At 40.2% G+C, this 70,834-nt stretch overlaps 5 protein-coding genes and 1 non-coding gene across 10 annotated transcripts in view; 4 read left to right on the forward strand and 2 right to left on the reverse strand.

Annotated features, from left to right (window-relative positions):
* Window positions 1-22,259: 22,259 nt before the first annotated feature.
* LOC139648641 (actin-related protein 3) lies at window positions 22,260-40,584 on the reverse strand. Of its 3 annotated transcripts, XM_071524820.1 has the most exons (12): window positions 40,405-40,584; window positions 35,181-35,236; window positions 34,368-34,492; window positions 32,210-32,320; window positions 31,629-31,724; window positions 31,191-31,298; window positions 29,121-29,264; window positions 26,735-26,908; window positions 26,401-26,493; window positions 25,645-25,770; window positions 23,380-23,463; window positions 22,260-22,396 (listed from the first exon to the last, which is right to left on the reverse strand). In XM_071524820.1, the coding sequence occupies exons 1-12, from the start codon at window positions 40,446-40,448 to the stop codon at window positions 22,301-22,303; spliced, it is 1,257 nt and encodes a 418-aa protein (XP_071380921.1). In that variant the 5' UTR covers window positions 40,449-40,584; the 3' UTR covers window positions 22,260-22,300. The 3 variants fall into 3 exon arrangements, with proteins under 3 accessions (XP_071380921.1, XP_071380922.1, XP_071380923.1); XM_071524821.1 differs by lacking the exon at window positions 25,645-25,770; XM_071524822.1 differs by lacking the exons at window positions 23,380-23,463; window positions 25,645-25,770 and having other exon boundaries at window positions 22,274-22,396.
* A 1,021-nt stretch (window positions 40,585-41,605) lies between these two features.
* LOC139648649 (uncharacterized) lies at window positions 41,606-44,721 on the forward strand. The gene is made up of 3 exons (XM_071524832.1): window positions 41,606-41,854; window positions 42,784-42,941; window positions 43,041-44,721. Exons 1-3 carry the CDS (start codon window positions 41,677-41,679, stop codon window positions 43,815-43,817), a joined length of 1,113 nt encoding a protein of 370 aa, XP_071380933.1. The 5' UTR covers window positions 41,606-41,676; the 3' UTR covers window positions 43,818-44,721.
* A 656-nt stretch (window positions 44,722-45,377) lies between these two features.
* On the forward strand, window positions 45,378-49,481 carry LOC139648650 (uncharacterized). The gene is made up of 3 exons (XM_071524833.1): window positions 45,378-45,593; window positions 46,649-46,806; window positions 47,680-49,481. Exons 1-3 carry the CDS (start codon window positions 45,422-45,424, stop codon window positions 48,058-48,060), a joined length of 711 nt encoding a protein of 236 aa, XP_071380934.1. The 5' UTR covers window positions 45,378-45,421; the 3' UTR covers window positions 48,061-49,481.
* An 848-nt stretch (window positions 49,482-50,329) lies between these two features.
* On the forward strand, window positions 50,330-57,529 carry ddx18 (DEAD (Asp-Glu-Ala-Asp) box polypeptide 18). 3 transcript variants are annotated; one of them, XM_071524825.1, is made up of 15 exons: window positions 50,330-50,459; window positions 51,361-51,528; window positions 51,621-51,682; window positions 51,764-51,887; window positions 52,500-52,635; window positions 52,955-53,055; window positions 53,230-53,429; window positions 54,184-54,298; window positions 54,449-54,588; window positions 54,855-55,016; window positions 55,137-55,289; window positions 55,433-55,546; window positions 56,143-56,199; window positions 56,356-56,533; window positions 57,030-57,529. In XM_071524825.1, exons 1-15 carry the CDS (start codon window positions 50,351-50,353, stop codon window positions 57,173-57,175), a joined length of 1,965 nt encoding a protein of 654 aa, XP_071380926.1. In that variant the 5' UTR covers window positions 50,330-50,350; the 3' UTR covers window positions 57,176-57,529. The 3 variants fall into 3 exon arrangements, with proteins under 3 accessions (XP_071380926.1, XP_071380924.1, XP_071380925.1); XM_071524823.1 differs by having other exon boundaries at window positions 51,621-51,887; window positions 57,030-57,526; XM_071524824.1 differs by having other exon boundaries at window positions 50,336-50,459; window positions 51,364-51,528; window positions 51,621-51,887; window positions 57,030-57,526.
* LOC139648651 (small nucleolar RNA SNORA13) lies at window positions 52,159-52,292 on the forward strand. Its single transcript, XR_011695581.1, has one exon. It is a non-coding gene; the product is annotated as a small nucleolar RNA SNORA13 (small nucleolar RNA).
* A 1,052-nt stretch (window positions 57,530-58,581) lies between the features above and the next one.
* Window positions 58,582-70,834, reverse strand: part of LOC139648644 (glycerol kinase-like) — a 20,703-nt gene continuing 8,450 nt past the window's right edge. Inside the window, exons 7-20 of the mRNA XM_071524827.1 lie at window positions 70,739-70,834; window positions 70,226-70,292; window positions 67,214-67,249; window positions 66,858-66,925; window positions 65,965-66,007; window positions 65,748-65,828; window positions 64,841-64,919; window positions 63,294-63,390; window positions 62,879-62,963; window positions 62,199-62,319; window positions 61,177-61,320; window positions 60,325-60,411; window positions 60,046-60,120; window positions 58,582-59,236 (exon numbers count right to left, since the gene is read on the reverse strand). The exon at window positions 70,739-70,834 is cut by the window's right edge and continues 14 nt beyond it. Coding sequence (XP_071380928.1) covers window positions 60,047-60,120; window positions 60,325-60,411; window positions 61,177-61,320; window positions 62,199-62,319; window positions 62,879-62,963; window positions 63,294-63,390; window positions 64,841-64,919; window positions 65,748-65,828; window positions 65,965-66,007; window positions 66,858-66,925; window positions 67,214-67,249; window positions 70,226-70,292; window positions 70,739-70,834 — 1,078 coding nt within the window. The 3' untranslated portion in view covers window positions 58,582-59,236; window position 60,046. The remainder of the gene's footprint in view (window positions 59,237-60,045; window positions 60,121-60,324; window positions 60,412-61,176; window positions 61,321-62,198; window positions 62,320-62,878; window positions 62,964-63,293; window positions 63,391-64,840; window positions 64,920-65,747; window positions 65,829-65,964; window positions 66,008-66,857; window positions 66,926-67,213; window positions 67,250-70,225; window positions 70,293-70,738) is intronic.

Here is a 70,834-nt window from a genome sequence, read left to right on the forward strand (position 1 = left end):
TTGTTATATACTGGCATTTAAAGTTTAAAGTGCCTACATCAGGCAGGCAGTGCTTACATGTGCCATAAATGATGTAATGGTAAATAAGGTCGGTAAACTCCTGTATCAACGGAAAACCCTGTATTTTCAGAATAGGCAAGGCAAGTTTATTTATATAGCACATTTTGTACACATAGTCAATTCAAAGTGCTTTACACAAGGTATATAAGGCATTAGATAAGAAATACAGTTTATCGTATAAGATAAATAGTATTCATTTATTTATTTTTTTAAACACCTTATATATAACTTACATCAGTCTGATGGTACTTAGTTATAAGGATTTGTGTCATCTTAAGAAAGCAGGTAAAGTTTGTTTCACAAATAAAGGAAGGAGGGTGAATTGAGTTTAGGTGTGTTTACCTGCTGCTACCTCCCAGCATTTTGAACGTATTCAACCCGGCAGGTGGTGCATACAAAATGAAAGGGGAGGAGCTGTTCAAGTTCAAGAGTCTATTATCAGTGCAGCAGCTCTCTTGCTTTGCTCAAGTGGCTGTGTTTGGACACAAAATTGATTTCTATCTTCCCCATGTTAACTGTGTTTTCCCAGATGATTGTTTGGAGCTGAGAGCGCGGAGTCCCACGAAGCTCCTGATGCAGGCGATAGGCTTGTTCCTAATGAGCGTTTAGCCTTTGCTAGGAGAAGCCGCACACAGCCTCAATTATTGGGGAACATGTGCATCCTGTGAAATGATTATAGGAGGAATTCTCAACAGATGCCTCATAGCTATGCTAATGAACACACATACCTGGGATAGTGAGAACTATGCATGCTCATACTGTGTGTGTGTGTGTGTGTGTGTGTGTGTGAGTGTACCTCCATGCATGTTTGCTCATAGGCATCATAATATAGTTGATTTCACACAGCAGCTCATCATAAGATGCAAGCATTCAAGTCTCAATGGCATCAAACTGGATGATTAAACTCAAAAAGAGTCCAGTATCAATTTAATATCTTAAAGAAAACAAAATATCTAGGACTTTTCAATGCAATGTGGTTTTAATAGGATATAAAAACTTAAGAGTAAGAGCATCATGAGTTTGATTTCTATAATCAGTTTCAACTTCAATAAATTCAATCATTCCATACAAATTCATAAAACAGAATTTAAATTCAGTCGTCTGCTGGGACAAATCTCATCACTTTCAATCTGAGTCATTTACACAAACACAAGATCTCAAGTCAAGACTTTAGAAACCTTTTCAAGTCATCAAAGTACAAGTCAGAGTCAAGTCCTAAGTCACCAGAACCCAAGTCAAGTCAAGTCTCAAGTCTTTTCTTCATGCATCAAGTCAAGTCTCAAGCAATTGTGACTTGAGTCTGACTCGAGTCCAAGTCATGTGACTCGAGTCCCCACCTCTCTCGCATGCCACCCCCTGCCTCTCTTCTGTCTTTCCTGTCTCTCTCCACAGCACACTGTCTAGTAAAGCAAAAACAACTATCTTTTACGCAAATTGGATTTTCATCAAGACGGTGTAAAAGAAATTATTTTGAATCATCGAGAGAATGTGATTCTGTGAAAATAATCTGTTTCTCCCCTTATGATACAGAACTAATTGCCTCTGCCACAAAATGCCTTTGAAGAATGTCAAGAGACAATGGATTGGAGATGCTCTTCAAAGAGCCTCCGCATCAGACATAAGTTCTTTTCCATCAGCTGGCGAGTCTCAAAAGTGGCCTATAAAATCAGGGGCTTGTCTCTGGTAGCACAGAGATCATTATATGAATCACTGCATATTCTGCCTTCAGAAGTATCCGTGCTCCATTTAAGTTTTCACAGTTCAACTTCAAACGGCTTGTTAAAGCCACTGGAAGCCCTCATAAAAATTCTGCTTGATTCGAGGGTGATGCATTGTTAAAGAGTGAATCCAGAATTTATTTGACCGTCTAAAATTGGTATAAAAATCATATGCTCTCAGAGTCTGACTTGTAGAAGGACAAGAAGCTTTTTGGGAACTCTCTTAACCAATTAGTACTAATAAAAATACAAAATACAGCATATTTTATTCAAATTAAAATTAAAATTTATTCCAAGCTATCTGATTTAAGCCTTAAAACTCATTTTTATAGGTTAGCCTTTTTATAATTAGTCCTATATTGTTGCTTGTTGCCTTCTTTCTCTGATGATTGTTTGCATATTTGCTTTACTTGTTACACATTTACTTTTCATTTGTATGTCGGCCTATCTTTGCATGTATCTTCCTTTTTATTATGTGCAGCACTTTGTAACGGTCTGTTTTAAAAAGTGCTATATAAATAAAGTTTTACATTTTACAGCCTCACAACACATATAAAACTCATGTTTATCTGTCACATATTATCTAAAGTTCAGACAGTGAATCAGGGGAGAAAAGTGTGTTCAATCCCATAAATCGGCGGTTCTCAACGTGGGCTCCGGGGACCACCAGGGGTCCTTGAGGGGGTTCCAGGGGGTCCCCAGCAAAATGACGAATTGTTAAACTTTACCATTATTTCATTTTCAAGAAGTTAATACAATTAGAGAATGTAGAAGAAATGTAGACTATTTTGATCATAGTTATCTTTCTACCTACAGTACAGATAGTCATGCAATTCTGGACAAAATCATATCTAACTCTAAAAATATTCTTTTCTTTGATCTGAAAAAGGTTGAGAATCACTACCATAAATCAATATGTAAAAAAAAGCAAATAGAAGGGCAATGATGTTTCAACAAGTACCATACAGCAATCACATTGTGCCTTCAAACAGCAGTGGGTGGGGGAAGCAAGGCTCAGGCGAAATCCATGTTCTTTTATTCCCACCAACACTCACGTCTGCCAGGAGCTTCAGTAATAGTCTTGTTCTTAGTCAGGAGACTTCATTATTCTGCTCTCCTGTATTGCTGAATAACAAGTAGCATCATTGTAATCAGCAAGCCTCCTCTGAGACGTAGAACCATATAATCACATCAAATGGACGAGGCCGGAGCTTTAACTCGCGGCTCGTCCTTGAAGGCCTCGGCTCTGTGGTATTTGCTCCCCGGTGTCCACGGTGCTTTGGCCATGATCCTCTAAATCATTATTTCAATAAAGCACGAGAGAAGGAATACAGCAGATGACAAGCCCTGATCTGAGAGACTCCCCGACTCAGCAGTGGTATGGACACCGAATGCTTTATTAGTGTGAAAGCTCCGGGGAGGCACATGAAAGAGACGCCGCTGTTTCTGGGTTATTTGGAGCGCAGTGTTTCATGTTTTTTTTCGTGGAACTTCATATCGGTCAGCGGTAGAACAAGGTTCATGCTTTTTCCTTAAAGCAGTAGTCCACTTAGTTTTAACATGGGGGTTATTCTGCACTTGACCGCCATGAAAACCAGAATATAATCTACTCACCAAGATCGGATGCAGCTGGACGAGTTTGTAGCGGATTTTTACTTCCAATTCATTTGAATGAGGCCACGAAAATAGACTGAAAACTGACATTTAACACGTTTGTGAACAGATTCAACAACAGATTCCGCTTTTAAGACAACAAAGCAGTCCTTCACCGTTTCATTTACAAGAACACAATTAGAGAATGTAGAAGAATAATTTTGATCGTAGTTTCACTGTTATCTCTCTACCGACAGTACAGATAGTCATGGAATTCTGGACAAAATCATATCTAACAATAAAAATATTCTCAGATTTGGGTTTGAAACAAAATCTCATGAAATGGAGGTCCTTGGCGAATATGAAAAAGGTTGAGAATCACTGCTCTATATTTATGAAACTTCATCATGGTGTGGTAAAAATTACTTTGCACAAATCACCTTTGTTGTAAATTGAACAGTATATAATGAACACAAGAGAAAACTAGCTTAGTGCTAGTTTAGTGCAAGCTCTCTATGTGTTTTGTCTGTGAGGCTGACCAATATAACAGCTTAAAGTATAAGTATATAAATTGTACATTAAAAATTTCCAATGATTCCCAATATCAAGGGTAAGCTAATGACACAATCACAATGACAAAAACAAAAACAAAAAAGACCCAAAGCAACCTGCTTAGGAATATGAATCATTTTAGTCTCAGAGGAGATGAATCTTCTGTCATCCACATTGTGCTCTCTCTCTCTCTCTTTCTCTCTCTCTCTCTCTTTCACATACATACACACACACACACACAAACACACACACGAAAATGGATGGGAGTCTATGAACATTGCCCCCCCCCCCCCCCCCCCCCCAAAAGCTCCTCCTTACAGATAAACCAACACAGACGCTCTCCACTTAGCGAGCATAAAAATGAAGTAAAAGTACTGTATTATTGTGAAAATTTAAATTTAACTATAAATCTTCACACCTTAGCTGCAGTTTTAATCTCCCATAATCCTCTTTGCATGCAAAAGAGCTCAGATGTACTGCTGGGTTCTTCGTCTATTAGTTTGCATGGACTGCTGCGATAAAGTGATGTAAATAATGACATATGTTGTTAAATCTTTTTAGGATTATTGGACAAAGCATACTCTAAATGTTTGCTTCTATGTGTGTATGTGATATTCTATAAACTATGTTCGCAAATGGTTCAGTCTGCATTACTGTAGACCTGTTCTCTATTGAAGAGAAAGAAAGATTCAGTGAAACTCATTAGTCTATATATATATATGTCGTTTCCACAAATACATCATGAGACTGTACAGAATCTATACTTCTTATTATTATCACTAACAATCATAATGACGTCAAGACTCCACAGGTACAATCCTACAGCCTTGAATGGAGGTTTTCTAGTGTGTTTATGTTTATGTTTACTCTGCTGTCTTGCCTGCACTATAAATTCTTGGAATGATCTTCAACACATGCTAAAAATCAATACTCTACTAACCTATGGACAATTTAAAACCATGATCACAAACCTCCCTGCCTCAATGTGTAACTGTTTTAATTGATTTTCTTTATTCTCATCTATGTCTTGTCCTATTTGTTTTAAACTTTTAACTTGTTTGTAACTCGACATCATTGTAAACGAGGGCAACCTCAATGGTTATTCGAGTTTAAATAAAGGTTTGAATGAATATGTGAAGTCCTTGTACATTTTGTCCTGATCCACCTATTGGGACAATCCTGTATTCCTGTCCATAAACTGTCCTATAATGTTTCCGCATCCTTAACCCAGTCAAATTCCTTGTATGTTGTATTTAGCAAATTAAGGTTATTTTGATTGTGATTCCCATGATAATGATGATGTTTGTTTGCGAGCCAGTCACAGAGAAATTCACTGACTGTGTTTACATACACACAATGATCTAATAAGTAAAATTGGTCTAATTATGATTCAATTAAGCTGTTTACATGTGGAGTGGAAAAATAATCTTTTATGTCAACGTTCTCATTTTTATGCAATTTTCACACGAGGTGATCACAGATTAAATACGCGAGTCGCTCTCTCCCCTATAGGCACTCCTGTCATAAATTACGGTTTTATTGCTCCCATGATATTTCCATTGCTCCCATTTGATTTTCCCTGAAGTTATCAAATGCCGGGACAATGCTGAGGCACGAGGAAAAACTTCATTTTCATAGCAATAACCATCTCACACAAGCAATAATAATCTAACTGCCAGCTCGCCATATTTGCATATCTGCTTTTATTGACTCCTGCTGTCTGTGTTTGCATCATTTTTCTATTCTACAACAGTGACAACCATGTTAAACAGTCTATTTGCTCTTAAGCACTTTTGCATACCTGTTTTTATTGTTTTAGTGTTTTTTTTTTCATCGCCTCCCATGTGTTTTGTGTCTGTTTCACTGACAGCATGTCTAGCAAGTGTTAGATTTTATGAAAGCCAAAAAGGACAGGCAGATTAGGTCAGGTTAGGTTTACCTGGATGAACACTTTACATAATTTAAGGTGTTTACTGTCATAATTACATTGTTCTCACATTCACATTAGAGTCAAAAGTTTGGATACACACATTTTTCTTTATTTTTACTATTTTTGGCATTTTAGAATAATAGTAAAGACATCAAAACTATGAAATAACACAAATGGAATTATGCAATGACCAAAAAAGTGTTAAACAAATCAAAACTATCTATTATATTTTAGATTCTTTAAAGTAGCTGCCCTTTGCCTTGATGGAAAGGCAAAGGCTTTGGAAAGAAATTCATTGTCATCGTTTGACTGGTAGTGTAGTTGCTGACAAAATTCACTGTAAAGCAAACAAGACGCCACGAGACGAAGCAATCATTACCGCCTGCCAAGAGCTGCTGGGCTTTAGAGGGAAGGTTCAGGATTATTAGAAGCCTATCCCACTGAACACGAGCCAAAACCCCCACCGGAGGCGTGCAGGAGGTTCTCCCACCTGAGGTTTTGTCTCTGAGAAATCGGTGCCAGGCTCCTGTTGGCATTTTTTTTAGCAATGTTGGCAAGTCAATGGGGTATGAAACCACAGCTCAAACAAAATCTCTTGTGAGCAGTTCTATATACTTCCAAAAGCCGTGGTAATAGTAAGAATAAGTAATAGAACTGTCTGAAAGGACTTGTACCTCGTAACCCTTTGACTTGCACTTGCATTGCTCACCATTGCTAATAGGAGGCTGGAGCCAATTTCTCAGAAGCAGCAAAAAAATCCAGCGTGAAAACCTTTTAAATATCTCAAGAGGGGGATCAATTAGCAATCGCTAGGCTAGGATCCTAAACTTCCGACCCTTTAAGCAATCAAATTGATGGGTTGAACAAAAGACAAACTAAAAAATTGTCTGTGTTTAATTCGATGAGAAGATCAGGCTGCAGAATCAGGTTAATGTCCTTGCCTTGTAGGTTTTCTTTGAAAAAAACGAAACAAAAAGGTCCTGTGTATGGAAATGTGGGTAAAATCTGATTACCTTGGTTTGGTATCTCCTCCAGCCTATCTTGAGACCTATCTTATTTCCTTTCTCTCTGAATAAACAGCCCATATCTCTGGCAAGAAGCCTCAATTGATTGCCCCTTCTTTCTCAAATCACTCTGCCTTACTGCTCTGCCTCTTGTGATGGGATTCAATCCATCCCCTTGGCCCATAACAGTTCATTCACGTTTGGCTGATAGATAATCTGGCCGGGAGAAAATTGGGAGTGAGAGGAAGATTCCTTGCCTGGCATTAGCAATTTTTATATTTTTTTTGCTAAAACTACAAAATGACCAACAGCTTTTGTAAGATTACTTGGATCAGTGAGGATCAATTACTGTATCTTGTGAAATTACAGCTAAGGGGGAAATAATTTCATCCACTCATTATCTTTGAAAGACACATACAGATTTACCCTTTTATGCATTTATAAGGGATTCTATTTGTATTACTCAGAGCAAATTTGATTGTAAACCAAGAATGGTATTGCATCTGTATGCTTTGAGTCAAAGCATATCTATTAAAAATGCATAGTGTGTTCTCTGCTCTCTGGGCTCTAACACAAATGCTAATCAATTTAGAGAAAGTGTAACGCTTTACCCAGTCCACTTTACAGAGCTCATATACATTGATGCCCAACAAAGGAATGCTTTCAGATATTCTATCAGTTGCCATTGTTTCTAAAGCTGTGAAAGTGGACAATAGAATAGAATAGAATAGAATAGAACTTCATTCTCCACATACAGTAGGTTGGTGTCACCCAGCAGTCAGTACAAATCAGTACAACGCACAATACACCTCAAAACATAATACACATAGAAAAATAGACAAAAGAGCATAGATAAGTATATAATCCTGACTCTGTGGAGGAGTGCAGGCATGTCGTGCAAATATAAGTCTGCATTTCATGTGTAGTTTAGGCGACTGAATAAATAATTTCCTATAGACGTTCCTGGTTGCCCATGGCATCTAGAGCAGCATCTCAAGCTGCAAGAACGAGGACCGTGAACAAAAGGTACATTAGGTTGATTGAGAATTTCCAGTCTGCAGAATGGCATTATAATATCCTATCCTATCCGATCATAATGACCAGGCTGAGGAGCACAGACTAACAATACTGTCTATGTATCATCTGAAATATTGTCGAAACACACTTTTGCCGGCATGAATTTGCATTGTTTTTGTTTTAGAGTTGTTTTAATCCCTCAGCTATTTCATGTTAATTTTATTTTATTTTATTAGAATCCCCATTAGCTGCCAATTTAATGACAGCTTGTCTCCCTGGGGTCCTCACCAGAAAGCAATACAATAGAAATAATCAATGATATTATCAATTATTATCAATTATCAATGATAAGATAATAGAATGCTTAAAATAACAATAGTAAAGAAAAAGGGTGTTTTCATCGTTTTAGCAATATTTAGTGTTTTGGGAATGGGACATTGTGAAGTGCTATGTAAATTTTGTTTTCAAAAAGTGCTACATAAATATCACATTGATATAGCTATATATATATATATTTTTTAATTTAACCTTTATTTAACCAGGAAGTCCCTACTTTCAGCTTCTTCACAAGATTTTCAATGTGTACTTTGCAAGAAAGCTTGTCATCCAAGATCCAACCAAATACCTAAATACTTACATGATGACACTTTTTCAATTGAGTCCCCATTTAGAGTGTAGAGATTTGTGTTACCTGGGGATTGGGAACGAGTCCTAGAAAAAGTCATGAATTTGGCTTTCTTAGTATTAAGAACTAAGTTGACCCCTGTAGTGAGACTTGAAGCTGTTGAAATGCTATCTGAAGCTCATTAATGGCTTGGCTCAGAGAAGGGGCAACTGAGCATGCCATTGTATCATCCACGTAAAGGTGCAATTTAGCACTTTGCAAGTCCTTCCCAATGTTATTTATAAATATAGAAAATAAAATAGGAGCTAAAATCGAACCTTGGGGGACACCCTTGGAAATCTCTAAAAAGTCTGATTTAAGATAAAAACACATTGTGTGCGTTCTGTAAGATAATTCCTGAACCATTTTATAGCTGAGTCGCCTATTCCAATATCACTTAGTCTATTTAGCAATAGTCCATGGTCTACAGAGTCAAATGCTTTTGACAGATCAACAAATAAAACAGCACAATGTTGCTTTTTGTCCAGGGCATTGACAATATAATTTAATACCAGCATAGTTGCTGTAACAGTGCTGTGCTCTGCTCTAAAACCTGTATATCTGTTAGAATGTTGTGATCTGCCAGAAATTGTTTCAGTTGACAGTTTACTTGAGCTTCCAACATTTTAGCAAAAATAGAGAGCTTGGAAATTGGGCGGTAATTGTTAAGATCTCCACTCTTTAATAAGGGAAGCACATAGGCTGCCTTCCATAATTTTGGGATCGAATTTGACTGCAGACTGTAATTAAAGATGTATGCTATAGGCTTAGCAATAAATTCAGCTGCAACCTTTAATAGGAAGGGCTCTAAGTTGTCAGGTCCCGGGGACTTTTTTGGATCAATAGCTTGAAGAGCAATACAGATATCCTCTTTTAAAATGGATCTAAAAACAAAAGAGTGAACCAGCTCGAGGTGTCACAGTGCTGGAGTTAAAACAATGAGAGACTGTTTTAGACTCATTGAAAATACAGCCAGCTGATACAAAATGTTTATTAAAGTGCCCAACTATATCATTTTTGTTTTTAATTTCAGTTGAGTTTGCGAAAATATGTTCAGGGAGACCGGAAGAAGAGTTGGAACAGGACAGTGACTTAATTTGCTTCCAAAATTTAGAGGGATTATTGAGATTTTCTGACACAGTTTTTAAATAGTAATCTGACTTTGATTTTCTGGTCATGCTTGTGCATTTATTTCTTAAAGTTCTAAAAGCAAACCAGTCAGCAGCAGAATTTGTGGCTCGAGCTTTGACCCATGAAGCATTTCTTTCTCTGATCATAAGAGCTAACTCTTCAGTGAACCATGGATTATTCCTCCCACTAATCCTAAATTTCTTTAGAGGAGCATGCTTATTACAAAACGTTTAAAACATCTTTTAAAAACATAACAAGGTTTGTGTTTAGGTAGTTTTGAGTCTCTTATACAAGCAATAGCACAATGATCACTGACATCATTGCAAAATACAGCAGTTGATGTGTACTTATGTGGCATGTTGGTAAGAATAACAATAGTGTAGATTTGCTATGATCTCTTGGGTTGATTCTAGTTGGAGTATCACTAAATTGCATAAGATTTAGAGAATCAGATAGGTCTTTAATATTATCAGAGGCGGGAGAGAGCCCAGGAAAATTAGTTCAGAGTCATTAAGGTTGAGTAGTACATCAGAGAGAGAGGAAATAGTTTCTTTTGTGGCGGATGGTGGTCTGTAACAGCCAACAACAGTGAAGTGCAAGTCCTTGGATAAGTTCACTTTCACTTTATTTAAGGCTGTCAGAGTTTGCAGGTATAACGAGGGGCTCACTCTTGTTTGAGACTTGTAAAATGGCTGTTGCTGAGCGGGGAGGATTGGCTGGTGATAACTGTATGCATCCTTGCTTGGCGAGTTAGAAATGGTGTTAGAAATTCACTCACCCAGTTTAATACTAGTAGTAGCAGTAGAAGTGGTAGTGGCAGTATTATAAGATGTGATGCATATTAATAATGCAGAGATAATGGGAACAGTTTCCAGAAGCAGAAAATGAAGTGACAGATGACCTTCAAAGTGCTGTAACATCTGTCCACCATTATTTTGAAATTCTGGCATTGAAATTACATGACTTCAATCACAAAGGTAATCTCTGGTCTTCAAAATGTGAGCAATCTCTTTTTATCTGAACCGCTGCTGAACACCCTTGCTCATTTTTGAACACAAGAGGCACAAGGTGATGCACATTGAAGAAAACTGAGATTAGACCTGAATGGGGAAAGGGCAATCTAGGCTGACCTATTTGGATGGAACAAGCTGTGTGCACTGTGTTCAATTTCCCATGACTTTCCAGAAATGGGTTTATAACAGGTAGCACAGATAACACTTACATGAGTCACATTCTTCATGTTCCATTAATGTGCGTGTGCGTGTGTGTGTGTGTGTGTGTGTGTGTGTCTGTGCGTGCGTGTGTGTGTGTGTGCACGTGTGTGTGTGTGTGTGTCTTTGCCAGCGCACACACACACGTGCAACTGTGTTCGAATGTTTGTCGGCAACTTGGCATCTGTACAAGTTTCTTAACATCACCGGTTGGCTGTGCTTAAACCTACAGGAAAAAACACACTTGCTCTTTCTATCAGCAAGCTCACATGTGGTCCCTCACTCAGGTTTCAAGAGATTGTCAAGTGGGTAAAGGTGTGTACAGGAAGATTTTATGTAGCCAAAACTATTTCAGAGCAGTTTTCACAATGCAGCAGACCCAGCAACATCTGCAGATTCGCCTCCATCCACATCACTGCTTGTCTAACATCACATCAGCTTTGACTAATAAGATAATACATCAACACCCAGATATTACACTATATACCCACAGCTAAACAATCTGTAGTGCTGTCCTACAAACTTTCCTATGAACTTCCACAAATTGCAACAGCAATTTGATAAAATGCATCCAGCCTTCAATGTTAGAAGTTATCTGATGGCGACAGAGTGGCAAAGGCACAGAGCTAATGCTATTTCTCAAATACACTCAGCTTAAGCTTAAATGATTCCTTTTGTATTGATAAGGGCAGATACAGCAAAAAGCTTGACAGCGCTATAGAAATCTGTGTATTCATAACTTTCACCCCAATATTTTCCATTAGACAGAGTGAAATTCTTGTCCTGGAATATGAAACCTCTTTTAATAGCTGAGTGACACATGCAAAGTGTGAGAAAAGGCCCTAAGCATAACAGGGCAGAAATAGTTCCACTTGAATACAACTCATGTTTATTCCATGTAATGCAGTTGCTGAGCTGCACGGCTTCTTTCCGAGTACATATCACCCCACACAATCCCTCTAGAAGTTTCCTCTCAGAAGCCTGATCATCAAACCTGCAGTCTTGCTCACATCTGTCTGGTCACTCCAGGCCTTTGAACCAGTGACACTTCTTTAACAACCCCGCTCCTGTCTGTGAGACACATAGGCTTTAAAATCCACCGCCAAATACCAAATCTGCCGTCGCTCCTTCTGCCTGTCTGACAGCAGCACTACAACATGCCTCACACCTTATTAACTGTAGCATCCTCAAAGGAATCCCCGGGTCACAGACAGGTTATTTAGCGCACCTCTCACCTGGCTCAAAGGCTTTTGTTGTTGTTACAACTTTGATCAGCCAGATGCAACAAAGGAGCTTCCACATTGTTTTGGCAGCAGGGCCATGTTAGTGATTGGACTGTCCTGCAACCTTTTGATTGTGAAAGTCAATCCAAGAAGGGACATTGCTTCTGGTGTACCCAGTTAACTGTATGTTATCGCTGATTAGGGAATTAGATTGTATATTTATACTGTGCTGCAGTCTATGTTTACATGTATGATGTACAGTATATGATGTGGTGTATAATGTAGTATATGATGTAGTACATAATGTAGTATATGATGTAGTAGTATACGATGTAGTATATGATGTGATGTGTAGTATGTATATGGTGTAGTAAACAATGTATATGATGTATGTCTATGACCTAATATAGGATTATATATATATAATCCAGACTACACTAGACTGGACATGTAGCATGAAGCAATGCTGAGGTGAAACAAAAGACATGAAAACTAGCAGCACAAGGGAGGCTGGCACAAAGCCAGAGCAGAACGTTAAGCATTTAATCTATATGATTTCTATAAAACAAATAAGTCCTGCTGCATCATAGTAGATATTAGTTATTTCAATGACAAATGCCCCTACTTGGCAGGGTTACTGTTGAAAATGTGACATCCCATAATGTCCTTAGTTTGGGAAAATGCAGCTTTAGCTTTTGGAATTGTCCACTAAGGTCAGCTTGACCATCTGCTCCTCCATGTCCTAAATGTGTACATCTGCCAGCTGAGCAGGGCGGACGCTGCACCTCCTGGAGATACTCAAAAACTGCCTCCGCCCCATCTACAATCCTTAGTCAGACATATTAACGTCCTTATGCAAATACATTCTCTCTGCCAAGGATATTACTTTGGTGATTCAGCTCAGGTTGTGGAGAATATTTAAGCATTCTGCTTGAACTAACACGAACATCTAGATCGGATATCCTACTATAAAATGAGGAAAACTCTGCCCTTCTGTCTGTCTGCATCCATTTTGCATCCAATTTTCCAATTTTCCTCAATGGGTTGGCCAATCAAGCTGAAACTGCACATGGGCACTGAGCATTGGCATAGGCAGGGACTGACAAAGCTGATTTTTTGTTGTGGCGCGTGCATCCCTGGGTATGGACTAGTTACCATTAGATTTACATTTGCAGTATTGTTATCTTCTCAAAGCTGTTTTGGGTTGGTGGCGGTCACATTAGGGGTTAGATGTAATGCTGTTGTTGAATCTGAGCCCATGCAAGGTTTGATAGCCGGCAAAGATTGTCTAATATTAATTGTGCTTATCTTGTTTCTATAGCACCAACATCAGCATCAACATTTTAAAAGGAGATAAAATTAATAAAGCAATAATGAAGGGAATATAAAACAAATATGATATCTATGTTGTGAGTCCGCTCGTCTCTCCCCGCCTCCTGATAGCTCTCAGCTGCAGCAGGAGGAGAGGATCCATCCCTCCTTCGAACTCCTATCACCCCCCCACATCTCAGCCTGTCTCCTTGATACGTCCTCCTGGACTCTATCTCATCCACTTCTATGCAACCCTCAGACTTCACCCGCTTTTATCTCCACTCTTCTCCCCTGACTCTATCTTTCCTGACTCCTCCAAGTTGAGCCCCCATATGATTGAAAAAAAATCCCATCCAACAACCTTGATGTCCTCCCTCCACTCTTCAACTTGGCCGCACTCTTTGTAGTTTACTGAAGGAAAACTGACATAAAGTGAGATCGTACTAAGGCAGGGCCTTTATGGCCTGGAAGGATTAATTTTCACAGATACTATTTCTGTGAAGCTCCTTTTACACTACAGTACAAAGCTCTGCTGCAGAGACAGTACTTGGACTAGCTAAAACTACACAAAAAACAGGAAAAAATGCGAAATCTAATTGTGATTTCTGCCTTCCAAACTTAATAATAATTGATAATTATTTTAAGGTATTTTGGTCAAAGCCAAAAAGAGTGAAGGATCAGTAATTTAAACTATAAACAAGTAAAAATACTATAAACATCCTGCAGTAATTGTTGGCTAACTCTGAAATTTTTGGAGCAACTATTCCGCTTGAATCTGTGTACCAAGAGACTAAAGCCCAAAATTAAATGAAATAATTTTTTTATTTTTATTTATTTCAGTTACCTAAATGAAGCGACAGCTACTTCTAAGATTTCTAATCCTGGGTGCATCAAAACCAGCCTCTCAATGTTTGTTTCTACCGAGCTTTTAGATGAGGTTATAGTCTAATTTTACAAGGATACAAAGGACCCTGCTGTAGCCTGTTTCATATTATTAATACCTAGGGAATCAATGACATCAACTAAATGACATTAGTTCACAAGCCATATGGTGTGTAATCATAAACTAAATGAAAATATTCAAAGGACAGTGATAATGAACGTAGCAAAGGCACTGCAACATTCTGTCTGTTAAAGGCTGTGTTTTTTGTAGAAGATTTATTTATTCCATCTTTTCAGACGCTGAGTATTGGGAACAGGGAATGTCACCGGCATCAGCTCCCTGGAAACACTGTATTGCCTGTTCACTTATTTCTTAAAGCTGCCAGAGAGAAGAGAAGACACCAATTTCTCTGCCCCTTTTTCTGCGTTTCAAGGGAGGCAGTTTAGGGCTGAGTTCTCAAAAACCTTCAGTGTGTTAAAAACTATCAAGATGCGATTCCAGATCTGCACTGAAATATACTGTATGTGACAAGTTTTGTTAGCGTTTCATGAGTAATGTGAAGTTCTGATTCATTTTCCAAGGAGGGGAAAGTGTAAGGAATTTCATGATATTTGGTACACATACTCAAGGGCCAAATATTAGTCAATATCAACAACTTGGTTTTGATTGATGGATGTGGCCTATCTTCTATTCACCTTTAACTCTATTATAAGGTTTGCTGCAAAGACTTAGGCATCAGCAGGCATGCAGGATATTGAAGTCTTGTAACTGCCTTGTTGGTCTGCTTGGATTTGAAATAGGTTTGATCTTCCTGATGTCTTATAGTGAAACCTTGTCAGCTTTTGTCCTACACCAATAGGCCTCCACACAAATTAGTTGAATGAAGCGTTGTGTGTGTGACAGTCACTATTTTTGTCTCTTTCTGTCAACCACCATGCAGGATTTTATTAAAGTGAAACGGATCAATTAACATTAGCGTGGTGAAAAATATTATTTTACTTTGTTGTAATTTTTCATTAAATGACAGGACTATTTCTGGAAACTGGCAGACATCAGGCACATCTGCTGCGTGATCTGCAGTAATATTTTAGTAACGTGACAAATCTTCTGCTTCTCCATATGGCTAAAAAGGAATGATAACCAATCTTTTCCAGCTTGATGTCCATCTTGATATTACGGCAGCCAACATTCAGAAAGTGTGTCAGCCCTCACGCTATGATTGGCACTCACTCAAGTGAGCCAACATCTGATTTCTGGCCTGTTACTGGAGATGGGTAGATATTGCTTTCTCGGTTTCATTTATGAAGGCACGAGGACCTGCAATCAACCTGGAGTATGTGTCATTAACCATCAAATGAATCAGGACATTGGATGGAAATGCCCTGTCAAATCGATCTGCCTGGTGTGACATATTAGTATTTAACCTTCCCACAGTCTTTTTTTTGGATGGTGCTTGCCCATCATTTTGTACATGCTGCTGGCCTGGACATCAATCCCTCCCACTCCTGACCTTTCACCCACACTGCTGCAGAAGGACAGCTCATATGAAAACTTGTTGATGTCTTTATCATGTTTGTGTATGCGTCGACTCAGCCTCTTGAGTGTTGCTTCTACAACCAAATGAAGGGTTTTCCATACAGGGCGGACTGCTAATACAAAGGTGCAGAAGTCATTACAGTTCAGAGGGAAAATAAAACAAAAACCCCAGAGATGTGGGGAGAGAGACCTCTGTTGGACAAACGAGGAACTTGAAGTAAACAGAACCCATAGCTGAGTTGCTAATGTAAATACACAGAAATTGATTGGAAAATAGGACTGTTTGTGTCTCTCAGCATTGGCAGAGGACAGTTGAGGTGAAGTCCTTTAAGAACTTGTTGTTTTGTTTTGTGATGTGCCAAATGCAGTTCAGTTAATGCTTGTGAAAAATCTCCTGTAGCTGGAGAGAGAGAGAGAGCTGTACTGTCTGAACTCATCTGTATGTACAGCCTGGATCTGTTTCACAGAAAATGAATTGAGGACCGGTTTTATGGATTCACTGAATGTTCGCGTTTTACAACCAATCAGGGTTTATTTTAGAAGTAATAACAGTCCTAAACTGGAAAATATACCCATAGCGCCTCAGCTGCACTCAAAGTCACTTAATCTTGTTCTACTCAATGGGGCTGTACATGGGTCTTGCATGACAGATTAGCAAGTGGGGGAAAAACTCTGCTCTCATTTGTGCCAGTAAAGGACAACAGTGAATACTCTTATACTTATACGACACAAACTTAAGACCGAAACCCAACCTGGAATTACCCAAAAAAAAACCAAACAGAAAAACAAATTTCCCCATACAAGAACACATTTCCAACCACTTACAAGCTTTGTAAACAAAAATTCTGTCATGTTAAATTTAGATGTCAAAAGCTTGATTCGTCATTGCATGCCCAAACAATAGGATGCAAAAATTGCCCATTTAGATGCCAGCTTCCTCTAAATTGATTTTCTGTCCGAGGGACAACACTCTTTGAATGCAGACCTCCACCTGGCTTCTTCTTCTGCTGTATTGTTTGTCTTTAGTAGGAACCTATTACCTGCAGGGAGCCACACTCCCCTCCATTTAGATGAGGCTATCGTTTCCAGGTTCATTTGCCGGTCCTGCTAAAGCGATCTAAAGACTTTTCTCCAAATAACAGGTCGACGCTGACCAAACTGCAAACCAAGCAAAACCCCTTACAATTAAGCCATTCAGCGATGTAATTGGACTATTAGAGGAATACCAAATCCCTAATATTCTGTCCATGTGGGTAGCTCTTTCATATAGATATATTGTAGGTCTCTCTCTCTGATGGGGACAAATTTAAAATTTTTTGTGAAGTTGTTTTGGGTTTTTTTGCTGTACTCTGTAGTGACACTATGTAGCAATTTGACAGTGTTTGCTGTTGAATATTGCAACACATAGAAGGACTTTTTCCCCTTTCTCTTTATTTTTTTTTCTGTTGGAAACCCTGGAATTTTGTTGACCTCTCTACCACCCCCTGTCTCTGAGGGACAACTTCACATTTTGGTGGAATATTGCTGTGCCTTGCAGTATTTTTTTCTTGTGTTTTTTTATTCCCACACCATCTTTCTGGCCTCTCCAGCATCACCCGTCTCCAGGGGACAACTTAACAAGTAGAAATGTTTGTGACGAGAGTATTTTCAGTAGTTTACGGTTCTCTGCAGTGCTGTTTTAAGCTACTTTGCAGTGATAGCTACTATGTTGAAATTTGACGGTGTTTGCTGTTGAATACTGCAACACCTTGCAATACCGTTCTCTTTATGTTTTTATGTTTTTAGTTGTGGAACATTTTGTTGGCCTCTCTGCCACTCCCTGTCTCTGAGGGACAACTTTACATTTTAAATTGTACAGGTATTACAGTGATGAAGTCACTTAAATCTTCACTACTTTGCAGTAGTTTTGCGATAGTTTGCTCTATCCTAAATTGCATTGGCAATGCTTTGCAATGATATATTGCAAGTGATATTTTACCAGTTAGTTCTCTCTTTTATATATTTTATAAAGCCTGACCATTTTGCTGGCCTTACCACCTCCATCCACCTCACCCACGTCTCTTGAGGAAAACTTTACAAATTGAGCAAAGCGTTAGTTCAGGCAGGCCACAAAGTCAAGCTCAGCTCACAAACCCAGCCTACATCAGCTGATAGCAGCTGATCTCAAAGCCAGCCCACATCAGTTGATGGCTCAGCTGATTCCCTTCTATGCATGCAATTGGCAAATTTCATACAGGGCGCCTTATTTAAAGCTGCTTCAATCTGCCTACCCTTGCTGCTTCCTCTGCAAGCCGCTTGCAACCCGCCTCCACGCCAGCTCCTCCTTACATGCTGTGTCTGACTTGACAACAATGTAATTTCTGTTGTCATTGTTGCCTGCTCTGTTCTGTACGAGGAGTCTTTGCTGCTGCTCTGGAGCTCCCAGAACAGAGCCATACCGCCAAATATAACTACTGCAAATGGCAATAAAAGTTTTCTTTTGACTAAAGTGGTCTTGACTGAACTAACATTTTTCATGACGGGATTATTTTTAGGATTCTGTGTTGTCTCTTTGTTAGGTTTGTAACCCTGGACCACTCTTTTGGCCTTCCACCACTGACGGAGAAATTTCCAACTTCATTTTCCAGTTTACAGACTTTGCAGTGATACTGTGTGGCGGTTTGCAACACTGTGGTTGTTGATTTCTGCTATGTAGTGGCATTAGACAGTAATAAAATCTAACAAAAACATTCTGGTTTTGTTCCTACTAAGATAGTCCCATCATTCACTCAACATTGGCTCAATATTTACTGCTAAGAGGGCTGTATTTGGATACAGAGGGGGTAAAAATCACCAGTGTTCCTCCTTATGCTCATATTAGTGGTTTCTGTGTAACTAACTCATAATTTATGACGCCATATTACATAAATGAGGGAGCTGTAACTTAAAGTATTGGAGGCAGCTTGAAGAGAGCACACTGCACCATCTGCTTAGCCACTGCTGACTGGGAGGGGCGGGCAGGCTGGCGAGCTTTTGGTTCAGCTGTACTGGAGGCGGAAACCTTAACACAAAGAGCAGAGACAAAACACTTACATCACTCTGTGTGCCGTCGAGCTAGAAAGAAGTGATAGTGATGTCCATTTCATATTGTGAAATTTTACTAAATCTGATGTCTGATTTTCAGTGCCTGCCTTACTGTCTCATTTACTCAGACAGACATTTATTCTGGTGCCAAGCACATTAGGACTTCTGCATATAAAATGTAAAAAAAATCATCAGGATACAGAGGGAACCTGAGGGAACATGGCCTTCATCAGGATACGGAGGGAACCTGAGGGAACATGGCCTTCATCAGGATACGGAGGGAACCTGAGGGAACCTGGTCTTCACCAGGATACAGAGGGAACCTGGTCTTCATCAGGATACGGAGGGAACCTGAGGGAACATAGTCTTCATCAGGATACTGAGGGAACCTGGTCTTCATCAGGATACGGAGGGAACCTGAGGGAACATGGTCTTCATCAGGATACGGAGGGAACCTGGTCTTCATCAGGATACGGAGGGAACCTGAGGGAACACGGTCTTCATCAGGATACGGAGGGAACCTGAGGGAACATGGTCTTCAACAGGATACAGAGGGAACCTGGTCTTCATCAGGATACGGAGGGAACCTGAGGGAACATAATCTTCATCAGGATACAGAGGGAACCTGAGGGAACATGGTCTTCATCAGGATACGGAGGGAACCTGGTCTTCATCAGGACACAGAGGGAACCTGGTCTTCATCAGGATACGGAGGGAACCTGAGGGAACATAATCTTCATCAGGATACAGAGGGAACCTGAGGGAACATGGTCTTCATCAGGATACGGAGGGAACCTGGTCTTCATCAGGATACGGAGGGAACCTGAGGGAACATGGTCTTCATCAGGATAAGGAGGGAACCTGAGGGAACACGGTCTTCATCAGGATACGGAGGGAACCTGAGGGAACACGGTCTTCATCAGGATACGGAGGGAACCTGAGGGAACACGGCCTTCATCAGGATACGGAGGGAACCTGAGGGAACACGGCCTTCATCAGGATACGGAGGGAACCTGAAGGAACACGGCCGGGCACGTACAGAGGATGTTAGAGGGGCAGGGGCCCAAATTCATAAAAGGGCACGCCGGCGATTTTTGCAAATAATTAAATAAATATATGCCTGGAATGACTACTTTTGCGACACTGTTAGAGGGATATTAAAATGTATGTATTTAAAACAGGCCCATGACTGAGGTTGGTTCAAACACTGCAACATGACAGTTAATTAATGATACATGCAAAGAAATGAAGTGTATTTCAGTCAATTCTCCTCACGTTAACCAGCCCAACTCTTACCTAGCCCTCTGACTGACCTCCTCACTTGCAGAAGCTCAGCTTAATACTGCTGACAAAATGTATAATGTATTATTATTATTATAATTATTATTTATTGTTTTATGAGCCTACTGTTGTTGTTCATCATCTTATACAACATGCAAGTAAGCGTTTCATTGCTCTGTGTACCTGTATACAGTTCATATAACAAATAAAACTACTACTACTACATGGCCTTCATCAGGATACAGAGGGAACCTGAGGGAACCTGAGGCAACACGGCCTTCACCTGCTGCTTTCTGCCACGGTCCAGGGAATAGTCTTGAACATGTGCGGGATGTCGGCTCCTCCTGTAGAACCTATTTTTTTGCCAAAAATCACATTGCACAGAACAGACTCTCACATTATGATTGAATGTTTTCATATGCTGCAAAATTGTAGTTATTATTATGCCATTGGGGGGGACTTGTGTGTTCCTCTCTAAATTGTTAATAGGATTCGAAATAAACAAAAAGTTAGAGGTCTGCATAAAGCTACTGGAAACCATTTAATACCCATATTCAGACTCTCCAAACTTCACCCTGCATTTGTGTGTCCCTGTACCCACAAGCCTGTGCACTGATTAAACCCGGTCTGCTTATTTTGCTGCCGAAACTCATCTCTTGAGCCTTTATTGCGTCTTCAATTCTGAGCCAGTAACTTTATTTAAATTACTGCCCTTCAGCTTATTTTTTACCAGTTCCCGTGTCACACAGTGTGTGTAGTTTATTACTCTATTTTTTCCAGATGTCTGCTCAATTAAACCCAGAAGACATCATAACACCCTGCTATTTCTTGCATAATTGATAATAGAATCATCTACTAAACCATTTCAATTTCAAACTACCTAAACAACCTAGCAGGTACTACAGTGCATAAGCCTCTAATAGGGCAACTATCAACAGTTACAATGGCTTACATGGTGCAAAAAACAATATAAACAGCATTAGGATGACAACTAATAAGCAGAAATGAAGGGCGAGTGACAAGACTCCAGTACTTAGAAACAAATTTGAGCCTTTATTGGAATGTTGCAAGGCATTAAATACACAAATCCCATCCTTTTTTATAATTTGGTATTTAATAATAAAAAAAAGTTCTAGTCTAACAATACTGGTCTGACAGTCGTTCTTTTTCAATTTCATCTTTATAACCTCAGTAAGTTCTCTCTCTCTTTTCTTTCACTGCATGATAGAGGTGGAAATCTGACACGGTCCAAAGTGATGTGAATTAATGTATGAAGAATTAAAGGGCGGACAGCAATGACACATGTGGGGAATAATAGGAGAAACATCTGTTCAAACTTAAGAAAATACTGCGTATCAAAGCTGCATCGTGGGTTAAAACAGTCACTTGCTGATACTGGTATGCATTAATTTTTTTTTTTTTACCCCTGATTTCCCAAGTTTTACATATAAAAAACTTTTTGTATGAAATATAAACAAGCTCTTGCCGTGATACACAGAGAGAAGTGCATTTGAAGCAGAAAAAAGAAAGAAAAAAGGAGACAATAATATGTTCTAAACTTGTCAATGATCACATGATCTCAAGAGTCATCGGATATTGCCTGGACTCATGTTCTATAAACATAAATAATATGCTCTGATGTCCGGTTATTATCATCAATGTTATTGTCATCATCCTAAGCCTCCACCAACACCATCTTTATAATCATCATCATCACCATCATCATCATCATCATCACCGTTTAGCTCTCTGCATGTTGCTCAACAGATCCGGAAATGTTCTTAAAATTGTTTTGGTTTACAAACCATTTTTTTCCCTCATTTTGGAAAGCAAAACAAAAACAAAACAAAACAAAAAAAAAAAAAAGAAAGGAACATTCACAATAAATTTTCCAGCCGGTCTGTGTTTGGTCTGGTCTCTCTTATTTTTTTTTTTCCTTTTTATATTCTGGATCGTCCTCTTGTTTCTTACATCCATAGTTGAACGAGCAATCAAAAAGCACAAACGCACTACTGTCCCTGACCTCCCAAGCCTGTCCTTTACACATCCTAACCCAGCCCTCCCTGCCCCCCCGCCCCGTCCGCCCCGCCCGCCCCGAATTGTTAGACGTCGGAGGTCCGGAGTTAAGACATGACTCCAAACACAGGGTTGTGGCGACAGATGCTTGGCCCGATCTCTTCGTAGTCCTTTTTGGTGTGGCAAACCTGGTAGAACTCAGGCTGTGGGAAGAGAGGCAGAACATTAAGCGTGTGTTGATGCATAAAAGAAGAAAAAAAAAGACAGAACAGAAGATCATCAAAGTTGCACACGTAGAACCAAACACATCTCTGAAATTGCTTTACCAAAGCTTCAAAGTCATATTCGAACAATTTCTCAAAAGGTTAAATTTGAAGAGTTCTGTTCCAAACTGAGGCATTTGGAAAAGAGCAACACTTTTTCTTAACAAAATGATTGCAGACATAAAGGTAAAGCTTAATTTGGAAACACATTAAAGTGGTAATCTGCAAGATCCTCATTTTTTATTTTATCTTTGTTGCTAAGTGCATTGTTGCTAAGTGTGGGCGATACTGTGACGTCTTTTTCCTTGGATTTTCTGTTGATGCAGAGCTTCTGTAGGTGCCTTTTTTTTTTTTTTCACTTTTGGTGGAATTATCTACAATTTTGAACCACTCAATGATTATATTATCTTTCCAGAAAGTTAATATATAGCATTTAACCTTCTTCAACTCAGAAACATAAGATATATAAAACAGCATTTATGCATATCAAGGAACAATTCTGATTAAATTTGCTCATTTTAACATCAATGAGTGACACCCTTTGAGAATCAAAGAGACATCCTCACTGGTAAAACTACCACCTTCACACACAAATAATTTAGTCATGGGCTTCTTTTTAAAAAAAGAATAATGCAATCACAGTCACAACCTCCCAAGGCATTCACTTCCATGGGACGAAATAATTAACATGATTGTTTTGACATTTGCAAGTGAGGATTCGACAAAACTATGTCCTTTTGTGTCACACAAGATGAAAGTTGCGGCAAATCTAAAAGTAAAATACAGAGACAGACAAGATATCGTCTTCCGCTCATTGTTGCAAATTGTGGTTTCTACCTTAGCTCCTTCCTTTAAGATGACACAGTCAAAACACATTCACATAGGTTCACAAAGTATTGTGGGTGTACATTTGAGATACTTACAGTTGATGCTAACATTGATCCACCAAACCACACAGCATATCTCTGCATATGATGAGTGATAACTTGGACATCAATTGGTTTGGGCTGTGGAGGCAAAACAGTGAGAAGGTTTAAGGACACAAGACCAGTTAACCTGAACCACCTTGTCAAACTCTTAGCGACTGGGACGATACAGGATGGGATGAGACAGACTTTTTCTCCCATATAAGAACTTAGTTTCGGGTCTCTCTCTACCTACTGCACTAGTTTGAAAAATGCAATGAAAAGGGTGTGACAGAAGAGATGGAGAGGGAAGCGGCTATCAAATCAATATGATTTCATAAAGTCGAACTAAAGTACTAAAGACTAAAGAACTAAACATCCAATGACGTTCACCTACTTTTAACCCCAGAAAAAAAGAGAATTGACGATTTGGCGCCCAAAACATTGTCAGTTCAACATACTGTATGTACTTTTATGTGGAGGACTGGATCCTATATACAGTACAAAATGTGTGTACACAATAAACAATATACAACAAAGTCCTTGAGTCTGGATATGCAATGCAAGTGTGTCACTATTACAAGGAAGGTACCATCACTACTAGAAAAAAAATTTAGTCTTACTATCATCCAAATCTGTGTAGTCCAAGTTTTAGACCATGTTTTAGAAGTAACCCACTGAGCAATTTTACGTTGATTAGATGTTTAAAACACGTCTAAATGGCCATAGCCGTCTAGGCTAAATTAAGTTTAAATGGGGTTGAAAAGTGAAAGTTTATTAGATGTCTATACATAGACAAAATTATCCTAGCCTATATGAGAGCTACGCAGAGACGCAATGTTGTTGTGCTCAGATAATTACCTTGTCAGCTAGTCTACAGGACTTCTCTGGTGCATATTTTTGGTATTTACAGATGTTTATTCATTGTAATAATGTATTTACTGCTTGGTCTAAAATAGGTCTATACATAGCCGTAATGATCCTGGGCTATATGAGAGCTAAAGCATAGACGCAACGTTGAAATCACGTCTTTTGCTCAGTGGAAATGATTTGATTGTGATTAAAAAACATTTTTAGCACTACAAGCTCAACTTGAAACATAACTCAGCCCCAAACAGCGACAGATATGAGACAAAACTAGAATTATCCCCCCGAGCACCGCAGCTGCATAAAATTACAGAGGAAGCGCTGCAGCTTGTCACAGCTGGAGACATCTTCACCATTTTATTAGCAACTTTGTAACAGTCACTTGTTGAAAATAAATGTGTTAGTTTATTCTCCAGTGCATGCTATCTGCCTTTGACAAACAAGGAAATTAGATTTTATGGATTTAACGGTTAGAACAGTGAGAAAATGCCAATAATGATGAGCGTCTCAAAAATGTCTTTAGAAATATGTAGGTGATGCAAATTAATGGGCTTATTTGTAAGGTAAGGGAATGTTTTAACTGTACTGATTTTCTCACATCACAATGCTATTCTCACAACTGCAAAAAATACAAATTTACTTGTCTTTAATTTATTAATTTGGAGTTACCGCTTACATCAATTGGCAGTACTATTTCATTGATGCAAAAGCAAACAGCAGAAATTACTTTGTTTTAAAGCTGCAATATACAATTATTTGACACTAAAATCACAATATATTAATAGGATATATCATACATTATCAGTCTGTGTCTGTGACCCTGTACATGCCTAAATCCCCCCCATCCCATTTGCCTGAAATTGGGTTTTCAGTGATGCTCGGGCCGTTTTTTCAGACCAGACCCGTTCAAACACACGGTGAACATCAGCATTGCTTTTTTTGTTTTTGTTTTATTGCAGATTGTTTGTGTTCACTATTTGCTTCTTCAACGCTTGTGGAGGCTTTATAGATGCTGGTTACCTCAGCCTCGGGATAGATACTGTTTAAAGTAGACAGCTCATCAAGATCAATGACAAGTGTTGGGGCGGGAATTTGACCAGCTGAGGGGGAGGAGGGCGAGTTAGGTTTAGGGTTAGGGCTAACAATACACTTACTGCCTCAAGGCAAAAAGCATATTGTAGCTTTAAAAGTCATACATTATGGCTCAGGTTTATATCTCATATTAACAGAAATTATACCATTAAATCCTACTAAACTATAATCAATCCACCTCTATATCAACACTACTTCTTGTGAGACAGGACATATACGTTGAAGTCGTTTTTCCTCAGCTTCACCACTCACGCAGTTATTGCCCTTTGGCTTTGTCAGGCAGTATATTGATCTCTGCTACATGTAAACGGACTGTACTCTCACCTTGAGCTTGCCCCCGCTCAGCTCCTCGCTCATCTTCAGCCGGGCGTCCACCGTCCTCTTCAGGTCTCTCTGCAGACGGCGCCCAAAGTCCCTGAACATGGTGGAGCCTCCTGAGAGAACAATGTTCTGTGGAGGAAAAGGAGATGGGGATTACAAAGCTGTAGGACAGGAAGCACTTAACGCCAGTGACTGGAAACTGGCTTCTGGCCGGCCACATCCAGTATCTGAACCCCATAAGCATGGTGTACAGTGCAATGCACCTACTGGAAGTATCGTGGACGTAACTCAAAGATGGGAGTGAATAAAGACCATGACGCAAAGCCCCAGCCCTGGCTATTACACAGCTACTTACCAAAGATATTAATCATTTCATTATAAGTAATATACAAGCTTCCAACAAAAATACAGCAGGACTGTCTGCAGTAGCCAAGAAGTTAATTTGATTAGAAATCAGCAAAACCGACCGGCCTTCTTGACAGCAGAGTTAATAACTCAAGGTACAGTCAAATCACATCCTGTTAAATGGTAAATAATGTATTTTCATACTTTCTCCAGTCAATATTTGAACTGCCAAGACTTTTAAACCTCGTTTTTACTGCCCTAAAAAGGCATAAATCTGAAAGCCTGATCCTTAAACAAGGTCCCACTGATTGATCACAAGTGAATAGAATAGAATAGAATAGAATAGAAAAAGTGTATTAATACTTACAGGAATGTTTCGCTTAATAAAGAGGTAAAATGAGAATGTCAGCTTACCTTATAGAGAGGACGTCTGACATCGATAGGGCAGTTCTGAATGACCTCGTCCACAACCTCAGAGATTGGCTGGGTGAAATCAGGGTTGGCGAACTGGAAAGGTAAGTAAGCAAAGAAAACGTGTCATTCTGTACATGTGCCAGGTTTATGAAGCTGCAGGAGCAATTAATCCACGCTTAAACACTCCTGAGTGATTTGCGCTACTCTGTAAAACATCCAGGAGCTCTCACTGATGTCAGAGAGACTACGTTTATCAAAACAGCGGTCATGTAAGCGGATGACACCGGCCAGGATTGGCGGGTTAGCAGACTCAATCCGCACTGCGTTAACCAACCTCTGGGTGGAAGAAGATCTCGGGCCCCAGGAAGCGCTCGTAGCCAACATCAATGGTGAACTCCTTCTTGCTGATGGCGTTGATGCCGGTGTACTGCTTGATCCACTTGGAGCCATCCGTGTCGTACTTGCTGAACTCTTTGACTAGATCTGGACACACGTAGCTGAACCGCTCCTGATGGGGGGGGAGCAAAGGGACAAAAAGACAACAGTCAGATTCAGCAAAGCAATCTGATTGATCAATATAGGGAGGCTTTTCCACCCTGGAGCAGGTACTAGCTGCGTGTGAGAGTTGCATGTCTTAAAATGTTCCTCAAATCCGTCTAGTCGATCTAATCGTCTGATCATTGCTAAAACAGTCATTATTTCTTGATGTGTATGCTGTGTTTTTAAAGGTTTTACATGTTTATTTGTCTGCAAATATTTTATATGGGCCCCTAATTATTATATTAATCCTGCTTTTATTCAGTTTTAAACTAAGTAATAAACTCAACAACTCAAAAAAACACATTCCAATCGTGCTAATAAAAGCGAAGCTAGCTGTCTTATTTTGTTTTTCTTGTTTTCTCATGCTCCTCTTGTTTTTATTCTGTTTTTTTTAATGTATTTGTACTACTTTGGAGAGAACTTTTCAGACAATGGACATGCGTTTGTATCCATGGTATGGAAGCCATAATACCTGGGTGGGAGTTCTTTACTGGGATTATAGGTACTCGGGTGTCTGCCTAGCTGCATTACCGTCATGCCTATAATAACAGTGCAGAGCGCCTTCCTGGGTTTTACTGCTATCACAGTAAATATGAATGATTGGTAGCAGAACATATGCTATTGGTTTGATTTGCAGGCTGGAGTGTGAGCCATACTGCAAGCCAGACAGCGGTGGAATTAACATTTCCCAACATGTTTGGCAATAGTCCACAATCCACATCCCCTCGATGACGAATGCTAATTATTTGGATTCACTTTATTTCTCGTCTGTGTGTCTCGGGGTAATGAAGAACGGTCCTTGACATCAAGAACACTACAAAGACTTGGATTAACAAGCTGTTTAATAAACATGGAGGAAGTGTAGAGAAACGAGGTGAATCACAATTAATAATGGTGATTAAAAAAAAGGAGCAATTAAAAGGGAAGGCCTAATGACAACATAATTAACATTACAGTCATGTCAGGTTTTGAAGTGGGAAGTGGAAACAGAAAATAAAATCTATAGTACTTTTGGCGTTGTTGAAAAACAAAAAGATTAAACTGTAAAAAATTGTTGCTATAGCCACTAATCTTTGAGTACATTTTTCTTCTATTTGTAATGCATATCATCATGTCCTGCAAAAAAACTCATTATCTCAGAAACTAAAGAGAAAGCGTTCCAAATTATGTTTATGCATTTTGCTATTTTGAAATGCATTTGCTGTAGTTTGTGTTTATCCCAGAATTGGGGACAATGTCAACTGTCAGACACAAAACAAAACAAAACAAAACAAAACAAAACAAAAGCAGAATTGGAGATACAAGAATTTTGTAGGAAACCCTCTTTGTAGGAAACCCGCATTTAACTGGCAGACCAATAGTGCCATCTAGTGTCCTCATGAGGAAAATTAGGTTTGAGGGTTTCATTTAATCTTTCAAACCAAAGACCAGAGTCATCACTGTCACTAAGAGAGTCTAAAGATGAAAGAAAAAATGGCTCCTATGCATCTTTTTTTAACCCACTTACCTATTTGCTAGAAAATTTTTTACAGTGCATCCACCCAAATAACAGACCTACTGAATCAGAATTACTTTGTCAAGTACAATAAATGTACCAGAATTTGTTTACATTACACTGGTGTAGACACAGATGGGCAATTTACATAATTGTTAACAACTACTTCTCATGTGCTCTCCTCTTTGTAAACGTTATCATTTTTCCGTCTAAATTTCCATTACATTTCATCCACCAATCAGAACTTGGCTGAGATAACTAAGGGGTGAGACTGGCGAGGGATCAGCTTGCCCTTACACTGATATGATTAGTTGAAAGGAGGGAAGAAAAGGAAGGAGGGGAGGAAAGAAAGAATTAAAGAAGGAGCGAAACAAGGAAGGAGGTAAGGAAAGGAGACTAGGCCAAATGGAGGGAAAGGAAGGAACAACACATACATTGCACATCCACCTATGTATGTATGTATGTATGTATGTGTATAATGTGAAACCAGATCTTTGTCCCAGTGTATCTACACCAAAGTCACCAAAGACCTAAATGGATTTTAATGCTGAGAATGAAAGAGAAATAATCAGAATCGGTCATGATACTAGGAATTACAAATGTGACTCTAGTAGGTCTCTGGGGGCAACCTTATCCTCCTCAGCAGAAGAGGTGGCTGATGGGAAATGTAGCCGGGTGACTCTACCTTGACTGCCTTGGCGGTCTCCAGCGACTGCTCCGGCGGGATGCCCACCTCCCGCTCCCTCAGGAGCTGCTGGGTGAAATAGGTGATGTCACGTCCCGCGATGGGAATGTGCTTTATACAGCTGCCGATAACATAACCCTCGGCCTGAGAGAGAGAGGGAGAGAGAGAGGGAGACGGAGAGAGAGAGAGAGAGAGAGAGAGAGAGAGAGAGAGAGAGAGAGAGAGAGAGAGAGAGAGAGAGAGAGAGAGAGAGTGTGTGAGAGAGAGAGAGAGAGAGAGAGAGAGAGAGAGAGAGAGAGAGAGATAGACAGATGGGAGAGACAGAAAGAAAAAATAGAGAGAGCAGGAGGGAAAAAAAAAGTGTTGATGTCATAGCACAAAATTGAATGGAACATTCAAGCACATGAACACGGGTGTGTACAAAATACAAAATCAGCTGTAATGGCCAATGAGTTTTCATTGTCATGGTTTGATTTTTTCCTGGGATCTAAGCACTGCGATTCCTTCTCTGTATTCCCCCATTGTTGTGCTTGGCTCGTTTTGCGTATGTTCAGCAGTGGCCACAGACATGCTGACTCAGTCGCCCAACCACAAAATGTATTCTGCAAGCACATTTCCTAACTGAGTAATTCCTTCCAACCTCTAAAATATCATGGCCTACTTTTGAAGTTCTACTTTATCCTGACACTGAGGAAGTAGACAGGTGGAAATAATAATAAAAAATAAAAAAAACATCATTTGTAAATCATTTGTCAAAGCAGGGTTACAAAATGCTTTACAGACAAGCCGATAATAATAAATGTCAGACACTCAATAAAAATGGCAGAAATTAATTAAAAAACACCTTTAAAGAAGCATAAAGCAGTCAAATATAGAGAAATAGAGAGAAATAGGTAACTTTTTGTATATAAATAGAGACACATCAATCAGGTTTTCTGGGGCCCGTTCCACCAGTTCCAATTACCAGTTTTGTAACAGTGTTATTGACCGATCACCAATCCGATCAATATGATGCATTTTGCGCGGACTCTCTACTAACAACTGCACATCAGGTAAAAGTGCACAGCAAGCATAAACAGTAAAACCTCAATATAACACTGTGTTTAACAGATTGGTCTTATGGCTGCATGACTTTGCTGCCTCTAACCATGTGTTAATAAATCAAAGTTTTATCGACGCATAGTTATTACGTGTTTGTGTGTGCTTGATGACTGAGGTGCTAACTCACCTCTTGCCTGGCGGCTGCACATGAAAACAGTTTTTCATTGAGGCAGCACAGGCTATGCCTTCTGTCCAATACATTACATTCATAAAGCAATGTCAGAAATTGATATAAGCTACAGTATGTGAGCTGTCAATGTTTATTAACTGTTGAAAACAGAGAATGAATACAATAATCAATCACTCAAAATACTCTGTTCTGAACAGTGCAATGAAATGACCAAGTCTCTCTCTGAAATTAAAAACAGCGAGGCCACTTAAGGAATGGACGGGCCCCTTCTCTATTAAAAGATAAAAAGCACTTACTCAGTTACGGTCAAATGGTACGAGCATAAATAACAAACCTAGACCTATAATGTGATCAGGCAGATAAATCGTCATTCACCAAGGATATCCTGATCAACTATTTTATTGTCTCTGATCTGATCTGCATCATTTAATATTCTGATATTTTTGTCATTTTTTTAAACAATTAAACAGCTGCGTACAATAAGCATCACTCTGATCGATCTAAAATCAGTAAACCCAAAGCGAGCGAGGAAAGATAAGCTTGATACTCGGTTAAACAACTGCGTTAAGAATAAATAGCCTATAGCATGGCCCCATTTCTTTTCATCTTTAATAGTGTTTGTCATCGCATTGATCGGGTCCAATTGCAATCTTTGATATCGGCTCGGTGATGCAGATTTTGCCAGACAACGCAACGCATTTGGCACAACACATTTTCAAATGGACGCTCTTTCTCCAAGAACTAGGAACTGTGTATGTGTGTGTATGTGTGTGTGAGAGTGAGAAATTGATTGAGCGGTGTCTGTTGGCCGGCGTGCGTCTGTCAGTCAGTGAACTCACCACTGGGATGACGTGGGTGACGCCGTCTCCGCTGTCGATGACTGTGCCTGTCAGTGTCCTCTCTCCCACCTGTCTGGACGTCCAGGAGGCTGCCAGAGCCAGCACAGCCTGGGAGGGACACACACACACACACACACAGCAATGTCACACTGACTACCATTGCCCATACTGTTTGTTCATACACAGATAGGCTGCTGCCACATTATCATGAGAATTGGTCAAATGGTCAAATTAGCAAGTAGTATAGAAATAAAGAAATAAAATACATGGCTAAAAATTCTTAAACAAGAAATTTAAAACTGGCCTATAAGAATGCATTTCAGGATAATTATGATTATCATTCAGATGGGAGGAAGGATGCGCCTGCATGAAGTGTCAATCGGGGTCAAACAAAATCTCTCATTCACACAACAGACATCCCAGCTTATGAGGCCGAACCTGCACTGCGATGTACAGTCCCGGGACATTGAAGGATTCAAACATGATCTCAGCTGTGTACTCCCGATTTTCTGGTGTGTTCAGAGGAGGCTCTGTCTGCAAAGAGAGAACACACACACACACACACACACACACACTACAGTTATTCTGTAACAGATTTATATTCAGACTTAAAGGTTAGGTTAGTCTCAGTTTAAAGTATTATACGTATAATGGCACTATGAATGCCTGGATGTTAACTACCCTGCTAGCGTAACATTGGTTGAAACTGAAGTTTATTCCCATGTGGCATCACATAGCAGGTGAGAGGCCACCAAAAAGACAATATTAACATAAAAGTAACCAAGTTTTAAATTAAATCTATGAATCTGTTCTTATCTCGTTGTTGAATGCTTCACACAATACCATTTTGGCTGGAAAAACACGTTTTTGGCAGGGTTTTTTTTTTGTTTACTAAGCCGCAGGTGAGACAAAAAGCTAATTTTGCATACTGCCTGAGGGAAGAGGGAAGAAGCCACTCAGAACATTCATCAGGAACCAGGAAGTAGAACCGGGAAGTGGTCAGGGTTAGGGACTCTTACCAGGAGGAAGTAGTGGTCCTCAGGCTCCGCCCTTAGGTACTTGAAGATGACCTGCTCCATGAAGCGCTCCATCAGGTCCCAGTCCTCCACAATACCATGACGGATTGGCCACTGTTGCCGCAAGGGGTCAAAAGGACAGCCAATCAGAACAATACACACAAGATATCAGGGCAGTGGAGGAAATGCAAATAAGACTAATGCAAACACAGCAGATATGTTTTAAAATGTGGATGCCATTATGAGAAAAGGGTTGCAACACTGTTTTGAAACATTAGTGAACATTAGTGAGGGACATTTGTCCTCCATTATATTCAGAGTTTTCCCCTGCCAACTGGATGAAGCTGCCAATCTACAGGTTTTTCTGACCACCTAAATAACATCATGAAATATAGGAAATAATGTGTCTTCTCCTGGCATAAGGCATGCAAATGATTTCCAGTTGTGCCTTTGTCTTGCGGAGAGCTTCTGAACGGATTCAAAATTAGGTTTCTGTTTTTGTGCGATTTGAAAACCTCATCCCCACTCAAAAACATCTTCTTTAACAAGCTTTGGTGGCTGGACATTTGGAAATTATGATGAAATACTTGGCATCACTACAAGAGAAGGTCATTTGTACAATTTAGTTTTTGTCTGCTTCAACAAAAAGTGCATGTACAAAATCAAACTTTTAGATGAGACAATTAGCATTAGACAATTAATTCGTCTCACTGATCCCAGGAAAAAACGCATAGACTAGAGAAAGGCATGCTTTTGTGAGATCACTGTCCAGTTTTCTTCTGAACTGAACATTTGAACTGTAATAGTTCAAACAAGAAATTTGGTAATCTTTACATGACTGTAGCCCCTATATATGAGGAGCAGCCCTTATTGTGAGTTGCCAAGCAGGTTTCTGGCATCACAGTCCTTTAATAAATAATGACATCTGACAAAGGGTCCGCAGCACAGGACAGACTCCTCTCTACATGCAGGTAATACACTGCAACAACGATCTCTAAAATGCGCAATATGCGAGTTGTCACATGATGTCATGCATTTGTTATGCCGGATGCAGTGGGTGGAGTGGAACCACATCACCACACCTCTTGGGAAGGGAGGTAGTTCAAGAGAGTGAACCATTTGGAAAATTCTGCTCCGAAATGTATTCGTTCATTCTCCCTCAGGAATGGAGGTTGTTGGGGAGAATGAAAGGTTTGGAACTGTGCACTGAACTGTACTCAAACTCTGGATCAAAGCTCCTTCCCATTATGAAATGCGCACATTCATACACATGAAATATGGAGCAAAGTGTTCATTTCTGGTTTAAATTACAACAAAGACATTTTAACAACTATGTACACACTGCTGCATTTTTTGTGAGATTAGTGTGAGAGGGTCACCACACACCAGAGTTGTGTCAAATAGTGTTTAAAACATGCATTAATATAGCTGGAGTTCCAGATGGATTAATTGCAACAAGTTAAATTAGACTGCATCAGGTAAGTTGTCAATCACAAAAAATTATACCAAATTCATGATACTAAACTTGTCTAATCTTTCTCCAACTCTATATATTTGCCTATGCGGCAACTTCCACCCACCTGGTACTCCATGCAAATTAAAAATAGATGCTAAGTACCCCGGTCTGTTAGGGCGGTCAGTCAGTTCAAACCTCTGAGGCACTGATGGAGAATTTTGAAGCTGATCAATGTTCATTAAGGAGGGCTCTATCTGAGAAATATGAGTTGTCAGTGTTCAGCTTTCCACGTTCTATGCACAGTGCAAAGGTTTGAAATATGTATACTTCACATAAAAAACGTTTTTGTAATTGGTAGGCAGGCTGGGATGGTGGTTAGAGACTATCTTGTGACTGGGAGGTCACAGGTTTGATTCCATCCCTGTCCATCCCTGTTAAAGTCTACTTCCACAAAGCACTGGAACTCTACCTGCTCCTGCTCCTGTCCCTACAGACTGCCGCCTACGGTGAAATGTGTAAATGTTTCTCAGGGACAGTGGCCTAATTCCTAAATACATTACATGTACTATGGCAATTTAAGTGCTCCAAAGAAATTAAAATTTGTCCTCTGGTCCTGGATTTATGCCTGGGACATTTTGAAGATGCAAACCAACAGCACAAAATTGCTTTGCCAGTAGTTTTTCTGAAGCAGTCAGGGTCTGGTACCTTAGTAGCGTATGTGGGCTTGTCTATTGCCTCATCTCCAATGAAGAAATCCAAGTCATCCACCCCCTTCATCATCCTCCGCTGGGCCTGGTCCCCAACCTTGGCTGACTCTTTGATGGCAATACCTGACATGAAAAGGAAAACAACATGTTCCGTCAATACAGCACTAAACTCTATAACTTTTACAAAAGCCTTGTAGTTTTTTATTGGCAAATAATTACAATGCTAAAGATAAATGTCTCAATTGTAAATGAATAGACCCTCATGGTTTTGAATCTAGAAGGCTATTTATCGCATGGCCTAATTATATCAAGCCTCTCAATGTAATGTTGATCAGGATCTGTGCTGGCATAAGTAATGTTATTCAACCAGCAGTGGCTAAAAAGCTCATGTTTCACCCTGCCTTCCTATTCATTGACTGAAATATGAGTTTCAGAACATTTTCCTCTTTAAACAATGCTACAGCACTGAACTTTGTAATTTATCCTGTGGTTTAGAGCTGATGACTTTGCCAGGTAACAACTATCATTTACAATGACACGTTTTCTACTGCTATGATCAGGAGAACCTGTTCACTAACCTGTCCACTCAAGCAAAAAGTAGCTCAACCTATTTTCTTATTGTTAATGATGCTGTCATTGTTGGAACTGATCATGAAAACCAGCACGAGATGTCAAAATATATATACGTACCGTATATATATATCTATATAATGTATATTTTCCTCTCATCAAAGATGCATCACGGTCATTGCTTGTGTCACTGGCCTGCTTGGCTGATGTGAGGGAATTGAATGCACAGTTAAATACTCACATGATGGAACGATGAACTGTGGCTCTGTGTTCCCTGCGTACCCCAGTTTAGTGTATCTGCAAGAGAAAAGCATCACATCAGAGAAGCTGCATGTTCCGGTTTGCCAGACAAATCCAAGCATCAGCTGGATTACTGGCACTACATTTGTATGCATGAAAGTTTACTTCACTTAAGAATATATTTGAATGTGATCTCCTATGCTATCGTTTTGATCAATACCATCACTGTCTTTCAGCGGACTGGTCGGATGCCAAAATCAGCAGCAGCTCTGCAGTTTGCTAATGGGAGGCCATTCAAAGGGCCATTCATGTCACATCGCAAAACTGAAGCGTATTCATATTTCTCCCGAAAAAAAAGAATCACTTCTCTATAAACTGAGCGTCCTTAATATAGACTAGCTTTGACCTCAGTACTGGCTGCGTTCTTTATTGGTCAATTTTCTGTGTGATGAAAAGTCAAAGCGAGGCCTAAACCAAAGAGAAAAGTGTATATGAAAATGAGTTTGCAAACACAAAAGCAACATTTGACACTTGATTGTCAAGTCAAGCCATTTTCTAACCCCTTGTTCAGACAACACTACAATAATTTGGCCAAACGACACTGAGCTTATTCATTCAGTTTAGCCAACAGACGCCTTAGCCTTAGCATCAGCATCAAAGACTTGACATTTTACAGCCTTCTCTGTGTTCCTCCTTTTGCACTGTGGCGTTTTGCTGGGCACATGCTAACCAGATGTAAGGCTTGGCCCAGACAGAACCCCCATGCTTCCTGCACACTGGGCCCAAGGGACTGATAGAGGACACTGCTGAGGACTGCCAAGGCACTGTGGGCATAATAGGCTACATCCTGGTCATAATAGTAGCTCCTTTGAATTGGAGTTTATAAAAGAAGCATGAAGGGCCACATCGGCAGTCTTTAAAAGAAATGATGTGGGAATATTATGAACCCTCTGAAGTCTCAGAAATAGGCTACAGTGTGCTAAGACAGTGAGTTAGAAGTGTGAGCAGAACATGAAGATAGTTGTCAAATTCGAGACACTGTCAGTATTCTAACAATTTTGTAATTGTTGCATATAAAACATTGTGTCTTTTGTCTTTTGTTTGTTGACCTGGCTGCTAAAGTAATAATCTGCAACTTTTTCATATCAATGAATAAATAAATAAATGTTTGGTACTCTATCACCAACTCATACTGTATAGCCTAATAATGATTCAAACCTTTTATATTTGCTGTTCTAAGCACCTGTGACAGGAGGTTCCTCTTTACTGAGAAAAATCCTCTGCTGTACAAGGAAGTGATGCGTTTTATGCTTACAGAAGCAACAGCAGTTGTTTTGAATGAAAAGAGGAAGCAAGGAAGAAATAGAAGAACCCACAGTCTACATAGAGTGTATTTATTATTATACTAAGAAAAAAATAAAGTAAGAAAAACAAGAATCTTGCAGATAAGCACTTTAAAGACCACACAACATGGACAAATATCATGTTTTGTCAGTGTTTACAGTTTCTATAAGACTTGCAATATGACTCACAATATTATAATTTCTTAACTTTTTTTGTAGTTTTTGAGTTCATATTTCTTTTTAACATGTTTGAAATACTCTCACAGCCAGCTCTAATTGTGAGGCAGATTGTGAGTAGTTATCTTACTAATGACCACTCTCCTTATATTGTGCAGTGTTTCTGTGTGCCTTTATGCCAGAAACTAGTTACTACTTTGCTCATGGATTGCATGGACTATAAAAATGAATTTCAAAAAATACGTTCATATTGCAGCTTTTGCAATATTGTGTTCTTTCATACTGGAATATCAATATGAATTTGATACACAGTTTGGCCCCATCTCCAATGCAATCCCAACAAAATAAATCATGGTTTCTCTGCTTCTCCTCCTCAAGGAAATGTGTTAAATGTGATTTTAATGATTTGACATTTAGCATAATAAAACACCATAATATCTGTGCCTCTAAAATGTGTTTAGAAATATGTGGATGATGTACTGACTTTTGTTGAGACTTTTGTTGCAGCCCTGCACCAATTTTTCAGGCTGGGGCTGAAGATGAGAATGAACAGTGCAAGTCATTGTGGATAGGAGTATCAGATAAATGCCCAAACTGAAAATAGTTCAAGCAAAAATAGGAACTATGTGGAGAGGCTGCCTGGATTCACATGACCAACATATCTCTGCAATCCTGGGCCTCGCTGCAATAGATAAATACTAAGCCTTGACTGGACTGCAAGTATAACCCAACTTAAAAAATAACTTAATAATATAACTTAACTATATATTGGTTTGCCAATATATGGAGCCGATACCGGCCTTTAATAAAAAAAAATCAGATGTAAGCCGGTCAAAGTCGTCCACCTCTGATATGATGGATACGATGCCATTTGTTGTCTTTATTGTATAATTGAGAGATGCTACACTGGTTGTCTATGGGAAGTCCTTAAGCCAAATTGATTCTTGTGCAACCTTTTGATTGGTTTCCACACAAGTATGCATGTTTTTACTGTTACTGTTGTCATGACTGTCATTATTATTATCCTGGGTATTAACGGAGAGTGTTAGCATCCCATAACCTAACTGCTGCTTCAGACGCTTTTCCACCTTGACAAGTATAAAATTCTGGAAGAAAAGACTGAATACTTGTGTTTTTTTGGCAAGAAAGTGGCCACATTTAAAGATTTTAAATAACTGTCAAAAAAACATATTGGCTGTTGGCAGCTTTAATCCAAAAATGGTGCGATTGGTATCAGCCTTCACAAGCCCATATCGGGCAATCTCATTACAATAATAACAAGGACTGACAGCCGCAGCAGCCAAGAGTGTAGCAGTAATACTCTGAACAGCAAAACACGGCGCTTCATTCCACAGAACAGTCCTAGCTTGTCTGGAGCAGCCACCTGCCTCAACAAGCCTGACACACCACACGCCTGACAGTGGACATCGCTGCACAGGAGAGCTGGAGCTGCACACAGCAGTCAGCCAAACTCTCAACAAAACAGCAGCTATTTGTTTGGAGAATTAATCAATGTTTGGCAAACGACAATATGCATCAGGAGAGAGGGTTATCCTCTGAATTAAAGCTTAGAAATGTGATTCTATGTCAGTGATCTATCTCCTGCTACATGATACGTCTAATAGTGAAGCACACCTTTTTTTGCCTTGAGCTCAGTGAGGCATAGACTCTTTGGCAATACATAGAAAGCCTGCAGCCTGTAATGAAGGTCTACTTTAGCCCAGAACTTATCATTTAGATCCATGCTGAGGCTGACTAATGATTGTAGCCTTGAGTTATGAAATTTTCAACTGTTTGCTTAGGACAGAAAAAGAACGACTCCACCCAAGCTCCTCAACTGCACTAAGATACAACAACACCTATGTTTTCTACAGGGGAAACCTTGATTATATAGCATATTGCTAGTTTTGCACAAAGAAGGGCAACACTGCTAACAACATGAAAACTGTTACTCCAAAAACATCCCCAAATGTGGATGTAGCGGTTGTTCTTTTGTTGCACAGTCAACTCTATCCTAATAATAGCAAGCCACTTGTAAGGTTGATGTCAGACAGGAAATGGAGTGTCACATTTTGGCCATCATGGGCATGACTCATAGACTTTAGCTATGCTGTGTGAGATATCCTGCTTCTGACCAGGCTGGCCACAGCTGTTCGACCCTCCCAGCCCTTCACAACATCTGCTGCTGGTTGGTACTCTCTGGCTGTATCTGCAAAGCTGGCACTCATCATAATATTCACTTAAAAAGCCTGATTATAAACCTAATCCCAACCTAAATGGAGACTTTAGGCCTATAAGCTTCTTGTGGTCATCAATATTGGAAGATATGGTGATTCATGACTTTAGGGCTTGGCCAGAAAGTAAAAACCATCTGCTCCAGGAAGAACTAGGCAGGCTAACCTAATTGTCAGCTGCACTCTCTCTTGCTCTTCCTCCCCAGTGCGGACCAGAAGCACTAGGCTGGTTAACAGCCTGAAGGGAGGAGGGGGATAAGTGAAGAGGAATGCAATGTGAGGAGTGAGGAGTTCAAGTCTCTACATGCAAGCAATGCAAACCACTGTTAGCCCCCAAAAACCGAACTGAGCATAACTATCATGCTGTCTGAGTACTGTTATTAGGCCTCATCTACATGAGTGCACGGGTTAAAAAGAAAACAGTTCTCTTCGTCAGAGCAATAACTGATTCATTCATATAAAAGGGTAGAGACAACTGTTTGAGGGAGTAAGATATGTAAGACATTTTAATAGATGTCTTACATATCTTACTCCCTCATTTTGACAGAAAAAACAAGGCATCCCAACAATAATCAAGAAACCTAAATGGTGTCATAACAGGAAAGGCAGGTATGCACAACGATCAATACAAACTGCTGCAGAAAGAACGAGGTCATATGTTGCGGAATATCATTTTGACAGTCGGTTTAAAATGTCCATTAGCCCTCAAAGTAAATGCTTATAGTGTCATTACAGCTGTGACAAATCGGTTAGATAAAGGAACAGTCGCCCGACAAAGAGGAGAAATTAGAGAACTTAATCAAAAAAACATGCTCGGATGCCGAGAAACGACCATATATGGACTAAAAAGCGTGAATGAGGAAGTGTAGGTTGTGTAGGAAGTCGCTCTGCGCCTGCTCAAATCCAAAGCACTGTGCAAAAACATTTTATGAATCGCAATACCTAAAGTCACAGATACCTCTGCGACGTATGCACGGGGGTGGAAAAGCTGATGGAAAAGATGCGATATTACAAAAAAAAGCCAGTAAACAGCTTGCTAGCTCCAAATGAATGAAATCAGTTAAAAGGGAAGCCTTCATCAGCCAGGTTTCGGTCTTGCCACAGCATAGGTTCTTGCAATGAAATCCCCTCGACAGGAAGAAAACATATTCTGGTGATGAAAGCAAACGGCTAGCCCGCTAATGGTGAAGCTAACTAGCTACATACATAACGGATATCAAACCTTAGCAGCCGAAACAATCTGACTGGGTTTATCTCGCAAATGAATGGGCGAAAAATATGTGTAGCTGTTCGTTAGCATGTTAGCCTTGCTAGCTGGCTAGCTGTCTGAATACACACATACATACACACACACACATACACACACCCAGTTGCTGCTGACACTGACAGCCCTTAACGTTACCAAGCTACTCGGTGACACCCAAAAAAACCTCTGTGCTCTCTGCATGGCGGTCCGGTTTGAATAGCTCACCCTGTACCGCAGTCGACAACACACGCCGGTAACCGTCCTGCCATCTCTCCTCGGGGTTTCTGCTAATCACAAACGTGTGATTTTTGATGGATAACAGTCTGTGTCGGCTGAAGGATCTGGCAAGCCGTCCACAGGCGGAACCCTGAACCCGCACAGTGCCGTTTCCACTTCCGCACTCGGCTTCAGACAGGCAGGGAGGGAGAGGCAAGATGGCGGACACCGGGCGATGCAGGCAGGGCGCTTCAGCTGTCAATCACACACACAGGGCCTGGACAACAACTGCCACAAAAAACATTTATTTTACATTAACTTCAGTTCTGTTCATTTCATTTCAATGGACTTTAGCATTATTATTATTACTATTATTATTGTTAGTAGTAGTAGTAGTAGTAATAGTAATAATAATGATTATATTGATTATAATAATAATAGCCTAATTTTCTCCATGTTCTCATTATATTTCCCCTTTGTTATTTATGGAATGTATCTTAATAATTCTATAACTTTTCACTTATATTTCATACTGAATAAATATATATTTTTGTATATCTTCCATATTATACATGTTTCCATTCACGGTTGAGTACATTCAACTACTGTCATTGTTTCACACTCCGATGATACTGTACAGTTGTTAGTTAACAAACAAGAGGTTCAGGAAGAAGAAGCAGCACTCTCCAGATTAAGAATAGGACACACAAGATGAAATAGTAGTTTATTAACAGCAAACATAGTGGGAACTGTGTTTATTGCCAGTAGGCTACATTGTCTGTACAACATGATATACTGCCCGCAATATAAAGAAGAGAGAGGCCAACTAGCTATGTGAACGCATGAGAAAACAGTTTCCAGTCAAGTATTAAAAAGATATGAAGAAGACCATCAGGAGACTAGCTTTAGATGTTTGTTCCAATTTTCAAATCTCTACAGAGTTAGAAAAAAAGAGATAGTCTTTATTTAATCTTTATTTATATTTATGTATTGATTTATTTACTTTATTAAATAAATAATAATCTGTTTGAATAATTTATAATTTAATAATAATTTATTTTGGGGGTTGAAGTAGATTTATAGCAAGTTTCCCGATTCACACTCCTGTCCAGAAGGTGGCGGTAATGCGCCAATAAATTGTTCCCCAGCCGTCAAAAACCAAAACTAAAATAAGGGAAGAAGAAGAAACATAATCCAGAAGAAGAATAAATTCTGGTGTGATCAACCGATAAACTAAAAAAATGACGTTTTGATGCATAAACTGGCGTCTCTCCCCGGATTATGACACATTTTCGCGGGCAGATCCGCGGCCCACACTGGGGTCCTGCCATGGACAACATGCTGATAGATTTCTGGCGCAAACACGAATGTCTGTTTAATTCCTCGTTAGAGTCTTACTACGACAAGGACCTGAAGTCAAAGCTGTGGTCCGAGTTTGCCTTGTCCATCGGAAAGCCTGGTAAGGACTGCATGCGTTTGGTAGAGGAATGGTAAGATGGAAAAGCCCAGGCTGTCTGTGTGTGTGTGTGTTGCATGAAAAGTGCATGCGTCTATTCGTGTCTGCCAACAACCAGTGGCGATTCTATGAGTTTTTAGATGCGGGGGCAGGGGGAGGCCACCACTAACTTGGGGGGGGGGGGGGGTGGTACAAGGACCATAACCATAAAAACTAGGTTAAGAGTTAAAAATGAACAATAGTGTAATATAGTTGGATTGTTTTTAATCAACTGTGTGTACTCAAGCAAATAAGTGTGAATATGCTCAGAAACAAACTATTAAACAAGTGATTACCCGCAAGGAGTCATTTGGCTTGTATTGTCCGGTGATTATTTAGGTGAAAAACAGACTATAGGCTACCAGAGTGTAAAATATCTGGAAAAAAAACTTCTTTCTGTCAAATAAGGCGCCTTGGTCACTTAAAACAACAACAATCTTACATTTCAGGTGATTTCAATGTGTCAATCAGAGTTAAACAGCCAATGATGTACAAGAAAATTTGGGGTGGCACCAAGGGTGGCCAATCCGATTTTAGGTGCGTATAAGCCCACTTAAAATTCAGTATATTTGTGGAATTAGAATTCACCCACCTTTCTTTTTAGGCTGACATATTTTTTAATGACGTAAATTCATAATGTACAACATAGTAAGTAAGTAGTATGAAAGGTAATAAGAAGACATGGACTTTCAAGGGGGGAAAAAACAAATCAGTGTGTTACTTGTTCTATTGCATATTGATGGTTGTTTCGCTTGTAGTGATCACCCACTGAAGGTCATAGTTTACCCACCTTTTTTATTTACCACAACATCACTGCTGTTAACTCATGTTTTGCATGTTTTACCACTACATGGTTTAACCAAGGCACTACATTCCCACCTCTTCCCCCTCAGCGTCTGATGTGGAAAGAAGGTCGAGATCCCTTCGGACTCAGTATGGGAGAGTGTTGTGGCATCCGGAGAGGATCAACACTTTCCAGCAAAGGATGCTGAAGGACAAACTTGATTTCCTGAGGCCTTACATAGTTCGCAGGCGAGTCGACGCATCTCTGGTAAGTCTTCGAGCTAAGTGTTTGGGTTGAAATCAAGACAAGGAATCCGTTGGATGGTACCTACAGGTTATATGTTTTTTCGTGCTTACTCTTTTGCAGGACGACAGGTATGATGATAAGGAAGAAGACGATGACGAGGTGGAGACGGAAGGCAGTATTGACCAGGAGACCGGCAGCATATTGGGCAGCCCGCTGGACGCTGACATGTCCGGGCCAGATCCCGCCTATGAGCCCCGGTCTGTTGCCTCCACTCCAAATCCTGCTCCGCTCCACTGTCCGCCTTCACAACCTCAAGTTACAGAAGTCATGTCTTTGAGCTGCGACAGTCAGAACGACGAGAGTCCCCCCGATCTGCCCGATCGAACGGCGGCTGTACCGAACGTACCAAAACACAACGTACTAAACCAGTTTGCGGAGGTTATGTTGGCAGACATGCGGCAAATCAAAGATCCTATGGTGCTCATGAGACTTCGTCGCGACATCACCGACCTGGTGTTCAAAGCGGTGGAAGATGACGTGCAGAGACGGTGCGGCCGACCGTTGTCCGTCTCTGCGCCGGGGGAGAGAGCGCAGTTACACGGCTGCACCGGGCCGCACCGAGCGGCGTGTTCGCAGGTGAACTTTTCTCGGCGGCAGAGATACTTGAAGAGGCGGAGCAAAGGGTCTCAGATAGGGAGGAGGATGCAGAGGTGGGAGGAGATGCAGCACATGAGGAGACTGGCCAGGAGTCAAGGGATGCAGCCGGTCCAACAAGGGGAAGAGATGGAGAGGACGAGTGAAACCAGTTCTCAGGCTTTGCTTCAGCCATCTGAGATCAAAACGGAGCCAGAACCGCACATGATTAAGATCGAGGAGGAGCCACTGCCAGTGGTTTGACATATTAGACACACAGGAGTCCCACTGCCATGGGAAACCTGTGAAAGTCACAGAATTTGAAAATGTGTTTTTTCAAAGAGAAGTGGGAAGTATTTCCAAATTGTTTTGGAAATGTCATGGAACTGTCAAGTTATTCATGCCTGTTTTGGCTGCTGGTAGATGTAGTTACCTTTTATGAAGGAATAATAAACCACAGACGCATTTTCCTGACTACAGTAGTCCCAATCAGTAGATATATAGCTCGATAACACAAGATCTGGAACATTCAAAACAGTTCTTCAACAAAAATGTAACACTGAAAAATGGATACTGACACGTTTTGGACATGGAAATTGCACTCTTTGTTATAGAGAAGTCATGACATTTGATTAGTATCAATACAGATACTGGTATCTGATATATGGAGTCAATACCAGGCTACACTGGTATCAGAGAATTTCCCCAACACTAAAATACAATGCCAAGAGCCATGTGTAACATCAGAAATGAAAACAAAGTGAATTTTCTGCCTTTGTAAACACAAGATGTCCACTCTAATGGAGGAAACAATTTTTTTTGTCCAATTCATCCCAAGATAACGATCTAAGTCTATGTTTTTCAATAAAATTTGTAAATCTGAATCCTGCTTGCCGTGCTTCGTATCGGCCGATGCTTCAAGTGTGGTATTTAATTTGACATGGATTGACCCTGGATGACCCTGATGAAGGCCACAAGCCGAAACGCGTTGGTCTAACAATAAAGTTGTTCTACATACTTCAAGTGCTGCTGGAGTTTTGACCTATTTAATTTAACATGAACAAAATTTGGTACATCAGTATATCTACTTCCAGCTGCAGTATGTTGACCAAAACAGGGAAAAGAAGTGAAAAACCCTAAATCATTTCAGACCAAACAAGTCCTTTAGTTGCGGTCTTTCTTTCACCAAGCAGTTTCTTGTCTTGGTGATGGAAAGATGCACCAGGCTGAGAAGGCCTCGCTGGGGGAAAGGCACACTACTTGAACGACAATGAGGTCAAAGTAGAGGCCATCAATTTTAATTTGAGGGTATTTTCATATCAAATGAACTGCGAAACAATTATTTTTGTACATGCCATCAAACCAATCATGTTCCACTCAGAGTTTGGCAGCTATGACTAATTGATTGGTAACTAATTTTTCATAGTATGACCCCAGTACAAGAAGAAGGCCCTGTATGGATATTTTGTCTTCTTGCCCTTACTTTAAAAAAAAGTAAGGGTGCCCTTGTGAATTTGTTAGAAACCTATTTATTCTAACCACTGTGTGTGGGGGGAGTCACATGAGTATTTATCCAATAAACAATAACGTTTCTAATAATTTTAATAATGTCTGTAGGCCTCTGTACTGTACTGTACAATATTCATGAGAAAAAACGTATTTTGGGGAGGAAAATATTGCGAGTACCCACTACTGACCGCTAGATGGCAGTGTGGGCCTTTTCTCTCGTTGTTAGCCTGTATTAAACACCAGCGAAGTTGCTTTTATTACACAATACGGAAACAACAATCCCAGTACTATCATTTAGCCAGTGTGGTAGGTTAGTTTATATCTATATTTCGTGCGTTATTGGCCTGCTTGTTTAGATTATGGCATCGAAGGATCAAACGGACCGCGAGTGGCGGGATGAGATAGACCAGAAACTGATAGAATTCTGGAAAGAGCACGAATGTCTCTTCAATGCCTCAAAGGCATCTTACCAAAATAAAAAGTTGAAAACTCAGCTGTGGTCTGAATTCGCGTTATCCATGGGACTGAATGGTAAGCAACTACACTGCTTAAGCCTCAGAGAGATTTTCTTTCAATTATTATTGTCTATATCACATCTGGACGGAAGGTATCCTTATGTTAGAGACCCATCTCCCCAAAACAACTGAAATGACCCCATGTGTACTTACTTTGTGAAATATATTCAAACTGAAGCTGTTCAGTTTTCAGGGTTCCCACACGCCTGGAAAACCCTTTAAAATTTGTGGATTTGAGGAAAATAAAATAAGAATAGAATAAATGCCCTTGAAATTACTTGGATTTTTAAAAAATATTAAAACAGTAAATTCATCAATATGTCTCAGCTCTCTGGACCTCTCAGATTTCACCAGGATTTCTTGACATCAGGAGTAAAAAAAATGAAGCTTCCATGTCTTACCCCAAAACATATCAATTTTGAGTCCTTGAATTTCACCATATAAGACCTTCAAAGTCATTAAGTTTGATTGTCACTTGTCCAAGTGAGTGTAGGAACCGAGTTTGACATAGCAAATTATGATGATGCTCAATATGACTTGGCTGTTAAGGTTAATTAATTAAATGCTAGTGAATATTAGAGCTAAGGATGGGACGATATAGTGAAATTCAATATATCGCAATACAGAAATGTGACAATATGCTATCATGGGGCAGAAAAATGAATCATGATATTAGCTACATTTTATTCTGCTGTAGTAATCACAAATGAGACAACATTTTTAAATTGTTGTTTACATTCTAGCAAGCCAATGGCATTGCTGGAAAGATTTGTGGCTCAGTCAGAAGTAAACATAATTCTGCACAGTTAGACTTTGTTATTGAACTTCTATTTATTACATTGTATCGTGGTGGTATCGAATAGTGAACCCCATATCGGTATCGAATCGTATCGTGAAATATATATGATCCCATCCAGAGTTAGGACTATTTCAGCTGTGAGTGAAGAGATCCGTATTTCTGAACAGACAGTGTGTCCAGCAGTGATGATGTCCCTTTCATAGGTGCCTTCAGATATTGTCTACCTACACGACATGGAACTTAACCACAGCTGTCTGGTTTTAACCTCGCAGTATCCGACGTGGAGAGAAGATCCAGGTCTCTCCGCACGCAGTACGGCAGGTTGATAGGTCATCCGGAAAAGATCACGACCAAGAAGAAACGCATGCTGAAGGAGCAGCTGAGCTTCCTGAAGCCGTACATCGTCCCGCGGAGAGTGACGGACGCTCAGGTGAGGCGTCACATCACAGCAGGGTCGGGGGTCAATTCATGGATGAAGTGGAATTTCAGGCTCTTTTTACATCGTCATGGTAACAGCTTCCGCATTGAGAAACCGGTGCGTTACAACTTCCATCACTAAATCACTCCACAACCTGCCAGAAAATAACATTGATGAAGTACAAAGACTCACTGACCTGTTTTCATTGACTTTCATTGACAGAATTTTAGCTTGAGTTTCTCCTCGTCTGATGTCATCTCTTGGCAGTCATCCCCTCATTTGCATAACGTTATTACATTTTGTATCTAGTGCTATACTGTTACAATTTTGTTTTTGTTGTCTTTGTTGGACTGGTTTGTCAGTAAGCCAGAAAAAGAAAGTTCCCACAGGAGGTTGTGATGCACCACTTTCTCAACGTGGAAGCTGTTACCATGACGATGTGAAAAGGGCCAAACTGAAATTCTGTGAATTCCATGTTTTGTTTTGTTTATTCTTACCACATACCTGAGATTACACACAGTGTTATATATATAATCAATACTGAAAATCATAAAATGTTAAACTTTCAGGTGGTAGTTGATGCAGAACATGTAATCCTAAACACATACATTATGATCGAATGTTGTTTGATTTGTTTAACTGTCTTTTATTTGATTCGTAATGTTTGATTTATAATGTTTAGCGAGTCAAGACAAACTCTTAGAAGTGGAATTTCATGGAATTTCATGGAATTCAATTCTGTTTCCTTAGACTTAGGATAATTGAATTGCAATTTACCATGCATTCTCAATTGAAGTAAGGCAACCTATGCTTTAAGAGAGTGTTTTGATAGTGGATTTCGTCTACTTTTACTGCATTCTATTTCTTCCTTGTCACTGTTCACAGGACGAGGATGAGGAGGACGATGAAGACGAGGAGGAGGAAACCGAAGGCAGCGTCGACACGGGCAGCATGTTCGGCAGCCCGCTACGCGCTGATGCGTTCGGTCCAGATCCCCGGTTTTCCGCCTCGCCCCTCCACCGCCCGCCTTCACAGCCTCAACTCACAGAAGCCGTGTCTCTGAGCTGTAACTGTCCGTATGACGACAGTCCGCCGGAGCCGGTGGGGGACGGGCCCAAAAACGACGTGCTGAGCCAGTTTGTGAAGGTCATGCTGTCCGACATGCACCAAATCAAAGACTCGATGGTTCTCATGAGGCTTCGCAGGGACATCACGGATTTAGTGTTCAAAGCAGTGGAGCAGGATGTGCAGAGACGACGGGTCTGACCAAAAACCTATGGAGAGAGACCAGTGCCACCAAGGGATTGTATTTGAATTGCATGAGTTTGAGTTTGTCATGACCATGCTGAAACTTTGGATTCAAAAAATGCTTGAAATTGCATGTGATCATTATTATAATTTTTAATATAATTCAGTTTTCTCAGTTCAGATTGAGCTGTCACACTGAGACTTGGGAAAAACAAACGAATGAAGATACAATCCAACAACATCAGAGAGCGTACTGGTACTACTACTAGTAAATTTCACTAGATAGTTGTAGTTTTTGTCCTTGTCTTGTTTCTGCACTTTCACTAGCCACTTCTTGGTCGGGAACTCTTTCAAAAATATGCTCCAAAAGACCAGAAACAAGGTCAGAGAGTGTAAGTCCGGACGTGCCCACAGTGAAAACAGAAGTGCCAGTACGTTGTTGGATTGAAACTTTGCTCGTTTGCTTTTCCTGGATTGTGTCTGAGAGAACTCAAACTGAATTTAGAAAACAGAATTTGAGGTTATAGTTAAAAGATACATAAAAAAAAAAATCACATGTAATTTCAAGCCATTGAAGCCAGATAATCCCTTAAAATAACCTTACATTTTGAGTAATTCACCCCTTAATTAATACAAAACCCCCTTAAAATTAATTAAGGGAGTAATTAATGGAGGAGATCCCATAGAAACCTCAAACACCCCCTTAATCTCGATTCCCTTACTTTCTAATTTAATGAAAAATTCAGGGAGACAGGAACTTTTCCATTAATTTCCACTTAGTAGTAAACCATGCACAGAAGGCAGGAAAAATCCCTTAATTACTAGTGTCTCTGTGAATCAACCCATGAATAAATCCCTTATAAACCCATGATAGGTTTACTAACCTTACTTTATTAAAGCTATGTTATTTTTAATGGATAATTCATGTTTATATAATGGGGAAATTAAGGACATTTCAGGGATAAAATTAAGGGGTTTGGTTTCGTAGTGAATTGTGCCTTACAAATTTCACTTTTGAATTCATTTATTTAAAAAAAAACACATATTTTAATTCAATATGAGCATGACAAATTCAAATGTGTGCAACTGAAATACAACCTCTGCTGGCACTAATTTCGTTCCATAATCTTCTATCTCCAAAGTGAGCGAGAGACAGACCATAATGACTCACATGGGGGAACACAGACCATGCAAGGACCCTTCAAACCACGGGGATACAAACTTACAAACTTACCTCATACACAGGCAGAGACACTTTGTGAGGAGAAACCGATGATGGGAAGAGCAGCAGACAATGGAAAAAACAATACAAAAGTGAGGCGACCAGTGACCAGGAGGCAACAAGCAGCTGCAGAGAGAGAGAAGGAATGAGACGGATTCACAGATTGTGACTCAGATGTCTGAGATAAAAACAGACAGGGGACCAGAGGAAGCGACACTGTAAAAATAAATGATTACAAAGAGAAAAATGATGTGTCTCTTGAATCATGATTTACTGGATTGCATTCAAATTCAGTATAATATTCTACACACAACAGAAAATATGACCACGATTGTATGTGATGTAAACACTCAAGACCTGAATGTCCTTGGAGGCTAGTGATGTCACTGTTTTTTGTCCTGTTACATACTTAAAACCATTCAGTGCCATGCAATATTATCTACTGGAAGGCAGATTGCTCTATTCATCTTCACTTGAATCTCTTCAGCCATGACGATCTGCAGTAAATAGGGATAAAAGAAAAGACATAACAATGGAAAGACCTGTAGGCAGCAGCTTTAATAATTTGTTGACAGTATATATTGTCAGATGCATCTACATCAGGTCTAGTCTTAAATCTTTGCTGCTTTCCTCACTTTTTTCATCTACATTATTTCTTCTAATCAAAAATACCATTAATAAAGTATAGTAAGGTCACTTGAAACTCACTTCTGAGTATCACAGACACTATAATTCCCTAGAAGAAAATTATGCAGGCTATTCGTTTGCGTACCGATACAGATGGAGCTGCATGGCATTCAACCAACCGAAACAGGCTTCCACTTTCCTACAAAATATATTTTTCTACTGTAATTTATAAGGAATGTTTACAGTAGACATAGTTTTGACTTTAAGGAATACAACTATTACGATTTCTACTGACAAATAAAGATTATAATCGTTGCTTTAAGCGTGGCATTGTGAATGACAGCTAGGCGAGCCGAGGTCCTTTTTTCTGATTTTCATTCAGGCGATGCACAGTCGTACTCTGAGGGGGTCCTGAACGCCACACGTGTGCGCGAGCGTGCCCCAGTAGCAGCTGTAACCATGGCGGACCTACAGATGAAACTTCTCCGGAAGAAAATTCAGAAAAGAAATGAGAAGAATAAAGAGCGCAAACTGCTGAAGGAGCCAAGGAGAGAAGACGAAGAGACCGGTGAGTGCTGCAGTAAATAAAACATAGTCGGTTATCGCTGCGTGTTTATACTGTTTCTGAAGCGGAGACTTCTAACTCCTCCACATGCTAACGTTAGCTAGCTAATCACAGCATGTCTTAATTTTCCGTTTGATCTGTGGATTAACGTAAACAAGCAGACATAGCTACTGTTATTTCATACACAATCGACTGGTTAGGCTAACTATAATCAATATCTGTCATAATCCGTAACGTTATATGTCACACAGTACTGTCAAATATGTAGCTAGTCAATGTTAGCTAACGTTACCTTGCTGCCTTCAAGCTCTGTTGATCGACATTTTTAAACGTCGTTAAAGTCTTGCTTTTTCTGTGAAATGTTATTTGACTTCTCCTATTTTCGTTTTATCTTATTTACTCCTTTTACTCCATGTCTCTCCCACTTTATTTTATAGCTTGCACGATTTTATTTACGTATTTTCTTATTTTGTCTGTATTTTTAACGGTTTCCTTTATTTTTATGTATACTTAACTGTTCTATTTTGTTTTGGGTTTTTTTATTCATTTTAATGTGAAGCGCATTGCATTTGTTTGCACGAAATGTGCTATGTAAATAAAGCTTAATTTGATTTTTAAGGCTAATTTGCTCTCTTAGATCGTCTTAATTGCAGAAATCGGAACTATACAACGGTTTTAATTCATTTCACGTCACCTAGTTAGCTTATTACTTAGCTAATGATGTATTTAATTGTTCTACATATCTCAGTGAAAGCGAACTGTCTGGCAGATAAGTGTGTGCTGGGTGCTGAGGCAGTTTGACGTTTTAAATCGTAATCATACAGCTGCTCAAGGTCTTTCAGTTATTTTCTCATCACCTGGCTAATTAGCTAATGATGTGTTTTTGTTGTGATTTCTCTCCCAGTAGAACCAAACGGGCTGGTAGAGGAGTGTTGTGAAGAAACGGCAGACACCAAGCCCAAGAAGCAACAGAAGAAGCAGAAGGACGCTGCGGTGGAAGAAGCTGCCACAGAAGAAACTCCTTCAAAGAAGAAGAAGAAAAGGAAGCTCGCAAACGCTGCTGAATCACCAGGTAACGGTTTGTGGACTCGGCAGAATTTGTCGGATTGGAATCGACAAACAACATGTTTGTGGTAGCTAATGTGAGTGTAATCCTCTTTCTAGGAGGGAAGAAGACCAAAACACAGAATGAAGCAGAGGAGGAGGAGGAGGAGGAGGAGGAGGGAGTAAAGGTGGGAGAAGATGCTGAACAGACCGCTGACAAACCAGAGGAAGCTGGAGATGAGGAGGAGGATGACGAGATGGAGGATGAAGAAGATGATGAGGAGGAGGACGAGGATGATGAGGACGAGGATGAGGAATCTGGAGATGGAGAAAAAGAAGGGGATGATGAAGAGGAGGATGGACCTGAATTACCAACCGGCTTGACAGGTATTAAATAGCTAGACGTCTACTTCCTCTTGGCTAGTTACTAGGGATGCAAATATTAAGCAGCTTCCTTGATCGATCGGCAGCCACGTTAATGACCAATTAATTGATTAATCTATGTATAAAAAAACAGCCTTTGACATAAAAAATGCTTACATGCTATTTTGATAGCACAACAAAACACAATTATGACGGCACTTCAGGCGCTCAGGTTGAGATCAGATGTACCAGACCATAGGAACAGATTTCAGCCGTTTTGAAAATGTCTTTATTTTGCCTTTATGTGTTGCCCGTTCAGTGTCTCCATAGTGAATGGGGTGTCAACTAAGGCATACAGTGACTCTTGTGGTTGTCGTTGGGAGGAGTCGTCACTGATTCCTCTCGGCACGAATAACCGCAAGGACACGTTAGTTGTGAGATCGCTGAATTAGTGAGGAATATTTTCATTCATGCATTTAGTTCTGACCAGTTTTCCATGGTTGCTTCTCTTGCGCTCTTAAGGCAAAGAAAGATCAGGGGGGTTTTTCTCATGCTTCATCTCTTTCTAAGTGGGATCTGCTTTCAGGAAACAACTTCTTTAATCATTTTTACGTATTTACTCTATTTGCATCTCAGGAGCGTTTGAGGACACCTCGTTTGCCTCTCTTGCTGAGTTGGTGAGTGAGAGTACGCTGAAGGGAGTGAAGGAGATGGGCTTCGAACACATGACCGAGATCCAGCACAAAAGTATCCGTCCGCTGCTGGAGGGACGGTAAGTCGCAGATTCTCCTGGTTTGGTTGTAACTTAGGAGTTAATCTGCCATAGACGTAAACTGGGTTTCTTATCTTTTGGCACCTGATCCATAAGAAAGTCAGTTAATTTGCTGTAAGATATTGGAATATGTAGAGATGTTTAGAAAACACGAAACCAAGTTATCATCAACGCAGTTATCGGTCACATTGGCAGCGGAATCTTGACAGTATCTTGACAAAATTCCTGAGCCTGCCACAGCTTGATGACATCCAAGAAGCAGCCTCTTGAGGCGGTGTGGATAACGAAGCTGTGTCTCTGATTGGTTTGATCTCTGTAGGGACGTCCTGGCTGCTGCTAAGACAGGAAGTGGTAAAACCTTGGCCTTCCTCATCCCCTCCATAGAGCTGATCTACAAACTCAAGTTCATGCCCAGGAACGGTAAGACTTCCGATTAATTTGCTAAAATTAATTAGCACTTTCTGGGCTGCTGAGGGGTAAAATTATTGCTTTTACCCATCATGTCTTGTCTGAAATGTGTAGGCCAAACCATTGTAAGCTGTAGAATGTGACTGGGTCCTAACTTTCATTTCCTACCACTCCTGCCCCTCCCAGGAACCGGCGTAGTGATCCTTTCTCCCACACGCGAGTTGGCAATGCAGACCTATGGTGTGATGAAGGAGCTGATGACGCACCATGTGCACACCTACGGCCTGATCATGGGAGGCAGCAACCGCTCAGCTGAGGCCCAGAGACTGGCCAACGGAGTCAACATCCTGGTGGCCACGCCTGGCCGACTGCTGGACCACCTGCAGGTGAGCTGCCATTCCTCCTTAACAGATGTTTTATGGAACCATTACTTAGAGGTGCACAGATACTCATTTTGTTTCCGAAACCAATACAAATACTGAGTACTTCATTCAGTAGATTAGTTGATATGAATATTGATCCAGGTACTAAACGGTTCAGTCATCCATGCTGCCTAGAATTGACCTATTTTAAAACAATTACAGGGACATGTGCCTCCATTTAATTGATTTATTCATGGTTCAATTTATGCACTGATCATCGTATAACAATCCACACTTACTGAGTTATAAATGGCAATAATAAACAGAAAATGTTCTACCAAACATAGGCAAGAGGATATAGGTTTGTTTTTTTTTGGACTTACTCTAGTCAAACAGCTTATTAACAGACTCAAAAAGCTTTTTTAAAATAGGCGCTGTAATCCAAACAGAATGTCTGTTAGCCTGCATAGCCAAGAGTTCTCTTCTAAACAATAGGTGCTGCACCTGTGAACTTCACAAGTAGAAGCACTTTGCTCTTTTCACGTCAAACATTTTCTCATTGGAAGATTTTTATATTGTGTCAATGTGCAAGTCATTAAAGTATCAATATCAAGATGATTTCAATTGCTGATTTGAATGCGAGTCCTAGGACAGTCAGCATCAGTCACAAAACTATAGATACTATTGGTGCTCCTCTACCATTACGTCATGATAGGACAATGATGCATATATCAAACATTGTGGCATCCATGTGTTCCCTGTTTTGTCCTGCCTTCAGAACACCCCTGGGTTCATGTTCAAGAACTTGCAGTGTCTGATCATTGACGAGGCTGACCGCATCCTGGAGGTGGGCTTCGAGGAGGAACTGAAGCAGATCATCAAACTGCTGCCAAGTACGTATCTGTACTGCTGCCAACCCCACTTTCTTCTGTGCCTCTGTTAATGGATGGATATTTTTGTCAAGTTTAAAATCTTCACTCAAACCTCTAAGCCAACCTGCCCTCCCTAAATTAGTGTTTAATGTTTCTGCCCTTGTTCATCAGAGAAGAGACAGACGATGCTGTTTTCGGCCACTCAGACCCGTAAGGTGGAGGACTTGGCTCGTATCTCCCTGAAGAAGGAGCCACTTTACGTTGGGGTGGACGACAACAAAGACAACGCCACTGTTGATGGCCTGGAGCAGGTACTGCCAACAACATATCTGCTGTATCAACACTTAGTTTGTGATATGTATGCAGTACTTTGTCTTGTTGGAGGCTATCTATCCTATCTATCCTGTCTGTCTATCTATCTGTCTGTCTGTCAAAACAATACAGTTGGCTTTCTAACTTCAAATCGATGCATCAATCCTTTTTTACACCCCTATTGATCAGTACACTATGATTCCAACCACCCAAAGATCTTTATCACAAGAAACTGATTAGAAGTTGGATTCCTCTGTTCCTGCAGGGTTATGTGGTGTGTCCATCAGAGAAGCGCTTCCTGCTGCTCTTCACCTTCCTGAAGAAGAACCGCAAGAAGAAGCTGATGGTCTTCTTCTCCTCCTGTATGTCAGTCAAATTCCACTATGAGCTGCTCAACTACATCGACCTGCCCGTCATGGCCATCCATGTAAGACTTCTGCCTCATCACCCTTGGAATCCATAAATGGTTTACTGTGTTCAGATTACAGTGTTTGCCTACAAAGCCAGCAGTTGTCTAAAACACGTTTCTTTATATTTCATCCCCCAGGGCAAGCAGAAGCAGACCAAACGTACCACCACCTTCTTCCAGTTCTGCAACGCCGACTCGGGCATCCTGCTGTGTACGGACGTGGCGGCCCGAGGACTGGACATCCCTGAGGTGGACTGGATCGTCCAGTATGATCCCCCAGATGACCCCAAGGTGCCCCGTCCTTTTCATTTCGATTAAATGTCTTGAAACGCTTGAATGTTGGTGTGATTTGATAACTTGTGAGGAGACTTAGACCAGGAGAGTTAAGCTACCGAACTGTGCTGATGTAAGTTTTTTTTTTTTTATGTCCACAGGAGTACATCCACAGGGTGGGCAGGACGGCGCGAGGCATCAACGGCCGAGGCCACGCCCTCCTGATCCTCCGGCCTGAAGAACTTGGCTTCTTACGCTTCCTCAAACAAGCCAAGGTAACCAGCTCGAACATTCTGCTGCTTTCTGTCGTAACTATAGAGACACACAGAGGGGAGGGCTGACCCGCAATGCTGCTAGTGTCTTTATACCTTTTAGCATTACATTGAAGGAAAAATCCACCCTTGGATACTCTTACACTGTCATGTAGCATCAATTTGTGTTATTTTGTGGTGCAGTGTTATTGTTTGTGTCGTCATTTTGCTGTATCCACTTTTCCCTCAACCTGCTTCATCTACTTCTACTTAAGTTGAGGATTTCCTACATTTCCCAGAATTACTTTCGATAACCCCTGAACTTGTTGCTTTCAGCAGAGCAATAGCATAGCAAGAGAGTGAGTTTTTCCAGTCGGGCAAAAAGCGAGAGTTGCACCAAGATCAAAAAATATGTCGGTTGGGTGGGAATCTACAAGTGGAGGATGAGTGTGTAGTGGGTTTTTTCCCGTTTAGCCCCGCCTCTCTGTGTTTATCTTTTGTCCAACAAACCTGATGTTGATGCTGACTGTGGACATTTGTCAAACTAACTTCTGTGTATTGTAACTTCATTGTATTTGCGTGGGATTTTCCTCCATTTACACGGGTCTCATTTTGTCCAGGTTCCATTGAGTGAGTTTGAATTTTCCTGGAGTAAAATCTCCGATATCCAGTCCCAGGTAAGAACTCCGTGTCTTGACTCAGTGATGCTTGTTAGCTGCCATGAGTTTCAGGATATCTTGTATTGCTAGTCAGGTGAAATAGTTGTAAAAATGAAAAGAAAAGAAAGACTACTGGCTTCAGTCTAAATCTAAAATCTCTCTTGTGTTCCTCAGCTGGAGAAGCTGATTGAAAAGAATTATTACCTGCACAAGTCCGCCCAGGAGGCCTACAAGTCGTATGTGAGAGCTTACGACTCGCACTCGCTCAAACAGATCTACAGCGTCAACACGCTCAACCTCCCCATGGTGGCGCTCTCCTTCGGCTTCAAGGTCCCCCCTTACGTCGACCTCAGTATCCTTTTCTGTTGTTCTACGGACCATAGATCGCATTCATCACTGAAAACTGTAATTGTTCTGTGTCTGATGCTGTATTTGGTAAATGTTGATACTTTTTCCTACACATCATGTATTCCAGGATGAACTCAGGAATACAAAAAGCAGGAAAACACAGAAAGCACCCGTCTCCCAGTAGAAAAAACCTGAAGTCGCATAAAATCACATCTCTTTGTGTTCACAGGCTGATTTCACTTTTTTCCCCCATCTGTTCATTTGTTTAGACTGTTCTCGACCATAAAGCCTCAAGATTGCGTTCATTTTTGTGGCTTTAAATGGTGATAGTGTCTAAAACGCGTCTCCTGTAACTACAAATTGTCTTTCCTCTCTTAAACGCTACTAATCATGAAACAACCATTTTATAGTTGCTGTCTTGCTTGGGATTTGTTCGACAAAAAACAGCGTGGGTCAGAACCTTTCAGTGTTTCCCTTAACCCTCCCCCCCCCCCCCCCAGACGTCCACAGCAGTAAAGGAGTAAAGATGCAGAAGCGAGGCGGAGGTGGCGGCTTCGGCTACCAGAAATCCAAGAACGCGCACAAGTCCAAGATCTTCAAGCACGTCAACAAGGGCAGGAGTGACAAGAGGCAGTTCTCCCGCTAAAACCTACCGCTCTACAAGCCAACAAGCTTCCTGGACTCTTTCCCCTTCTGATGGCCCATTTTTGATTATGTGAACTTGTCAGTGTAAATAGGGAGCCTCAGGGTTTCTAGGGATGTTTCTCTGTGGTTTGACAGTCTCACACATCCTTGAGGCTCAGTTTTTCCAGTTTTATTCCTGTCAGTTATTTAACAGGTATTTTGTAAATGTCGACAAACTTTACTGTGGGCTTTCTGTATTAAAGATGGCCCCTGCATTCCTGTCGTATGCTACCATGGACTTTATGATCAAAAAGAACTGTACGTTGCTTACAAATCTTTTCACTGCACCTGCCTGGAATATTAAATATCTATTTACTTCCAACTTGAGTTTATTCAACTATGACTCATTCATGTTATGTACAAGTGTGAAGACTTAACTGCTAATGTGAGAGTTGCAGCTAAGCCATTAGGAGTGAACCATGTTAGACATGGAGGTAGCCATCAAGTTTTCATTCAGTTTATTACAATATCTGTACATTCCTGCAGAGTTGAAGGGCTCTTGCATGCACCTTTTGAAACAAATTAAAAGATTTTAGTAAATTACAAAGAAAACCATCAGGCAGGCATAAACATAAGAATTTGGGAGATTATGTACATAACATTACAAAGTTGAACACAGCTTTTAGTTGGGGAAAAACAAAATCAGTGTTGGTTTCATTTTGAAGTCATTACACACTGACAAAGATATCACACACCCCCAGCAGGGTGGAATAACGGAACTATCCCTTTACATGATAGAGTAGATTAAAAAAAGGAGTACAGTATGGTAAAAATTTAACCTCATCTTTAATGCTGTAAAGCATTAAAGTGATGACTAGGATCTCTCCTTTAAAACAGTAGAGCAGTATGAACAGGATAATAAAAACAGTCTGATTCAAAATGTTTCCCCATCTTGCTTTTACTTCTCTTCACAGATTTGCATAGGTGTCACAGAGTTGATGAAGGGTTTCACCACTTGCCTCTTAGCCATCTTCTCTGCACGGACTTCATAAATGATGAGTTAAAATCCCTTCTTAAAAACATTGGATTAAAAACACCATTCCCCTTTATAAAAACACAGGTGCATGGTTCCCATATCATACTCCCCATACACACGATAAATTATAAAGTGCTGTTAAGAGCCTGCGGTGTATGAGTTTGACATTACAGGGTTCCATCTGCATTCAGAAGAAACGTTTTTGAGATGCTGATTGTTTTCATGTCCTATGTAACAAAAATAATACAACTTAATTTTGCATTTTTACTTGGAAAAAATAAACTGTAGCCTCATGTAAAGACCCATTTGTAAAGATAGAGTACATGAATACATCTTGGGGGTTGACGGAACATTTAAAATGTCTAATTTCTACGAGCTTTTCCAAGTCAAACCCCACTCAGGACATGATAAGACCAGCAGCAACCATTGTCAAGAACTCATTTAGTCCTTCAACATCTAACATCTGTTCAGTGTTGAGGTTGGATCTATTACGCAATAAAGGTTTGAAAAAAAATACAAACTAAAACGATATGTATGGAAAAAATGTTAAAAAACAGGACGGTGTCCCCTTTTGCTACAGCGATCAAGCATAACAGACTAAGGTTTTTTACTTGAAACTATCAACACCTGAATTTCCCTTTGAAACACTGCATGATCTGGACAACAGACAGGAACAGAAAATGGCAAATTCAAAGTTTTCAAGGACATTTTTCCTTTTCCCAAAATGGAAGAAGAAAGTCTTCCAAAAATAGTTTCACCACAGGTCGTGTTTTACTCTCATTCCAGTTGGCACTAGAGGGTGACGGCACAGTTTAGGTATTGTCCATGAACATATATACACATAATAATAAACCGTCCATAGCCATGTCACAGATGTTGCGATGCTGCTTCCAGTGTGCTGAGCAGAGCTCAACATAACTGCGTACCACATGCAGCCATCAGGTGGCGTATTCACTTTCAGGACCTTTCCTCCTCCAGTCTCGTCCAATAGTAATCCTCCATGTTTCCATGGTTATCTTGTGCCGCAGTTCAGTTATTGCTGGTGATCTGTGAGGTGAAAAAAGAGACAAGTTTAGGTGAGAACAGAGTATGAAGATGGATTCATTAGCTTAATGGAGAGTGGAGGAGAGGCAAAGTGGTTAGTTTGAGGAATTGGTTTGAAAATGTGAAACGGCTTGCAACCAAACACAAATGTTAACCGTTTTCTGCAGAGGAATAAAGAAAAAAGTGAGAAATAGAGAAACATGCATAGGTCAACACACACACACACACACACACACACACACACTATATGTTAGGCTTGGACCGTAACCCTATATCAGGGTGACATTTATTAAATACTGGATATTAGCCGATCATTTCATACATCACTGATATGATGCAGGTTCCTCCCTGATCAGAAAAACTTCTTTGTACATTTCATTTATTTACTTGTTCTTTTTTTGTAAATGAAATCTTAATTAATAGGCCTAATGTATTGCAGAGTTCCCCTATTGAATTGGCGGGGTACCCTAAAATAATTTCATTAGTCTGGGTTTCAGCGGAGAGTTTTAGTGTCACATGTTGGTCTAAATGCTGTTTCAGAGACTTTTCCAACCTGACAAGAATGAAATTCTGAGCGGAAACACCGATCTTTTTCTTGACAAGTTTTCAAATTTATAAGGTATTGAATTGAACTTAAGTCTAAAGATATCAGCATTGGCCTTGACAAACCCATATCAGTCGAACCCTTCAGCACCCCATGTCAGTGATGCCCATGTATGAGACCGTGCCACCCAGACAGTAAACCCCTGAACTAGAAAGTGAGTTAGTGTGTTTTAAATTCACACAGGAGCATGCAGCAGCATATGTCGGACCTTAGGGGTCCACTCTGGTGGGGGGAGGGGTGGGGGGGACCGCCCAGGGAGCGCCGTTCATCTTCTTCCCTAAACCTGTTGTCAGTAAGGAGAGAGCACCCACAGACGCATCACGGTCAGATTCTAGCTTCTGTTCATATATTGAGAAGAAAAACACCCAACATTAAGCAGAAATCAGTGGAAAATCAAAAACTGCTGGATTGTTTCTTACACGTGTCTTCCATTTCTTAGATAATTGTTATTGTGATTCATGAAGACAATAATATTGCAGCTGCATACCGTTGGCATTGCAGCAAGGCTCCGTCGTCTCCCAGTTCATGGCTTTCTGGACAGCCTTCTTCCAACGAGCAAAGCGGAACTCGCTCTCTGTTTGGGATGAAGACAGACAGAAGTCGGTTAGGTCCAGTGGTGTGGTGGGAAAACTAAACATTGTAAGCTGACTTCCAGCTGGTGATCATCATGATTGGAAAACAACCACTAATATAAACACAAATCAATTATATTTTCAGAAAAGTATGAATGTATGCTTTTTCTCCTTAAAAGCCTGTATCGTTATATAGCCTACATCAGTTTGATATTATGATATATACTAAGAATTTCATATAATTAAGATTTAAATCAGTCTAAAAAGGTTGGTAAACTCTGTTCTGCAATTAAAAAGGAGGTAAACTGGCTTTAGGTGGGTTTATCCTCTATACATCCCTTTGGTAAGTCAGTTTCTTTTATCAGTATGCTTTACCACAATGACTAAATAGAAAGCTGGCAGAAGCCAGGTGTAACCCTGGAGGAAATGGTGAAAGTAAACCATTTGTTTTTGAAATTAAGTATTTTAAAACAAAGGCAGAATATTTTTGAGAATTTTCCCTCATCTTGTTTAATTGGTTAATTTCAGAAAGAGACAGTGTAATGACAGCATTTTCCACTAGATGGCAGCATCTAAACCTGAAGTAACTGTTGCCTTCTGACCTGACCTGACCTGGTTGTTGTCTACAGTTTGAATATTTAAATGTGAACAAATGTTATCTTTCAAGTAATATCCACATTTGAGACATATTTAAGAATCGCACACCTGCACTAGTTCTAGTAGTTGAAACTACATTCAGACATGTTTGCTGGGTCTTCTTTTCCTACCGTCAGTGTTGATCTGGGGCTGGTAGGTCACTGATGTGACGTCTGGGAGCTGACCAGGGTTCAGGCTCCACACCTCCACCCCCTCTGCTGCCCCCGCTGCCATGGCTGCACCCAGGGCTGTGGTCTCCGACATGGTGGGCCGCACTGGACGCACAAACAGACAAAATTAGGAACAATCCTTCCTCTCAATTTACTTTCCATTTTTATAATTCAAAAAGAGTAGCATGGCAATTTAATTATGTCCATTATTAAAGAAATGCAAATGACTGTTTTTATGTGAGAGGCAGCTGGCCAGAAGGGAAAATAACACCAGCCAAACCCTTGGGAATTTTACTTCATTTAATTCCCTAAATCTATCTACTTTATTATCCATTTTTGCAGGTAAGTCAACGTTCGTCTTTTGCGCTCTAATAATCATCTATGGCTGGAAAAATAGTGAAAGCAGCAGCTGGATTTTGGAATGAGAAACTGGAGTTTCCTGCCCTACAACTGACACACACACTAAAAACAAACTTGAATGAAAGTCGGTAGTTGGAATTGGGTAGCAGCAACTGACGTCTAATGTTCCTGTGTGCACAGTTACGCATGCATAAACAAATTTGTACTCTTGCTCGAGTTGAGTGTACATCAAAGCGAAGGTTCATGTGGTTGTTTAACCTGAGTCAGACAGGAGAGGGAGGGTGTAAAGTCTGTGTTCAGATTCCACCAAATGACAATTTAACTCCATTGTTACCTGTATTAACAAAACAGGTTTCTACGTTTCTACATCAACGTAATTGAAGCTGTTGATGCCCCCAAGTTTTTCACGTTTCAGGTTTTAAGTGATTGAATTTTCTGTCTGGGACCATGTGCTGCTGCCTTCTTAGCCAGATCCCTCATGAAAGAGGGATTTACCTTGTGAAATATACAGACTAAATACATGTGCATTTAGTGTGTGTGTGTGTGTGTGTGCGTGCGTGCGTGCGTGCGTGTGTGTGTGTGAGAGTAGATGAGAGTCCGTGAGTATGTGTGTGTCCTCTCACCCACGGGCATGCAGAGTATGTCGGCCTGCAGCTGCATCAGCAGCCTGTTGGAGGTCATGCCTCCATCCACCTGCAGCTGCCTCAGAGGAATGCCACTGTCCAGGTTCATCGCATCAAGGATCTGAGACACACAACGTGACATGTCAGTTAGAAAACCAATATCCAATATATGGTATCAGTTACACACATCCAGGGTCTGAAATTAATACCCACCAAGCGCTAAATGCCGGTAAACTTTGTCTTTGGCAGATAAATCAGTAAGGGTCACCCGAGAATGTTTGAATTTATATATGGTTATATTGTCTTTGATTCAGCCATGATGAATTACAAAGCACCTAATTCTGTGCACAAAATAGCACTGAAAACAGAGTAGAGTGACATTTCTACGAAAAATGTATATTAATTATTTTGGTTGGTACTCACTACGCCACCCTGCTGCCCAAAATCTATCCATCTTATCTTTCCAGGCACTTTCCACAATATCATGTCCATGCAAGCAAAAACGCAATATATCTAACCTTAGAAACAATCATGTATCTGCACTTATTAAACTTGTATCAGGTACACCATATTTGATTTGCTTGTCGCTTGAGCTTTTCTGAATCAACTCCTTGACAAGCCACCTGCACCCTCATAGCAGAAACAGTATTGTGAAGAAGTAGATGTGAGATGTCACTCACCTCTCTGGTCTGGAAGCAGACGGCTTCCAGAGCAGCGAAAGCCAAGTGGTTCCTGTTGGTGAACTGAGTGAGCCCGCAGATGATGCTAGAAAACACAGGAGAAACAGATTAGATATGAACAGTTTCAAGCCCAGAGAGGAACCATTCACAAAGTCCAGGTAAAAGCAAGCTTTCAACCTGCTGAAGTGTCTTTAAGTAAGAAACGGAATCTCTACAAGCAAAAAGAGAATTTCCTCTTCAGGAATCAATAAAGTATAATTATTATTATTATTATTATTATTAAAGGCTTCTAATTTTCTCCTGAACTCATGGTCAGATATGACCGCCCCCCTCCCCAGACATCTTTGGAGCATGCCATTTCATCCCCAGCCTCTACTTTCAGGGTATCCAGTGTTTCAACAGCTGACTGTCTCACCCTCTTGCACTGGGCTCCCAGTAGGGGGCGTAGAGTCCAGAGAAGGCCGGCACAAAGTAACAGCCGTAAGAAGTTCCTGCTGCAGCTGCTAGTTTTTCTGAAATGAGAAGAGAGGATGAAAAAAGACAGAGAGGAGAGTTGTTATTTAAATGACCATTATTTCATTTTTCTAAATTACATATCAAAAACCCATGGAGTCGATCCAGTTTGCATTTGAAGAACTTCATTCCAAATGAGAAGATGTGATGTGATACCATATCTTTTTTCTGGTCTTCCAAAAAGGGGCCTGTAGGGTGACTTCACCTCACCCAGAACGCTGCAGCTCGCATCTTGACTAGGTCAAGAAAATCTGACCATACAACCCCTGTTGTGAGTTTTAGAATTGATTACAAGATCCTTCTACTGGTCTACAAAGGTCTCAGTGGCCTGAGAGACACTACAATATATTTCCAACATGCCTGTCAGTTATGAGTCTGCCAGGTCACTCAGATCATCTGGCACTGGCCTTTTTAAACAATCCTGAAGTCAAATCTAAAGCTTTTTGGTTTTATGCTCTAAGGGTTGGAACAGTCTGCCAGATGACCTGAGATTTGCCCCAAAAATTGACTTGACATTGACTCAACTACTGATCGCCAGAACGAAACTCTTTTGCTTGCCTCCCTCTACAGGGAGGTCAGAGGTCAGGGTCAACTACAGGACAGGAGCCCTGGAGCTGGTAGGGATTCAATGTCTTGCTCAAAGACACTTCAGCAGGGCGGTGTTTGGGGCTTCAACCCAGATCCTTCAGTTGAAGTAGTATTTACTACACCACCCTGCTGCCCTGACAGCTACTTTCACAAAATGAACCAGGGCTGCAGGTTTCAGAAAAACAAATCTATGGCTTTTTAAGAGCTTTTTAGTGCAACATGGAATTGAAAACCAATTTAAAAACCAAAATAAAGAAACAAAGCTGACAAAACCAGCCTATTCCTGATTGAATGAAATGAAAGTTCTGAAACTATAAATTGGCAAGGGCAACAGGAAGTCCAATTGTGTTTAGTCATGCAGATACAATGAAAAAAACAAACAAAAAAACAACATTTTGCATATTGTTCTACTAACCCTGCTCTAAGAGTGGGCATGCAGCACAAAGAAACCTGTCACAGCATGGTGAAAAAAATAAAATCTCATAACTGTATTTAAGACTTTCAATGCCTTTTAAGGCCTTAAATTTAGATAAGCTGAGACTTTTTAAAGGAGCCATGGATACCCTGTGATTATTGATATGGAAGTAAAACTCACTATGAAATATTATTTGAACAAAAACATAAATAAAAAGTGTGCATGTGGGTGACGAACACAGGGTTGGGCTGGGATAACAACCCAATTTGAATTATCACCTCTCTTAAGACCTTTGTTTAACATTTTTAGGACAGGAGTGACTGTATTATTTTTATGAATAAGTTGTGAATTTCAGGTAATGAATGTATAACACTTGGGAAGGAAAGGTTTCCAAATAAGTGTGAGCTGGAGTAAGGAGTGATGGTAAGATGTTACAGTGTAAGTACCGATCTCGGAGGTGGACTGGACGATGCCCATGTTATCCTTTAGCCACCGCACCACTGCCCCCGCTATGGCCACCGAACCCTGGGAGACACATGAGAACCAATCACATGTTAGCACCAGGCAAGTAGCAGTGCAATCACAGACTAGGGTGTCACATGCCGGTCAAAGGTCACATTAAGGTTTTTCTGCATTCAAAAGATGCAAAAAGGCGCAAACTGCACAAGAGAAAGAAAAAAAAATTTGATTGTATCAAGGAAGGAATTACCGGTACAGAGATTTCAATATTCAAGTCATTTTTAGTGTTTTGAACATTTGCAACTGTAATTCCTTTCTTAGGGTATATGAAGGTTTCAGAAAGACAAATTTAAGACTTTTTAAAAAATACTTGTCTGTTCTGTATTAATTTATAATGAGTAGGCAATGCATGAGTCAAAATTAATGTGACCTAAGAAGAACATAAGAAAATAAAACAGACACTACTGCCAGTCCCATTCACATCTTTCAGTTAAACTACACAAACTGTATGGCATTCACCGTAATTTGTTTGCCTTTCTTTTAATTTCAATTAAAACTGATCCTTTTTATTACATGGTGAAAAATCCAAGACCTGTAACTGTGTTTATGAGATTTTAATACTTTAGATAAGTTAAGAATTTTTCCAGACCACAGATGTTACTGTCTGCAACTGAAACATCTTTCCCTGCATGATATGTGTGTTTAGCATAATTTTGGGTGTGGAAATCCCTTCAGGTGAATTCTGTACCGTTGCATGTGGCGGCAGGCTTCAGCAGCGAACACTAATGAACCTGATATATCATACAGGCCAAGAGCAGTCTCACACTCACACACACACACACACACACACACACAGGTGATGATGTATATAGACAAGCACACCCATGTACACACCTCTAGTGCATAGCAAGCAGTCTCGTCTTTCCCCATTTTGTAGGCGACTGTGGTCAGCAGGCCATGTTCTGACATAACAGGCTGGGAGAATCAGAGAAAATGAGAGAAACAGAGAGTGAGACAATGAGAAAAGCAGTCGATGCAATTAAACAAAATGCCAAAAAAAATCATTTGATTAAAAAGTATATAAGGGTTTTGTTGAGTCGCAGCATCTTACCTTAGCCCCTGTGTTTCTGAGCAAGAAGCAGCCAGTCCCATACCTTTACAAAACAACAAGAATGGTGAAATGAGTAAGACAAGACAAAGACAAATACAAATTACTCATCGTTGGCAGAAAGTAGGCTACACACTCCATAGCTATAGCTACTGAGAACTAGTAGCACTGGTTCTACATAGAGGCAGCTATGGGACACAGACACACACACACTAACCAGTCAGTGGTTCCATGGCCACACCTATTAACGGCCAATGATGGGGTGATTTGGGAACTCATGGCTACCTCAATGTTTAGTGAAATTATTCAATTCATCCAACTTGTTTGCTTCACATTATGAGGACCATCATATATAATAATCATCCTTGATGGTCTATTAATATGTTTTTGAAGCTGTTAAAACAGGTTATAGGGAGAAAGTGAGGGAAATCATTTACCTCCTCACCCTCCCTTCTTCTACAATACTACACATTATTGCTAATTTTAAATGTATTCTGACAAACCTGCCTTACTATTTGCACATCAAGACGGCTGTAATGGAAACAAGTCTGACTTTATTGTGAATCGTAAATGATTTTATGCGTTTTATGAGGCGCCAGACTGACTCCAGTGTTATGTAAGGTTGTCATCTTGACAGACATCTTGTTTCCATCGCAGCCAGTAATGTAATTGCAATAAAGCCAGGGATGATGGTGGCAAGTCAGAACCATTTCACTATCTTTACTGACATGAGGAAATAAATACATGATTGTGGCACATAAATTTTATTATAGCAAAGAAACAGAACAATCAATACATTTCATGATCACAGGATGCAGTTTTAAAGCATGAGGAACCTTTGTCAAATAATATGGCCACATGTGGTGTGAAGTTAACAAGACGGCGAGAGGTCTTACGTGTTTTTGGCCTGGCCGTCCTTGAAGCACATCTGACCGACCAAAGCAGCTGATTGGTCACCTAGACACTGATGCACAAGAAGAGGCCGCTGTCAGTCACGCACTTTGACAAAGAAACAACTGACAATGTACGTGAATACACCCAACCACACAAAAACAATAAAACAACCAGCCTTGTCCTTAAAACACCTTCACTCCAAAACTGCTAGAGGGAAGCACACATGTTCCCGCCCATTATTTCTTTCTTGACTGCAAACACATGCACTACGGCATGCAACCAACCTCACATTACAGTCTAGCAAACAAACACAGATTGGACTATTCTAGCAGAGTTATATAACAGGGAAAATCCTTACCCCGGAAATTGGCACTCCTGCAAGAGAGTTGGATTTCTGGTGGGAAGAAAACAAGAAAGACAACAGAAGCGTGTTTAGATTTAGGATGAATGAGCCCAGGCACAATACTGAACTGAGAGTAACGGCTCAACACCGACCTTCGTCAACCCACACCCAGCTGTAAATACAGAGTAGGTTTACATTTTGCTGAATTGGCTGAAGCTCTTCTCCAGCAAGCCGCGGCACTCAATAGGATGCATATTGCGGGACATCAAACCTGTGACATTTGGGTTATGGGACAGTCTCTCAAACCTCTGGGCCATAATGCCACCCCCACATTAACAGAACAGTTTGGCAATAACTTCCTATTAGCATAGTAAACCATTCACATAAGCTAATAGTGTAATAAGCCTGTTCATGTAATAAATTCTCTATTGCTGTAATAACACTCACCTGCCAACGTGATATCTTTTTCCTGTCAGTGTGATAACTACCGTACTACAAAATTAGACTTTATTACATTAAAAGGGAAGGTTGAAATTCTCACTGTTCAAAAATGTAATAACTGAACTGATAATGTAATAACAGTCAAAAGACAATATACTTTGACGCAGTTATAGATATGTTTATCATTAACTGTGATGCAATGTTTAAAAAAGGATGAATTTGTATTCACTTTGATGATTACGTTATCAGTTCAGTTTTACATATTTGAAAATTCAACCTTCCCTGTTAATGTAATAAAACAGTGATATAATAGCTATTGTATTAACAGGAAAACAGTTATCACAGTAATGATTGGTAACTTTTATTACATTAATGGGAAAACAAGATTATTACACTATTAGCTGCAATTACGTCAAGGGGAAGTTAATACAGTAACAGCTGCAACACTTTTGTCCGTGGCCGGTTGTGCAAAAGAGTTGCACAAAGTATGTGCGTTTGCATGTGCGTCACTGACTGATTATGGACTGTTCCACTAACAAACAAAATGGTGCTGTTATAAACAACAGGAAAAATACCATGAGGCACCCATTTTCATCATGGTCCAATAAAAAAGTAGGGCCAGCCAAAGAGCCGGTCTCTTTTCCTCTGTCTCTCTTCTAGCTCCAACCACTAATAGGATGTTTTTCCACTAGATGATGGCTGTGGGTCAGGAATAACAATCTTCCCGAGAGGACAAACAGCCATTGTGAGGCCAAATGGATGGCAGTTTTAGGACGATGTGAGTTGAGGACATTTTGGGAAGGAAAACAAATGGCCCACCAAATGAGGAGAGTGAAAGAAGCGGCCACGTCGCTGACCTCTGGACACAGGACAAGGTGCATGTTGCATAAAAAGTTAACACTGTTGACCATGATGTGGTCAAGAGAGATAAGATACGCATGGATAAACAAATGCCCAAACTGCCACAAAAGAAGGCATTTCGGTGATAAATGCCTGGCAATGTGTTCTTATCACTGCTGCTGCATATACCAGTTTAATCAATTTGTTACACTTTAAAAAAAAAACATTAAAAAATATAATATAAACAAAGTGGCTGGGATACAGGCTTCATCCACCTCCTTTACAGCCTCAGTATCCATTCTATAGCATTAAATCATCTGCTATTGTGAGAAAAACATGGAATTTTATCAAACCAGATATCAGGGCGATTAAGGCCAAGACATTTCATGAAACGATTCACAAGAAATTTAATAAGCTTAATTTATGGGGAAAGACCTCTTCTAGGATATAAATTCAAAGTAAAAACCTAGTTTGAAAATTGTTTGGGCTTCTTACCAAGTACAATCGTGTCTGGGTTGGAGTATTTCCAAATTATTACTGCAGGGTTTAAGCTTGTATCATTTGATAGTAGTGTGTTTATTCCTCGTCAGCGGATTGAAGAGTAGATGAAACATACTTCGATATCAAATCAAGGATCTTAGAGTTATTTTATCCTACTGATATGATTGTCTTTCCACTCAAACATATTCAGTTTGTCCAGCAGAAATTCAAAAGGGCATTTAGATGAGATATTTGCTTGAAAGCCCTCCTTTACTGCTAGGGTTCAAGGTTGAAAGCATTTTATTGAATAAAAAAAAAAAAATTGATGCTATATTTGACAGAGACAGTGAGAGAGAGACAGGAGGGTATGGGAGAGAGAGCGAGGGGAGGACATGCAGCAAAGGACCGCGGGCGGGCCGGATTCAAACCCGGGTCGCTACGGGAAGGACTGAGCCTTATGAATGAAAGGTGCAGTACAAATAAAATGCATTATTATTATTATATTATGGTACGCGCTCTACTCGGTGAGCCACCGGGGCGCCGCATTTTACTGAATTTTAATCCCTTATCGAAACTTTCTACTTTTTACACAATTTCATAAACACGGAGCTCATTAACGTTTACGTGATGCTGCGCATTTTTGCACCCTCCCTTCGTCGGAAGGGCCCTGGCACAAATACTGAATTTCGCGTATTAATCTATTTAATTTGTAGAAGTGTGCCCATGCTTTCGAACGCTTGTGTCAATCTGCCATGTTTACACACACAAGTGGGGACTGGGGACGCAAGCGTTTGACATCATCGGGGGGGAACAGGGGATTTGATAAGAGGATTTGTTTGAATTGGAGATTTACAAATCCATGTATTTTGCCAACTTGGAACTGGTTCCAAAATGGGACCAGGTAACGGAACCCAACCCTATGTACTGTTTCACAATCTAGACTCTTTATCAGTACATTATCTGCTATTCTGAAGAATACAACACTGGATCTTATCAGGTTATATGAGGGTCACGGCAATCAAAATATTTTATGACACCATTCACTAGACTCTTTTATGACTGTACTTAGCCTCATTATAAAGTTACAACCCCTTTCACTTGAATGAGCTGAAAAAAAAAGATATCTAGGTCAGCTCCTATCAAGTCTATCTCAAAACATAAACAGCACCAAAGAACAGCAGACGCACTCAGACACAAATACCCATGCAAACAAACACACATAGACACACACACATTAAGCTAGAACTGAAGTTTATCTGAACTTACCATCAAACCGTATATTTCAGAGGAGCTTCTGACTTTGGGGAGAATTTCCATTGGGACATCAAAGTACCTAGAAGCAGCACAATACAATACAATCGATCATGTTGATGCACATATACAGCACAGAACACAATTGCAACACAGGAGTGATTCCACTGTATGCATGCATCCCAAGAAGTAGCAGCAAGACATGACAGACAGGAAAAGTGAGACCGAGTGTTAACAAGCTAGTTATCTCAAAGGAAAACAGACATACATGGACTGAAACCACTGTGTGTATGTGTTGTATACTTGAAACCCTATATGTAAGCAACTAAAAAGATATGTATTCGTAGTGTTGAATATTGAATGCATAAAGTCCTACTGTCCAGTATGCACTTACACATAATCCCTGCAAGCTGGTAAATCGTCTGCACTATTTACTTCCTTCTGTATGCTTTCAGTAAAGGTATTCAAACATGTTCAGACGCTCAGTTCAGATGGTTAAGTGTGTGTTTGCTGCATGTGACCGTTTACCTGCAGAGTTCAGGATCCCAGTCCATGGTGTGGATGTTGAAGAGCATGGTGCGACTGGCGTTGGAGACGTCAGTACAGTGGATCCCTCCGTTCCTA

This window comes from Centroberyx affinis, unplaced genomic scaffold (assembly GCF_046629955.1).
Source record: "Centroberyx affinis isolate AG114_WGS23_722 - 3 ecotype Tasmania unplaced genomic scaffold, CSIRO-AGI_Caff_v1 ptg001235l_1, whole genome shotgun sequence".
Lineage (NCBI taxonomy): Eukaryota > Metazoa > Chordata > Actinopteri > Beryciformes > Berycidae > Centroberyx > Centroberyx affinis.

Bases quoted from the DNA above. Each gene is read 5' to 3' on its own strand.
- LOC139648649 (XM_071524832.1), top strand. From the start codon at position 41,677: ATGACACATTTTCGCGGGCAGATCCGCGGCCCACACTGGGGTCCTGCC. The intron at 41,855-42,783 runs GTAAGGACTGCA...CTTCCCCCTCAG, and splicing joins CTTGTCCATCGGAAAGCCTG to CGTCTGATGTGGAAAGAAGG. The intron at 42,942-43,040 runs GTAAGTCTTCGA...ACTCTTTTGCAG, and splicing joins GGCGAGTCGACGCATCTCTG to GACGACAGGTATGATGATAA.
- LOC139648650 (XM_071524833.1), top strand. From the start codon at position 45,422: ATGGCATCGAAGGATCAAACGGACCGCGAGTGGCGGGATGAGATAGAC. The intron at 45,594-46,648 runs GTAAGCAACTAC...TTAACCTCGCAG, and splicing joins GTTATCCATGGGACTGAATG to TATCCGACGTGGAGAGAAGA. The intron at 46,807-47,679 runs GTGAGGCGTCAC...CACTGTTCACAG, and splicing joins GGAGAGTGACGGACGCTCAG to GACGAGGATGAGGAGGACGA.
- ddx18 (XM_071524823.1), top strand. From the start codon at position 50,351: ATGGCGGACCTACAGATGAAACTTCTCCGGAAGAAAATTCAGAAAAGA. The intron at 55,017-55,136 runs GTAAGACTTCTG...TTCATCCCCCAG, and splicing joins TGCCCGTCATGGCCATCCAT to GGCAAGCAGAAGCAGACCAA. The intron at 55,290-55,432 runs GTGCCCCGTCCT...TTATGTCCACAG, and splicing joins ATCCCCCAGATGACCCCAAG to GAGTACATCCACAGGGTGGG.
- LOC139648641 (XM_071524820.1), bottom strand. From the start codon at position 40,448: ATGGCAGGACGGTTACCGGCGTGTGTTGTCGACTGCGGTACAGG. The intron at 29,265-31,190 runs GTGAGTTCACTG...TCTCTCTCTCAG, and splicing joins TCACCCACGTCATCCCAGTG to GCCGAGGGTTATGTTATCGG. The intron at 26,494-26,734 runs GTTGGTTAACGC...TTACCTTTCCAG, and splicing joins AGATCTTCTTCCACCCAGAG to TTCGCCAACCCTGATTTCAC.